Source organism: Palaemon carinicauda, chromosome 18, assembly GCF_036898095.1.
Source record: "Palaemon carinicauda isolate YSFRI2023 chromosome 18, ASM3689809v2, whole genome shotgun sequence".
Lineage (NCBI taxonomy): Eukaryota > Metazoa > Arthropoda > Malacostraca > Decapoda > Palaemonidae > Palaemon > Palaemon carinicauda.
The window spans coordinates 110,330,153-110,395,406 of record NC_090742.1 but is presented as its reverse complement, the minus strand read 5'-3'; the positions used below and the strand labels follow the sequence as shown (position 1 = coordinate 110,395,406).

Here is a 65,254-nt window from a genome sequence, read left to right as displayed (position 1 = left end):
ATAATGGAATAATTGCTTTCCATCGAAATTTTTAAGTACAGGAGCAAAACTATTACTCCTCGATTTGCCCACTGCTTATCTTAAGACTATAAAAGCCTTGCCAATATCAGCAAATGATGACTTCAAAGTTAAATGTTTATTATTATTATTATTATTATTATTATTATTATTATTATTATTATTATTATTATTATTATTATTATTATTATTATTATTACCTGCTAAGGTACAACCATTGTTGAAAAAAGCATGATGCTATAAGACCAGGGGCTCTTGCAGGAAAATATAGCCAAGTGAGGAAAGGAAATAAGGAAATCAATAAACTACATAAATATTTTAAGAACAATAACAACATTAAAATAGATCTTTCATATATAAACTGTATAAAAAAAAAAGAGGAAGAGAAAGTGTGTCCAAGTGTAGACTACTCTCAAGCAAGCGAATTCTACACCAAGATAGTGGAAGACCATGTTAAAAACGGATTTTGAGCGAAGCGAAAAATCTATTTTTGGGTGAGATAGCCATGGCGTCCTGATGGAAGGTTCCTTTTTGGTAGCTTCCTTGGGTATAAGACTACTAAGATATTCCCAGAGAATTTAACCACAGGTTATCACAGAATTCTAACTTCTGGAGCGAGTATCTCAAAGGTTTCCCTTTAAGACATCGTATATCAACAGGGGACGCATGTCTGAACGCGCCACATAGCTATCTTCACCCCGAACAGAGTTAATGCTTCGGTGTGTAAGGGTTGAGAATAGCTGGGAGCCGCTCCACAGCCAATCTCACTCGTGGCTACTACTGATACTCGAGACGTAAACAAACGGGCGCCATTGCTCAAATGACGTCACGCCCGTCTTCATCCTGAAGCCAGTTGCTGCCCATCACCATGATACAGTAGAACAGGGTGGGATCTAAAACTGGACGAAGTAGCAGGGAGGGTCCATCAGGACGCCATGGCTATCTCACCCAAAAATAGATTTTTCGCTTCGCTCAAAATCCGTTTTTTGGGCTCAAGCCATGGCGTCCTGATGGAAGAGTACCAGAGAATCAATGTATCGTGGTAGATTTTCCCCTAATAGTAAGTGCCAAGGCATTGACAAAACAGCATAGTAATCTTTGATAAAGAACCATAGGGAAGAAGCATCCTGCCCCCCTTGGCAGTGAAGTTCCCATGGGCTATGCCGACGTCAAAGTGGTATTGAAGGGCTATTCATCCTGATAGAAGAACTTGAAGAACTTGGAGATGAAGCCGAATGTTTGGTATTTGTATAGGAACATTCTGAAAATTAGACCAGTGGTGGTTGGGCACTGTGTATTGAGAGTGATGGTTCATCTCCCGGGTATCAAAAGTAAGTATTCGTGTTGGAACCTTACATAATCAGAGTGAATATAAATTAAGAGTTAGCATCTTAATTTCTTCATAACCATAAGGAAAAGGGGGGATAATAAAACTATGACAGGCATGTATTTCATAGTAAGTAGGAGCTGATTGAGACGCACAGGTAATAAAATAGAAATTTTATTTCACAAATGCAGAAATTAAATAATTTACAGCAATAAGTAAAGTTCATTTACAGTAATTATAATGTACATAGTAATAAAGACTTGCTCTTGAATCTGAAAAGGAATTTCAAGTTTATTAGTAGGTACTCGTTCTCGAGGAACGCAAGTCTTTGATTAAAAAACACATCATGCTCAGGGCATGCGGCACTTGTGTGACAACTATGACATTTCACCTGGGATAAGAACAGTTATAAAAGCACTAAGTGTTTTTCGACATCACTATGAATCGCTCGAGGGTCAACATAGGCACCCGAAGAGTTAGAGTCCCAAGTAACTCACTGTTCTACGCAGAGTTAGGTGCAGGTTTCATAACACTACCTGCAGCTACCACAAAATGTTTGACTTCGTGCACTTGTTTCGCATAATGTTTAAAGAAAACTCGCGAGGACTTCCAGCCCGTGAAGTTTTTAAGGCTTTCAAAGTCCATGCTCTGAAAGAAATTCAGAGATGATGCCACTTTTCTAGGATCATGACCAGCGGGTGTACTGTTCGGATCCGCTCTGCGAATGAAGTAGGTGATTTTCGCTCTTAATTGTTTCAGTGACAGGTCGCTGCCCGATGTTTCTCCTTTGAAGAGTTGGCCTCCACCAAAGTTTGAAGTTCTGCGAAGATAGACCTTGAGGCTCTCTACTGGACATAGAGAGGCATCCTCCTTCAGGGGGCATATTCTCCAAGGGCCCCATCTTTTGGTGGGTAATTCATTTTTGGCGAGAAACGTCGGATCAGGGGAGAGGGTAACTTCTCCTGTATCGGTAAACAGGATGTGTCCTTCTTCTCTTGATAATGCCACTATTTCGCTGACTCGAGCTCCTGAAGCGAGAGCAAAGAGAAATATAACTTTCTGAGTCAGATCCTTGAGAGGGCATGAATCATTGTCCAAGTTGGAGGCAAAATGGAGTACCTTGTCTAGTGACCAGGAGATCGGTTTCGGTGGGGGTGCTGGGCGTAGGCGAGCACATGCTTTCGGTAGTTTGTTGAAGATGTCGCTGGACAGATCAATTTGGAAAGCATATAGAATTGGTCTAGTCAAGGCCGATTTGCAGGTTGATATCGTATTGGTTGCTAATCCCTGTCCATGAAGGTGAATAAAGAAGGACATGCAGAAATCAATCGTGATTTCTTTAGGATTTTTTGTCTTGACAAAGGAGACCCATTTCCTCCAGGATGATTCATATTGCCGTCTTGTGGATTCGGTCTTGTATTCCTCTAGAAAGTCCAGACTTTTCTTCAAGATCCCAAACCTCTTCTTTGCGGCTAGGGAGAGAAAATCATGAGATGAAGGTCCTTGATTTTCGATGATGAAGCGAAGACAGTCGACTTCTGTACTTGTTGAGAGAGAACTGGGCCCGGGAGAGGGATCAGCTTGGGCTGCAGCTCCAGGACCAGGGGGTACCAGTTGCTCCGAGGCCACTTGGGAGCCACTAGGGCCGCTGTCCCTTTGAAGGTTCTCAGTTTGGAGAGGACTTTCAACAGAAGGTTGGTGGGGGGGAACAGGTAGATCTTGGACCATCTGTTCCAGTCCAGTGACATGGCATCCACTGCTTCTGCTTTGGGGTCCTCGTACGGGGCCACATACCGAGGAAGTTGATTGTTGTCGCTCGTTGCAAAGAGATCTATCTGAAGTTCTGGGACTTGGTGAGAGATGAAGGAGAACGATCTTGCGTCTAGAGACCATTCCGACTCTATCGGGTTTGTCCGAGATAGAGCATCCGCTGTCACGTTGCGGAATCCTTGTAGGTGAACTGCAGACAGGTGCCACTTTTTCTTCTCTGCCAGACGGAAGATTGGGAGAAGCACCTGATTTATCTGGGGCGATCTTGAGCCTTGGCGATTGAGACAACGAACTACCACCGAGTTGTCTAGGGTTAGACGGATGTGGATCGAGGGCGGCGGGGATAACTTCTTCAGGGTTAGAAGGACCGCCATGGCCTCCAAGATGTTTATGTGGAACGTCTTGAACAGGGGAGACCAGGTGCCTTGAGCCTGTTTTTGGTGGGAGTGACCTCCCCAACCCTCCAGCGAAGCATCCGTGTGGATGTTGAGTGATGGAGGAGGGTGTTGGAGAGGAATGGACCTTTTCAGGGCCTTTTCTTCTGACCACGGCTTTAGGAGAAGTCGCAGTCTGTTTGGAAGCCGTCTCTTGAGGTCTCTTCGAGCGATGGATGCCGAACGTCTCCAGACTCCCGCGGCATCCTTTAGCTGTGTGCGAAGCACTGGGTTTGTCACTGAGGCGAACTGTAGAGAGCCTAGAACTCGTTCCTGCTGGTGTCTTGAAATGCGTTTGGATTTCAGCAGTCGCTTGACAGACCCTGCTATTTCCTTCCTTTTCTTCTGGGGGATGGAAAGGCGGTGTGACTGAAGGTTCCAGTGGATTCCCAACCACTGGAACTTCTGAGCTGGAGAGAGGCGAGATTTTTTCTCGTTGATCTTGAATCCCAGGTGTTCTAGGTACTGGGTGACTTCGTTGCAAGATTTTGCACAATCTTCGGGCGATGGAGCCCAGACTAGCCAGTCGTCGAGGTAGGCCATCACCTGGACGTTTCGTAGGCGGAGTTGTTGTACTATGGCATCCGCCAGTTTTGTGAAGATCCGAGGGGCCACGTTGAGGCCGAAGGGCATGGCCCGGAAGGCGTAGCTTTTCCTTTGGAGTCGAAATCCTAGGTAGGAGGAAGCGTGATGGTTCATTGGAACGTGCCAGTAGGCATCCGCCAGGTCTATGGAGACCGTGTAGGAACCTCGAGGCAGAAGGGTCCTTATCTGTTGAAGCGTCAGCATCTTGAACTTGTCGTTCGCTATGAACTTGTTGAGGGGGGGATAAGTCCAGAATGACTCTGAGTTTGTCTGAGTCTTTCTTGGGGACACAAAACAGTCTCCCTTGGAACCTGGTGGACTTTACCTTCCTTATCACCTTCTTGTTCAAGAGATCTAGGACATATTCTTCCAGAAGGGGGGTTGATTGTTGGAAGAATTGCTGGAAGGTTGGGGGTGGTTGAGTCCAACTCCAGCCTAGACCCTTCTTGACGATGCTGTGTGCCCAGGGATCGAAGGTCCAACGATCCTGGAATTGGCGGAGTCTTCCTCCCACCGGAAGGACTTCATTGCTTCTGGTGTCCCGAGGGCTTGCTGCCTCGGCCGCTAGCTCCCTTTCCTCCTCTGCCTCTGGAGGGACGGCGAGAGGCGTCTTTGCTTGCACCTCTGTATGAGCCTCTACCTTTGGCACGAAAGGTAGTTGACTGTTGCTCGAAAGCAGGGGTGAAGACCGGTGACTGTGACAACACCGGTTGGGGGACCAATTGAAAGGTCTGTTGTGGTTGGGCAACCACTTGGGAGGTAGCGGGTCCCGGAAACTGACGTCTTTGTTGACGTTGCTGGGGTTTCTGTTTTTGGGATTTCCTCTTAGGTTGAGGTCCGTCGTCCTGAGAGGGTTTCCTTTTCCTGGACATGCCCCACTTGTGGAGAAGGTTCCTATTCTCCGTGGCGGCTCTGTCAGTGATTTCCTTCACAAGGTCAGAAGGAAAGAGGTGTTTTCCCCAGATGTTGGAGGAAATCAGCCTCCGGGGTTCGTGTTTCACGGTGGCAGCTGCAAACACGAATTCACGACAGGCTCTCCGAGCCTTTATGAAGTGGTACAAGTCCTTCATCACGGTCATCAAGTGGGATTTGGAGAGTACCATGTAGTGGTCTGGTACTCTGGTGTCACAGGCCATAACTTCGAGTTGGACTTGATGAGATAGGGATGCTGCGAGCCTCTCCTTCGTATCTTGTTCCCGACGAAGGAGGTGATCGTTGAGCTTAGGGAGGTCTTCATTAAACTGACGTCCGGCGACGTCAGGATCGAGCCTTCCCAAGACGAAAGTATGCTGGACATCTTTCCAGTGTCGAGCGTCAGGGGGAGTAACTATGGAGAAGGGTCTGCACTCCTCCAATGCAGGGCAGGCTTTCCCTTCATCCGCAGCTTTAAGGCACGCAGCTAAGGCCTTTTCCAAGAATGGAAGAACCGCACTTTCAGGTGCGACATAAGTAGGGTGCTTCTTGCTCAGGGCCGGAAGCTTAGAGTAGGTAAAGCCTCTACTCTTGAATGCGGCGGCTAGCATAGCCTGGGCCTTTGCGAGATCGAACACTATCTCTTCCTTAGGTTCGGTCTCTTCCTTCGAGGCAGGTTCGGAACGAAGACGGACGTAACAGTCCGGGTAGGCCTCAAAGTTTGGGAAGAACTCCACGTCTTCCAAAGGGACCGTGCCGATCTTATCACTGACGAAGATCCTGCCGGTCGCGATAACCATATGCTCAGCATACCTCCACGGGTTGGCATGTGAGCAAGCGGGGAGATCCTTAACCGAAATCCTCTTCGGTTCTCTGGATCCCATCATGGACCTGATGAACTCCTGATTCTCCTTCAACCTGTCGTCCATGACGGCTCTAATCAGTCGGATCATTTCTTGAGTGGAAGAAGAGGGATCCGGGGTCGAGGAGGTAGACGGAATAGACACTTCCGTCGGTGTAGGAGTAGGAGCGGGGATGGAAGGAGGAGCGACCTCTTGCTCCGACTCGGCGTATTCCACCTTGTCTTCGTCATCTTCGGCTCCTTGAGCCATAAGCGTTTTCTCCGTGTCTTCCGAGACATCCGATATCTGTTCGTCATCTTCAGAATCCAAGCGGCACTCGTGCATGGACTGAGCCATGACAACATCAGGTTCCACTGTAATTTGGACAGTGGGGATCACGTCTTTGGGTATCACTGAATCAGGGGAGGCCTTAGGGAACAAAAGTGACCTCAATTCTTCGGTGGCCAGGTAAGGTCCGGTGGCATTTTTCTGGAAGCCACGCACCCACTTGCGTAGCTTTTCACGAGAAATGTCTCTGACCTCCGCTGAGGGAGGGTTATGGAAGGCTTCAACTAGGTGAGCCTTACAGACCGTACAGTTCAGTGGATTCCAAAACTTCAGATCCCCTTTCTTGTCTGCACAAGGGGCGTGAGTCCTGCATGCCGTATGCCCGTAAAACTGCGGGCGTTTCACAGCGCAGAAGGCGAAATCACACTTCATCTGCTCCTCCTGTGGAAGAAAGAGAAAATGAGTATGGGGGAGTCATAAGAATGGCTCTTAAACTAAGTTAATATTAATTATTAATTTTAACTTAATGAAGGGTGTGATGCATAGAGATTGAAATAGTAAAGGAGAACATACTCCATGCATCTCGCCCGGCTGGTTACCGTAAGCTTGATCCTTGGATAATCCGAACGACCGAAGGCACCGGATAGAGTTCCTTAGAGTTCCATAGGGCAATGGAATTCCGTGGAAAAAACCCAAGGGTAAGATTGGGACCGAGATCATTCGGTCCCAAGCTAGGGGCTAGAAGGCCTCCTTTTAAGGTAACTGCTTCCGGCAACCAGCCGTGCTAAGATGCACGCAGCATGCTGGAATTTAGAAGAATGCAAAGAGACAGCATGATCACTAACAGAACAGTACCAAGGTATTGATCTTAATAGTGGAAACAGCCTATCTGTTTGCGGTATAGGGCTATCATTGTCATATGATAGCTAGAAGAAGGGGGTGCAAGTATTCTTGACGCCTCCGGGGGTTTCCGGCAAGCCGCCGGCATGCCGGAGTTCGCTCCAGCAGAGTTTCTGGCATTAGGACAGACAATGTTTAAAGTCAATCATATGCCAGGGTGGCGGCCGCCGGTACAACGGCGGCACGCCGGCAGGGGAGCGACGGCTCCGGCAGTCGGAGGATGCCGGTTTGGTGACTGGGATAAGGATGGTTAAAGCGGAACCGGATTGCCGGCAGTAGATGCCGGCACTCCAGCGGCCGACCGGCGAGCGGACGACAAGCTAGGAGGAAGGAGAGCCACCGGTAGGAGCCGGCGGCAGTCGGCAGTCCCCCGGCACACGGGGGGCTGGCGGCAAGGTTAGGGAGAGTCACCAAGGTAGGAGGCAGGTATTGCCGACAGTAGAGGCGGCAAGAGACCAGCACCCGGATAGTGAGAGAGACAGGGGGGAGGGCAGGAATGCAGGAAGTTCCGTCATGGACTCCGGACATCCCCCCCTTCCCTGAGAGGGTGTACCCATGATAGAGGCAGGCTCTAACATCCAGGAGCAGGGGTCACTGAGGACCGGGAGCCAGGTAGCCCAAGGGAGGGCTAGGGGACACCCAAAAGGGGGGGGGAGACTCCCATATGCAGAACAATTCTAGCAACTAACCCCATAGGACGCTATGAAGGTATATGTACCAGAGCGGACTGCACATGGAAGCTCGGGTAGCCCTACTACTCCACCCTAAGGAGGAGTTGTAGGACAGGGGACAGATGGGTATAGACTAACCTAAGCATAGGCTAGGCTATACAAGAGATAGGTGGGGAAGGGAGAAGAGAGAAGTCTTCCAAGGAGGGGTTTCTGTACCAGAGCGGCCACTAGGGAAAGGGAGGACACTCCCTAACCTAAGATAAGGCAGATCGGCTAAAACGGTGCATGAGTACAGTTTCAGCATGGAACAGAGAAACCTTCCTAACCCAACCTAGAGCAGGGCTAAAAGTCCTGAACTAGGAAAGGAAGAAGACATATCGCTATCGCAGGAAAGTCATAGACAATCCTAGCCATAGAGGTAGGGCTAGCCTAACCTCACTCTAGGACGCAACCCTAAGGGGGGTTCATTCCCTTAGGGGGGACTGAGAGGCGATATATACTCTATTAGACATTTGATCCCTTTACTCAGAAAAGGAATCAAGGCTAATTAGAGGGAATGCCAAGGCAGGGGATGAAGGAAGCATATAGGGGTCCTACAAGTAGGTTAGGTTAGAAAGAGTCACTAACTAACCTATCCCCTATATGGTCCCTGAAGGCGAAAAACATTTGCATCACGGTCAAAAGTATTGTAAAATAATGCCACTATCTTCATAACTTAGCCTAGGATCACTAATAAATCATGCATGAACACTTATATGTAGGCTCTCTGGCCTGGGGGCTATAGTAGCCGACTGGTATGAGGTCAATCGATGACCGATAAAAAGCGTCGAAACACGATATAAAAGTTCCTAGCTATGAAGACTAAATAAACTAATGTATTCGATTAGTAAATAAGGCCGGAAGCGTTGTTGTGGCTAACTAAATAAGGCATGCATAACAACAACGACGCCATAAAATGGCGGGTCCGGTAGAGGCACAGCTCTGCCACAAAACAGCAATTATCTCGGAAAGTAATATTTACTTTACGGTCAGAGCTTAACTAAACAATACTGGAACCTTGTACTCAACTTTCCAGAAGAAGGCGAGGCCGAAGGTAGCGACATAACGTAGATGCAAATCGATAAAGGTAACACAGGGAAAATCCGTCTAAGTAGGGCAGCTACTAAACAAAGGATGGAGACGGGCGTGACGTCATTTGAGCAATGGCGCCCGTTTGTTTACGTCTCGAGTATCAGTAGTAGCCACGAGTGAGATTGGCTGTGGAGCGGCTCCCAGCTATTCTCAACCCTTACACACCGAAGCATTAACTCTGTTCGGGGTGAAGATAGCTATGTGGCGCGTTCAGACATGCGTCCCCTGTTGATATACGATGTCTTAAAGGGAAACCTTTGAGATACTCGCTCCAGAAGTTAGAATTCTGTGATAACCTGTGGTTAAATTCTCTGGGAATATCTTAGTAGTCTTATACCCAAGGAAGCTACCAAAAAGGAACCTTCCATCAGGACGCCATGGCTTGAGCCCAAAAAAGGATATGGCAATAACAGTTTGTCAAAAGTTTCTATCACCATGATTCTATGGCATATCTGATGCTTATGTTTGTTCAATAAAAGCAATATTCAATAAAATTTCTAATAGATGAATTATCTAAAATTAATGGCTAACTTTTTGCATCACAATAATTCAGAAGTTTTGTGCTTTGCTCATGAATAATTAATCTACTCCTTAACATTTGAGCTGGAACCTTTATCCTCAAGAAATTTAATCTTATTTACAAGACACAAAGCTGGATATGTCAGAGATAAGTATGTTGAGATGGGTGTGTGGGGCGACAAGAAGAGATAAGATGCGGAATGAGGTAATTAGGGGTACCACAGAAGTTAGAGAACTATCAGATAAGATCCAAGAAAATAGACTGAGGTCATATGGTCATGTCATGAGAAGAGATGAACAGTATATTAGGAGGAGAGTGATGGAAATGTAGGTAAAGAAAAGGAGAAGGAGAGGGAGACCATGTGGATGGACTGTATTAAAGATGGAGAACGCTGGCCAGAAACATCGACCCCACATAAGTGGGAAAAGATGCAGATAAAGAAGATGAAAGTTACCCAGCAGACAGTCTGATGAAAAAAAATCTTTATTGGATAATGGATTTATTTTATTTTGGGGGATTATTTCAGTAATATACATCTAAAATAAGTAGCTGAATTACGAGGGAGGAGCAGATAGAGAGCATTTGTAATTTCATGATGGGCACCCTGGGTCAGCAATGATTCTTTGTGGAGCTTAAATGGTAGAAATAAGGAAGACAAATTACAAGTGATGAGTAGATAAAATGTTCAGTGAAGAAATAAAGTTTATGAGGTAAAGACAGACACTATAAAGTAAGAATGGCAGGTGCAGATCTACAAGAGAATGGATGCGGTATTCAGAGTTGAGGGGGGGCAAAATGTGAATACAAAATTTAAGGACAATAAAAGTTGTCTTATAGATAATTAAGTGCAGAGAAAATAGTTAATGAGCAAATAGAAGATGAAAGCAGAGAAATGCTGCTGCATATGAATGCAGTCCTTTATCAATGGGCGAATATCTTGAAAGTTTCTTGAATGGAGAAGATAGAAAAGAGAAAGATCCGAATGATACAATACTCAAAGAGGTAAATATAAGGCTAAAAATGTTTGTGGAAGTGATTGTTGATATGAAAAAAAGGTGATCAAGAGGGAGAAGAAAGGGAAGCAAAAGTAATAATAATAATGCAGTTTTACATACAATATGTCTTGGCCTAAGTGCTTATAATTGTTTTATCCAGTTTAAACCTCAACTAGAGATGAACCGAGGCTCTTACCTCATCAGCTCCGCAGTTGACGTTATCGATCTCGTTCTGGTCCAAGTGTCAATGCAGGACTTGAGCTACTTTCGGTTAACCTTAACTCAATACATTCAAGATCCAACTAGTACTCTGGTCCTTCTCCATACACTCCCACCCACTTATATCACTAAATCCTACGAACTTCAATACTTAAACATATTCCTGCATGCCAAAATTTACTTGCTACTATACTCAATTCTCCACACAACCTTCCAGGTCATAGGTCAGGTCAACAAGACCCTAGTTTCCTGTTCCTGTTCCCTTTCCCGTGAATATCCCTTACCTTTATTCACTATTTACACTGGTTCTCCCTTGGATTATACTACAAATTATATATAAAAAACTTTGGCTCCATGGCCAAGTAACAGGGACAGGGAGGCCATTCAGCATGGAGGAACAATTGGGGGGGGACCATGTACATTACTGTAGTTACTGTACATTATGAAATAAAATATTAGTCTGAACACCAAGATATAAGGAAGAGGAAATGAAAGTGAAGACTGAAGTAGATTGCTACATGTGGGTACATTGTAAAGATACAAGGTAATTCTTAAAATGCACCATATAAGGTAACACTAATGCACTAACTTTTAAAGGGAAGTTGACAGGATAACAAGCTACAGTATGGTATGGTAGTGATATTGTAATTTGTTGACATGAGTTTGTCAGGCCTAGTTGGCTAAGGGAAAAGTCACAAAGGATTGAGTGAAAAGAATATTTATTCCGTAGTACAAAGTAAAAGTGATGGTGGCTAAGAATTATAAGAGCATAAAAAGATTGTCAAGATATTTATGTAGTCTGTGGAAACTCCGGTTGGAATGTATGAAGTGATTGCTAAACAAACTATTCTTTATGGGAGGTGAAGTGTGAATGTTGTTAGCCTTCAATACTAAACTGAAATGAGAGCTTACTTTGACTAGTTGTATGACTTTAGCTCTCTTGTTCAGATGAGTACATAATTCTGTAAAAGATAATTGAGAAATACTACAAGTATCTTATTTATCGTATTTTTTCAGACATCAAAATTCTCTAATCGCAGAGAATAATAAGGGATTCAATAGTTAAAAGCTTGTTAGGTTAGATGTTAAGAGGTAGAAGTATCTTTGTACATATCAAAGTGTGTCCAAGAAAATACAGAACTTTTATGTTTTGCCATTTACTCAAACCTAAGATCTTAAAGATGAAAAAAATAAGTTTCTTGGAGATTAGTAGTTAGAATATAATTACAATAATTTTTACAAGAAAAACTTGTTTTGGCAACTTAGCATTTAATAAAACATTTTACAAAGCATAAATCACACAAATTTAGCAGTTGAATTTTTTGGTTTTCACACATGAATTTATAAAGCATTGATTGAAAAATCCTGTTAAAGAACCTTTTCTTTTATCAATGGACCAAAAAGATTCATACAAATTATCCCTACAAGTACTCCAGCCTATCAAGAAACATCTAGTATTCTCAGTTTCAGTAATTTTGTAAAAAGACATTGAATAAAAAACTCATTGAAGCTTTCTAGATTATTTTTTCATTTAATTTTGATGAAAAAGGTATCTTCTTTTTATTTCATTATCACGGTCACATCTCCCTTTCTTTTTATTGTGCATTCTATACGTCAATGTAATTGGTTCATTTGAGAGTTTACACGTATGAAACGAGTGGCAACAAGACTGCTCCTTCATCCTCATAGAACAGCACAAGCTCTGACTCATGCTGAAGCAACCCATCGATTTTCTACAACAATTAAACCATCTAAAAAAAACATGATGTTTGATCAGGAAGACTAGGTTCTGCTCATTAAATACCATAATGGGACCCTCCGATAATCATTCTCATCATCATAAAACGGATTTTGAGCGAAGCGAAAAATCTATTTTTGGGTGAGATAGCCATGGCGTCCTGATGGAAGGTTCCTTTTTGGTAGCTTCCTTGGGTATATAACTACTAAATATTCCCAGAGAATTTAACCACAGGTTATCACAGAATTCTAACTTCTGGAGCGAGTATCCTAAAGGTTTCCCTTTAAGACATCGTATATCAACAGGGGACGCATGTATTAACGCGCCACATAGCTATCTACACCCTACATAGAGTTAACACTTCGAAGTGTAGGGGCGGAGAATAGCTGGGGAGCCGTTCCACAGCTAATCTCGTTCGTGGCTACTTTTGGTACTCGAGACGTAAACAAACGGGCGCCATTGCTAAATGACGTCACGTCCGTCCTCATCCTGAAGCCAGTTGCTTGCCGATCACCATGATACAGCAGAGCAGGGTGGGACCTGAAAAACTGGACGAAGTAGCAGGGAGGGTCCATCAGGACGCCATGGCTATCTCACCCAAAAATAGATTTTTCGCTTCGCTCAAAATCCGTTTTTTGGGCTCAAGCCATGGCGTCCTGATGGAAGAATACCAGAAAATCAATGTATCGTGGTAGATTTTCCCCTTTTTTTTGAGTAAGTGCCGAGGGCTTTGAACAGGTTAGCATAGTAATCTTAATAGAAGAACCGTAGGGAAGAGAACTTCCTGCCCCCCTAGTAGTGAAGTCCCCACGGGCCATGCCGAGATCAAAGTGGTTATCGAAGGGCTACTCACCTTGCTGGGAGAACCTGAAGAACTTGGAGACAAAACTGAATGGTTGGCATTCATATAGGAACATTCTCAAGGGCAGACAAGTGGTGGTTAGGCACTGTATGTTAAAGGAGAATTGTCTGGTCTCTAAGATATGAAGTAAGTAAGTATTCGTGTAGGAATATTACATTGCACAGGTGAGTATATAATAAGGGTTGAAACCTTAGTAATCTTCATCAACCATAAGAGGAAGAGGATAATAAAACTATGACAGATGTGTATTTCATAGTATAAGTAGGAGCGGATTGAGACGCACAAGTAATAAAATAGAAATTTTATTTCACAATTGCAGAGAATATTAATGAAATGCAATAAATATGTAAAAGTAATTTACAACAAATTATAATGTACATAGTAATGAAAGACGTGCTCTTGAATCTGAAAGAGAATTTCAAATTATTAGTAGGCACTCGTTCCAGAGGAACGTTAGTCTTTAAAAGTAAAACACATCATGCTCTAGGCTTGCGGCACTTGTGTGACGACTATGACATTTCACCTGGGATAAGAACAGTATATGAAAACACTAAGTGTTTTTGAAATCACTACGTATCACTCGAGGGTCAACATAGGCACCCGTAGAGTTAGAGTCCCAAGTAACTCACTGTTCTATGCAGAGTTAGGTGCAGGTTTCATAACACTACCTGCGGCTACCACAAAATGTTTGACTTCGTGCACTTGTTTCGCATAATGTTTGAAGAAAACGCGCGAAGATTTCCAGCCTGTGAAACTCTTAAGGCTTTCGAAATCCATACTCTGAAAGAAATTCAGAGACGATGCAACTTTTCTAGGATCATGACCGGCGGGTGTACTGTCAGGATCCGCTCTGCAAATGAAGTAGGTGATTTTCGGTCTTAGTTGTTTCAGTGACAGGTCGCTGCACGATATTTCTCCTTTGAAGAGTTGGCCTCCACCAAAGTCCGAAGTTCTACGAAGATAGACCTTGAGGCTCTCTACTGGACATAGAGAGGCATCTTCTTTCAGGGGGCATATTCTCCAAGGGCCCCATCTCTTGGTGGGTAATTCGTTCTTGGCGAGAAACGTCGGATCCGGGAAGAGGGTAAGGTCTCCTGAGTCAGTAAACAGGATATGACCCTCTTCCCTTGATAATGCCACTATTTCGCTGACTCGGGCTCCTGAGGCAAGAGCAAAAAGAAATATAACTTTTTGATTCAGATCCTTGAGAGGGCATGAATCATTGTCCAAGTTGGAGGCAAAATGGAGCACCTTGTCCAGAGACCAGGAGATCGGTTTTGGTGGAGGTGCTGGGCGTAGACGTAGCGCATGCTTTCGGCAGTTTATTGAAGATGTCGTTGGACAGATCAATCTGGAAGGCATACATCAGTGGTCTAGTCAAGGCCGATTTGCAAGTAGAAATCGTGTTGGCTGCCAAGCCCTGTCCATGAAGGTGAATAAAGAAGGACATGCAAAAATCAATGGTGATTTCCGTAGGATTTTTTGCCTTGACGAATGAGACCCATTTTCTCCAGGATGATTCGTATTGCCATCTTGTGGATTCGGTCTTGTATTCCTCGAGGAAGTCTAGACTTTTCTTCGAGAACCCAAACCTTTTCTTCGCGGCTAGGGAGAGAAAATCATGAGATGAAGGTCCTTGATTTTCGATGATGAAGCGAAGACAGTCAACTTCTGTACTTGCTGGGAGAGAACTGGGCCCGGGAGAGGGATCAGCGAGGGCTGCAGCTCCAGGACCAGGGGGTACCAGTTGCTCCGGGGCCACTTGGGAGCCACTAGGGCCGCTGTCCCTTTGAAGGTTCTCAGCTTGGAGAGGACTTTCAGCAGAAGGTTGGTGGGAGGGAACAGGTAGATCTTGGACCATCTGTTCCAGTCCAGTGACATGGCGTCCACCGCTTCTGCCTTGGGGTCCTCATACGGGGCCACATATCAAGGAAATTGATTGTTGTCGCTCGTTGCAAAGAGATCGATCTGAAGTTCTGGGACTTGGTGAGAGATGAAGGAGAATGATCTTGCGTCTAGAGACCATTCCGACACTATCGGGCTTGTCCGGGATAGAGCGTCCGCCGTCACGTTGCGGAATCCTTGTAGGTGAACTGCAGACAGGGGCCACTTCTTCCTCTCTGCCAGACGGAAGATTGTCAGAAGCACCTGATTTATCTGGGGCGATCTTGAGCCTTGGCGATTGAGACATCGAACTACCACCGAGTTGTCTAGGGTTAGACGAATATGGATCGAGGGAGGCGGGGAGAGTTTCTTCAGTGTTAGAAGGACCGCCATGGCCTCCAAGATGTTGATGTGGAACGTCTTAAATAGGGGAGACCATGTGCCTTGAGCCTGTTTTTGGTGGGAGTGACCTCCCAAACCCTCCAGCGAAGCATCTGTGTGGATGTTGAGTGATGGAGGTGGGTGTTGAAGAGGGATGGACCTTTTCAGGGCCGTTGCTTCCGACCACGGCTTGAGGAGAAGCCGAAGTCTGTTTGGGAGCCGTCTCTTGAGGTCTCTTCGAGCGATGGATGCAGAACGTCTCCAGACTCCCGCGGCATCCTTTAGCTGTGCACGAAGCACTGGGTTTGTCACTGAGGCGAACTGTAGAGAGCCTAGAACTCGTTCCTGCTGACGTCTTGAGATCCGTTTGGATTTCAGCAGTCGCTTGACAGACCCTGCTATTTCCTTCCTTTTCTTCTGGGGAATGGAAAGGCGGTGTGACTGAAGGTTCCACTGGATTCCTAACCATTGGAACTTCTGAGCTGGAGAGACACGAGATTTCTTCGCGTTTATCTTGAATCCCAGGTGTTCTAGGAACTGGGTGACTTTGCTGCAGGATCTTAAACAATCCTCGGGCGATGGAGCCCAGACTAGCCAGTCGTCGAGGTAGGCCATCACCTGGACGTCTTGGAGGCGGAGCTGTTGTACTATGGCGTCCACCAGCTTTGTGAAGATCCGAGGGGCCACGTTGAGGCCGAAGGGCATGGCCCTGAAGGCGTAGCTTTTCCTTTGGAGTCGAAATCCTAGGTAGGAGGAAGCGTGGTGGTTCATTGGAACGTGCCAGTAGGCATCCGCCAGGTCTATGGAGACCGTGTAAGAACCTCGAGGCAGAAGGGTCCTTTTCTGTTGAAGAGTCAGCATCTTGAACTTGTCGTTCGCTATGAACTTGTTGAGGGGGGATAAGTCTAGAATGACTCTGAGCTTGTCGGAGTCCTTCTTGGGGACACAAAACAGTCTCCCTTGGAACCTGGTTGACTTTACCCTCCTTATCACCTTCTTGTTCAAGAGATCTAGGACATATTCTTCCAGAAGGGGGGTTGATTGTTGGAAGAATTGCTGGAAGGTTGGGGGTGGTTGAGTCCAACTCCAGCCTAGACCCTTCTTGACGATGCTGTGTGCCCAGGGATCGAAGGTCCAACGATCCTGGAATTGGCGGAGTCTTCCTCCCACCGGAAGGACTTCATTGCTTCTGGTGTCCCGAGGGCTTACTGCCTCGGCCGCTAGCTCCCCTTCCTCCTCTGCCTCTGGAGGGACGGCGAGATGCGTCTCTGCCTGCACCTCTGCTTGAGCCTCTACCTTTGGGACAAAAGGCAGTCGTCTGTTGCTCAAAGGCAGGGGTGAAAACCGGTGACTGGGACAAGACTGGTTGGGTGACCAGTTGAAAGGTCTGCTGTGGCTGAGCAGCCACTTGGGGAGTAGCGGGTCCCGGAAACTGCCGTCTCTGTTGACGTTGCTGGGGTTTTGGCTTGGAGGATTTCCTCTTATGTTGAGGGCCATCGTCCTGAGAGGATTTCCTCTTAGGTTGAGGGCCATCGTCCTGAGAGGATTTCCTCTTCTTCAACATGCCCCACTTGTGGAGAAGGTTCCTGTTCTCAGTGGCGGCCTTGTCGGTAATCTCTTTCACAAGATCAGAGGGAAAGAGGTGTTTACCCCAGATGTTGGAGGAAATCAGCCTCCGGGGTTCGTGTCTCACTGTGGCACTTCAGAACACGAATTCACGACAGGCTCTCCGAGCCTTCATGAAGCTGTACAGATCCTTAACCAGAGTCGCTATATGCGATTTGGCGAGCACCATGTAGTGGTCGGGGACTCTAGTGTCACCAGCCATGACGTCAAGCTGTACTTGGAGGGACATGGATGCGGCGAGCCTTTCCTTCGTGTCTTGTTTCCGACGAAGGAGATGGTCATTAAGTTTCGGGAGGTCTTCATTAAACTGACGTCCAGCAACGTCAGGATCTAGTTTTCCCACCACGAAGGTATGCTGGATATCCTTCCAGTGTCGAACATCGGGGGGAGTCACCAGGGAGAAGGGTCTGCACTCCTCCAGTGCAGGGCAAGGCTTCCCTTCTTCCACTGCCTTGTGAACCGCAGCGAAGGCCTTTTCCATAAAGGGGAGGATCGCATCATCAGGTGCGACGTAGTTAGGGTGCTTCTTGCTCAGCGCCGGAAGCTTTGAGCAGGTAAAGCCCCTACTTTTAAAAGCGTTGGCCAACATAGCCTGGGCCTTCGGGAGATCGAACACTATCACCTCCTTAGGTTCGGTCTCTTCTTTAGAGGCAGGTTCGGATCGAAGCCGGACGTAACAGTCCGGATAAGCCTCAAAACTCGGGAAGAACTCCACTTCTTCCAGGGCAACCGAGCTGACCTTCTCGCTGATGAAGATCCTGCCCGTTGCGATGGGCATATGCTCGGCATACCTCCAGGGGTTGGCGTGCGAGCATACATGGAGGTCCTTAACCGAAATCCTTTTCGGCTCCTTGGAACTTCCCATGGACCTGATGTACTCGTGTGTCACTTGGAGTTTCTTGTCCATGAGAGCTTCGAGCATTCGGAACATCTCCTGGGCGGTTGGGATGGGATCCGGGGTGGCGGAGGTAGACGGGAGAGATACTTCCGTCGGTGTAGGAGTTGGGGCGGTGGTGGAAGGCGGAGCGACCTCCTGCTCCGACTCGGTGTATTCCACCTGGTCCTCTTCATAGTCCAACCCTTGGGCCATGAGGTTCCTCTCCGTTGTCTCCGAAATCTCCGACATGCGCTCCGCGTTGTCGGTATCCAGGTGACACTCGTGCATGGACTGGGCCATGACAACATCGGGTTCCACCGTGATCTGGACGGTGGGGATCTGATCCTTGGGGACCACAGAGTCTGGGGATGCCTTTGGGAACAGTAAGGCCCTCATGTCTTCAGTGGCAAGGTACGGTCCAGTGGCGTTCTTCTGGAAGCCACGCACCCATTTGCGTAGCTTCTCTCTAGAAGCGTCCCTAACCTCCGCTGAAGGAGGGTTATTGAACGCGTCAACCAGGCGTTCCTGGCAGACCGTACAGTTCTGCGGGTCCCAGAACTTCAGATCTCCTTTCTTGTTGGCACAAGGGGCGTGGGTCCTACACGCCGTGTGCCCATAAAAGTGCGGTCGCTTCACTGCACAGAAGCCGTGGTCGCACTTCAGTTGCTCCTCCTGTAAGAGAAAGAGAACATGAGTATTGGGGACTCATAAGGATGACTTCTATTCTAAAGTTAAATATTAATTGATTAATCTTTAACTTAATATTAATTGTGATGATCAGAGAATGGGCGGAAAAGAAGGAGATAGACACATACTCCGTGTAACCCGCCCGGCTGGTTACCGTGACCTTATCCATAGACAATTTGTTGTGACCGAAGGCACAGGACAGAATTCGACATGAAATGCCCGGAAGGCAGTGGGAATTCTATTGGGAATTGTCAAGGATATAAAACTGGGACTGAGGCCACTCAGACCCTAGAATTGGGAACGTAGAAGATCCCATAGGGTAACGGTTTCCGGCAACCAGCCGTGCTAAGATACACACAGCATGCTGGAAATCTGTGATATGCAAGAAGACAGCATGGTTACTAATAGAACGGTAAGATAATACCTATCTATTTATGTAATCAAACCATCTGGTTGCGATGTAGGGCTATCAACATGAGATGATAGCTAGTAGAAGGGGTGCAAGTCGCCTTGACGCCTCCGGAAGGCTCCGGCAGACCGACGGCACGCCGGAGGCCGCTCCAGAAGAGTTTCTGGCATTAGGGAAGACAAATATAAAAGTCAGGAGTAATACCAGGGTGGCGGCCGCCGGCGGGGAGCGGCGGCTCCGGCAGCCGAAGGTTGCCGGCTTGGTGACAGGAACAAGGATGGTTATAGCAGAACCGGACTGCCGGCATTGGATGCCGGCACTCCAGGGGCCGGGCCGGTGGACGGACGACCGAACCTGAGGTAAGAGGGAAGGCCATCGGCTGGAAGCCGGCGGGAGGCGGCAGTCCCCCGGCACACGGAGGACTGGCGGCCCAGAGGGCAAGGGATAAGTCACCAAGGTAGGAGGTGGGTATCACCGACAGGGGAGGCGGCAAGGGACCGGCACCGGGATAGTGAAAGAGACAGAGGGAGGGATGTAGGGGCACGGCTACGGACCTCAAGACATCCCTCCTGAGTGGGTGTACCCATGATAGAGGCTAGCCCTATCAACCAGAAGCAGGGGTCGCAGTGGACCGGGAGCCAAGGTAGCCCAAGGGAGGGCTAGGGAACACCCAAGAGGGAGGGGGAGAACCCCTGCAGACAGAATGCATCCAGTGGCTAACCCCATAGGACACTATGAAGGGTATATGTACCAGAGCGGACTGCACACAGGAGCTCAAGGTAGCCCTATCACTCCACCCTAAGGAGGAGTTGTAGGACAGGGGACAGATGGGTATAGACTAACCTAAGTATAGGCTAGGCCATACAAGAGATAGGTGGGGAGGGGAGAAGAGAAGGGTCTTCTGTGGAGGAGGCTCTGTACCAAAGCGGCCACCAAGGAAGGGAGGACACTCCTTAGCCTAAGGTAAGGCAGCCTGTCTGAAAACGGTGCATGGGTATCGTTTCAGCAAGGTACAGAGCTAACTCCCCCAAAACCTAACCTAGAGCAGGGATGTTACACCCTGAACTAGGAAGGATGGAAGACGTATCGCTATTGCAGGAAAGGTCGGAGACCTAGCCCCAGCAATAGAGGAAGGACGTGCCGTTCCTCATTCTTGGACGCAACCCTAAGGGGGGATCATTCCCTTAAGGGGGACAGAGAAGCGATATATACTCTGATAAGAGCTTGATCCCCTTAATTGGTAGGGGGAGCAAGGCTACACAGAGGGGATGCCCTAAGGCAGGGGATGAAGGAAGCATATAGGGGTCCTACTTGTAGGTTAGGTTAGAAAGGCACACTATCTAACCTGTCCCCTATATGGTCCCTGAAGGCGAAAACACTTACATCACAGTCAATAGTATTGTAAAATAATGCCACTATCTTCATAATTAAACCTAGGATCACTGAAATATTTCATGCATGAACACTGATGCTAGGCGCTCTGGCCTAGGGGCTAGACTAGCCAACTGGTATGGGGTCAAATGATGATCGATAACAAAGCGTCAAAACACGATATAAAAGTTCCTAGCTATGAAGACTAAATAACTAATAGTATCGATTAGTTAATGAGGCCGGAAAAAACGCTGTTGAGGCTACCTAAATAAGGCATGCAAAACAACAGCGACGCCATAAAATGGCGGGTCCGGTCGAGGCACAGCTCTGCCACAAAACATCAAATATCTCGAAAAGTAAAAGTTACTTTACGGTCAGAGCTTATTTAAACAATACTGGAACCTTGTACTCAACTTTCCAGAAGAAGGCGAGGCCGAGGGTAGAGACATGGCTAAGATGCAAGTCGATAAAGATTGCACAGGGAAAAATCCGACTAGTAAGGCAAGCTACTAAACGAAGGATGGGGACGGATGTGACGTCATTTAGCAATGGCACCCGTTTGTTTACGTCTCGAGTACCAAAAGTAGCCACGAACGAGATTAGCTGTGGAACGGCTCCCCAGCTATTCTCCGCCCCTACACTTCGAAGTGTTAACTCTATGTAGGGTGTAGATAGCTATGTGGCGCGTTAATACATGCGTCCCCTGTTGATATACGATGTCTTAAAGGGAAACCTTTAGGATACTCGCTCCAGAAGTTAGAATTCTGTGATAACCTGTGGTTAAATTCTCTGGGAATATTTAGTAGTTATATACCCAAGGAAGCTACCAAAAAAGGAACCTTCCATCAGGACGCCATGGCTTGAGCCCAAAAACATTAGTACATTACATCTTTCCTTTGAATGATTAGACATGAAATAGATTCTTTCCTTGCTCTTCCATACTGTACTAATTTTCTGAATCCCCATAAGAATTATGCTTTCATCTATCACCATTTTCCCTAATTTCATGGAAAATTCTAGTATCTTCCTCATGCCATTTCCTATCTCACTGGCAATCCTCTTTTGTAATTTGATCTTTGTAAGTTAGGGACGAGAGGTTTGGGGGAGCCTTTAGGTCTACCTGCAGAGTCATTAGCAGGCATTGCTTGGCCCTCCCTGGTCCTAGCTTTATAGAGAGGGGGCTTGGGTGCTGATTAGCTGCATATATGGTCAGTCTCTAGGTCATTGTCCTGTCCCTAGCCTCTACCATTCATGAGTACACTTTAAAACTTGCAATATGAAGTAAAAATTATATGGTCAGCAAGATGAAAGAATAGAATCTGGAAGGGCCTTACTAAGTTGTAAAGTGGGCGAAACTTAGGGTCAAAAGGACACTGAAAAGACAAGTATTGTAATACTTATGATGCACAGAATCAAGTGTACAGACAGCAGTAACACCTCCTGGTGCCTTTGTATTTTCTGTTATCCTTAGTAACCTAATAAAGGATACTCTCCAGGGTGCTAGGCTCTTAAAAGATTTCATTCTTCAATGGATGATTCTATTTTTAGCTAAAAAAATATTGTTCCCGATAGTATAGCAGTAGTAATAAAAGAGCCTTAGACATGAAAGTGCCTTCAAATGATCAGTGCTTAAGAAAACTTTTAATGCCAATATCTTGCATACCATCCAAATATGTTAAAACTACTTAACTGTTTGCCTTTTCATCATGCAACCATGGTTTTAGCTTATATTCACTTTTATTCAAGGTTAGCTTCATACTATTAAAATGCACTTCTTTCACCAATTTAAAACATTAGTCTCAAGATATAATAAATTCCACAATACCACTATTGTTTCTCCAATAAAGTAAGAAAACCATACTTTCAAGGCTTCAGAACTTGTGATGAGATTTAATATCCATGCTTCTAATATAATTAATTCCAATCTTTAATTGCTCACTTTTAAATTCATATCAATTTACAATACCACTGAAATCTTGTTAAAATGTACTTCATGACTACATGCACTACTTAAACTTTTTCTTTTTTACATGGAGTTGCATTTCCGAGTTAAGATTATAACTTTTATCCACTTTGATTAACCCACGAAGAAAATCCTATCCGTCTATGTCCCAATAAGATAAAGAATATAAATTCATAATCAGTTATTCTTTATTACAAACAGTACAAATTCTTTTAAATAAGCTTGCATAAAGACATAGTTGAACCCATATGTAAGGTTTTATAATCTGAGCAGATTCCTTTATTCACCAATGAGACACTACTATTACAGCACAGTATAGAACTGAGGACTGTTAATACTTCACAGTATCACACGAAGACTCTAAAACCTAAGTTCCTAACCTATTAGTAAATATCCTTTATCCTACAATGCTATTTGCTTTCCGAAGTTCCAAAAGACCATTAACAATATCCATAGGAAGATCTCGAACTCTGTAGAATTCTGCTGAATCCGCAAACCTCAACTTTGTAAGTGGATCAGTGTAATTGGCCTGAAAATTAGAAAATGTTACTTTGTAGACACCCAACTGAATGTTTTGAATGTTTTCAAATTTAGAATAACACTATAAATCAATACATAGGATCATTCTAATGGCTGTTATATTACTTTAGTATCTTTGATAAAGATCAGTGTCTAAATACTGTACTACCAAGTTTAAAAACAATCTGTATTTTTAACCCTTTAACCCCCAGGCTATTTGGAAATTTCCAACCCTTAACCCCCAGGGGTTATTTTTTTCCCAGCACATTTTGCAGTATATATTTTTTTAAATTGCTCTAACAGCCTTAATTTTTGTCATAGAGAGGTCAGGTTGGTCTCATTCTCTTGGAAAATGCCTGAATTTTTTCAAAAAATTATCAAAAATATGAAAAAAAAAATTTTATAGCATTTTTCTGCAAGGACGTACTGGTACGTCCATGGGGGTAAAGGGATGGCTCTTGTGAAACGTACCAGTACGTCCTTTGGGGGTAAAAGGGTTAATAGCTATAGGAATCACAGTCATTTAAATGGGTTTATTCTGTTACTGTTTGACTACAATCAGAATTAAGGAAACTGTGGGATTCTGATACAACTGTATGGTTGCCGCCATCTCATCCACGCAGGGTAGGAGCAGCCGATTCAGTGGGATTTGCATCACCTGCTCATGGTCAAGACATGAGAGGTGGATGAGGCAGGCCACATACATTAAATGTCTTTAGGTTTGTATTGCTAGAAAAAATAAAAATTATTTTATAAATTTGTAGTTTGTTCCAACGTGAATACAAACCCTTGTCATTTAAATGGGAGTTTTCCTTAGATGAGAGGAATTCTCAGTGAAAAATATGGTATCTGACTGACCCTTGACCCAAAGGATAAAATAAGACAATCTTAACCGGCTCAAATGAGATGGAAGGTCAAGATGTTGGCCTAATGGACAAAAGGCGAGTGACTGAGTCATAGCCCCCACACGTTTTGTGATACTGTATGAACAAATTTTAAAATAAAGTTCAATATGTTCATAATTGAAAAATAAAGCCACTAAGATATTTTTACCTACATAAGTGGTCTTTTATGTTGATACTGTTCTCACTAGGAAGGAATGTCCAAATTGAAGAAAGAAAAATCCATACACACCTATGCTGAGAATAACTGATGATTTGACAAAGGGTTAATGGTCCTGCAAGGGCATAAATCTCTGAATATTTGCTGAGCAGCTACTACTGAGCCTAAACAGACAAAGTATCCAGTGATCTGGATACCTGTGTGCAGCAAAGGTGGTTTGTCTCTTCCAAACAGCTGCACTAAGAACTTGAGCTACTGAGTGGTTTTTGCAGAACGCTAAGGTTGCGCTAACACCACCTGTATCATGTACTTTGGGGTGGGCCCCTGTCGGCAATTCTCCCAAAGATTTATACACTGTAAGGATGACTTCACGTAACCAGAAAGAAATGGCATTTTTGGTTACTCCCTTCTTATTTCGACTTGTGCTTCCAAACAAGTTAGGGATGGAGGGACAAAAGAGAGCAGTTCTTTTAAGGAACTGATGAACTGACCTCACTGGATAAAGTAACAAACTGTCTGGATCATCAGTTTCCTCCTTGCTCACTGAAATGAAGAAGTCAAATCTATTATCATTAATTGATAGATTTTGGGTCTTGGCAATAAACCCTGATGGGAAAGAGAATGATAGATCTTTCCATTCCCTACAGTGTAAAACAAGATAGGCCATGTAGCTTGCTCACTCTCTTTGAAGAGAATAAAGGTAGAAGAAAGACTGTCTTGAAAGTAAGGTGTCGATCTGAAGCTTTGTGGAGGGGTTCGTAAGGCGCCATCTTTAAGGACCGCAGAACCTTAATCATACTCCAAAGTGGGAGTTTGAGTTCCCATGGTGGGCAAGACTGCAGAAAACTTTTCATCAAAGCTGAGTTGCCATAAGGACAGCTCAATTTCCTTTAGCCTGAAAACCTGGCTTAAGGCTGAGCGATAGACTTTAACCATTGTGACTAAGAGAAGATTCTCCTTCTGAAGGAAAACTAAAAAGTCTGCAATCAGTGTAATAGTGGTCTTGAATGGAGAAGTAGCTCTTCTATAACACTAATTACAGAATGTAACAATTTTGCTTAATAAGCCGCTGCAGAGGACTTACGGAGGTACCCTGAGAATTGCTTCGCAGTCGGTCTCGAAACTTTTTTTTGGAGAAGGTGCTGGATAACCTCCAGCTGCAAAGAGATACACAGCGAGCTGCTTTGTGAAACTTTTTCACATGAGGTTGACGTAGAAAGTTTGACCAATATGGAAGTTCCTTTGGAACTTCTGTGAGAAGATCTAGATACCACTCCATGTGAAGCCACTTCGGCCTTCTTCTTCCGACGACTATTGTATCTTCAACTGAGAGGACAGTCAATCCTTGCAAAAATCACAAGTAGAAGAAAAGGACCATCACTTACCAAGACACGACACCCAAGACACAAAGGCTGGGGTCTACCTCTATTTAGCTCAAGAAAGTTCCACAAGGATTACCTTGAAGACTGGACTAGGTTCTCATATTAACTTTAGATACATTCATTTACAAATGCACTGCAAAAGAAAAAGCACAAAGCACAGCATGGACAGCAGTCAAAGTCAGGTGTCTGACTGGAACAATGACCAGGAGTAATGCGAGTCAAGTTCTGCTGAGTAGGTCTAGCAATCAAACAATGTTACCAGAATCCCACAACTTCCTTAAATCTGGTCATAGTCAAACAGCAACGGAGTATATCCATTTAAACAACGAGGGTTTGTATTTCCCGTAAGAACAAATGGATATGCAGCTCATCAAAGAGGTTCTCTTCAATAAATTATTGTTAAGACTATAAAAAAAAACTCATACTTACTGGAAGACCAGATACATCAGAGTATTTTTTCCCAGGAGTAAAAGCTGGTGGCGCATCAATACTGCTATCTGAAAAGAAACAAATATTGTCGAAATTACACCTTTATCACAAGAAAGGAAAAAAGTTACATCCATCCTTCTTTGAAATAGAAGAGCATACAATATAGCACAAAAAAATTTATGTAATTTCCAGTGTCATAGACCATCTTGGTTTGGGAGGGTTAGATTTATAGACCTCATCTCTGCAAACAACTATATCCTGACTGGACACTTGTAGCCATTCTAATTTTCTATGAACTACTATTATCAACCAAAGATGTTAGAAACATAGAAAAACACAAACACTGTTCATAACCCATTACCCTATAGTAATTTGTTAGCTATTAAACAAATGTCTTTTCAGACAAATATAAATCTATTCGATAGAAAACATTCCAACGGGTGACCAGAAATACAAAGAATCCCAGCTTCAATGACAATCCTAGTTATACCATTACCATTATCACAGCAGCCATTCAGCTTCTTAGATGATTTAGCCTTCAAATAAGTGGCAAAATCACTGACACAACAAAGACCCTCTTGCATAGCCTACACTTGAACATTCAAACTATCCTTTTTTGAAGCCAACAAAGAGCCATCAGTCATCCTGGTCCTAGGGTGATCTGTGCTCTGTTTATCACCTGATAGATCAGGCTAAAAGTGGAGAAACATATAGGATCAGACCGTTCAAAATGCTTAAGTCATTCTCTATTGCTTCCAAAGAAACTGGAAACAGGGAGCTGACCACCAGCTACTTGGCAAACATGTTAACTACCAGTTTTCCCCTCAGGTGAAGACTATTCCCACAAAACTAGATCCATATAACCTGGCTTTAGCATCCAAATTAGTTTGCCATGACATTCCCATTGCAAAAGAAGTACCTTACCAACAGCTATACAGTGGCAATCTGCCCATTAGTGCATACTGTACACCGACAAACTTTGAAGCAGGTAGACACTACCTTCAATGGCAAGTTGATGTAATCCAATATAGTAGTGTTATCACTCAACTCCATCACAGAAATGGGTCTTTATAAAGTTGTAGCTAGAGCACTTTTGAAACATGATTACAGTATATTTTTTAGCTTGAAAATTGTGTAAATCTGCCTGCAGTTTGTATTCAAGGAGTTAGACTGTAGCATTCTAGATTAACTGACTTCTAATGTGAAGGTGTATACTTCAACTCCATTGACGTGCCCTACTTAGATATCTATAATAATGTGTAATTATCTTTAATTTTACAAATATCCCAAAGTGTAATATTTTTGTCTGCATAATTTACTAATACAATAACTTTGTGTTTACCTCGGTAAAAGCTTAACAGGTCTTTCCCGCTTTACTGAAGTCACATCCCTATTACAATCAAAGGTTTGTATTACGTGTAGATACAAATGTATGATATAAAGGAAATTCCACAGCAGAAGCCACAATAGACTATCTAAGAGTAAACAAGAATCCCTTTAATTGATCAAATATCTAAGCATTTAAATAACCAAACCTTCTTAATAAAAGAGGATAGGTAAAGCACAAGGTTTGAGCATTACAAGGATAACTACAGTAAGTACTCTCGCAAAATTTAAATCAATTACTTACAATGAACCGCATCATGAGGCCATGTGTAACCACGTTCCAATGAAATGATTTGTTTCAAATTTCTCCATCCCCTCTTCTTACTACTACGGAATGCAGAATGCTGAAAGAGAAACACAAAGATAATTAACTTCAAGAGAAGTAAGAGTAGATTACAGTACTTTGTTTAAAAAAAAAAAAAAAAAAAAAAAAAAAAAAAAAAAAAAAAAAAAAAAAAAATGTAGAATGCTGAGAGAGAGAAACACGAAGATAATGAACTTCAAGAAGAGTAAGAATAGATTACATTATTTATATATATAAAAAAAAAAAAAAAAAAAAAAAAAAAAAAAAAAAAAAAAAAATGGAACGTAGAATGCTGAAAGAGAAACACGAAGATAATGAACTTCAAGAGTAGTAAGAGTAGATTACATTTTTTAAAAAGAAAAGACCAAGTTATTATGATTAGCAGTACAGTACTGCATAGCACTTATGACTCAATGTTAAGAATTCAGTAGTATTCTATTAACTTTTTTTACCACAATGAATGAGATGCTTTACACCCCCTTGAACAAGTAATATATTCAGTACCTGTATTTCAAATAAACAATGATATTGTAGAGCTCATACGTAATTCATATAATTTCATTTGATTACCCTATGGTACAAACACTTTCCAAAATTACCTGGAACTCGGGATTTTTGAAGACAGGACATTTCTTCTCTTCTTTTTCTTCAATAACTTCTTCTGTTGTTACCATATTTAAGCGTTGTCATCAGAACCTTGAGAAGTAAGTCAAATAAATAAGAATACAAGTAATGCATCGAACAGGATTTTCTTTTTCTTTTTCATCAGATGTTTTATAATTTTGAAGATGCAACAATAAATTGCAAGTGTTCACCCCCAAAATAACACCATAATTAGTAATACTGTCAAAGAATATTGATGTGACTAAATGCAATCATAGTATGATTAAAAAATAACAAGGTTTGGGGGACTCCTGAGAAATCAATTTATAAAATATCTTGGTAAAATAAACGTAAAAAAGACAAATTTGAAGATAAGTTTGTATAGTTAGGAAAATTGTTATTTTGATAATAAAATAAATTTTTGAATATACTTACCCGGTGATTATAATAGCTGCAACTCTGTTGCTCGACAGAAAAACTCTACGGAAAAATTCGCCAGCGATCACTACACAGGTAGGGGGTGTACTCAACAGCGCCATCTGTCGTTCAGATACACAGTACTCATTGTAAACAAAGAACTCAATTTTCTCCTCGGTCCACTGCGTCTCTATTGGGGAGGAAGGGAGGGTCCTTTAATTCATAATCACCGGGTAAGTATATTCAAAAATTTATTTTATTATCAAAATAACATTTTTCAATATTTAACTTAGCCGGTGATTATAATAGCTGATTCACACCCATTGGGGTGGATAGAGACCAGCAAAATATGTTTACATCATATGAGCTAAGAATTTTTATTTCATTTTAGAAGTTATCAAAATAACAAAAACAAAATAAATAGGTACCTGGTAAGGAAGTCGACTTGAACAATTACTCTGCCTTTTTAAGTACGTCTTCCTTACGGAGCCTCGCGATCCTCTTAGGATGCTGAGCGACCCCTAGGATCTGAAGTATCAAGGGTTGCAACCCATACAACAGGACCTCATCAAAACCTCTAATCTAGGCGCTTCTCAAGAAATGACTTTGACCACCCGCCAAATCAACCAGGATGCGAAAGGCTTCTTAGCCTTCCGGACAACCCAAAAAAAACAATAAAAACATTTCAAGAGAAAGATTAAAAAGGTTATGGAATTAGGGAATTGTAGTGGTTGAGCCCTCACCCACTACTGCACTCGCTGCTACGAATGGTCCCAGAGTGTAGCAGTTCTCGTAAAGAGACTGGACATCCTTAAGATAAAAAGACGCGAACACTGACTTGCTTCTCCAATAGGTTGCGTCCATTATACTTCGCAGAGATCTATTTTGTTTAAAGGCCACGGAAGTTGCGACAGCTCTAACTTCGTGAGTCCTTACCTTCAGCAAAGCTTGGTCTTCCTCATTCAGATGGGAATGAGCTTCTCGTATTAACAGTCTGATAAAATAGGATAAAGCATTCTTTGACATAGGCAAAGATGGTTTCTTAACTGAACACCATAAAGCTTCAGACGGGCCTCGTAAAGGTTTAGTTCGTTTTAAATAGAACTTAAGAGCTCTTACAGGGCATAAGACTCTTTCTAGTTCATTTCCAACCATATACGATAAGCTTGGAATATCGAACGATTTTGGCCAAGGTCGAGAAGGCAGCTCGTTTTTGGCTAGAAAACCAAGTTGTAGAGAACATGTAGCCGTTTCAGATGAGAATCCGATGTTCTTGCTGAAGGCATGAATCTCACTGACTCTTTTAGCTGTGGCTAAGCATACCAGGAAAAGAGTCTTTAAGGTGAGATCTTTCAGGGAGGCTGATTGTAGCGGCTCGAACCTGTCTGACATAAGGAATCTTAGTACCACGTCTAAATTCCAACCAGGTGTAACCAAACGACGCTCCTTCGTGGTCTCAAAAGACTTAAGGAGGTCCTGTAGATCTTTATTGTTGGAAAGATCTAAGCCTCTGTGACGGAAGACTGATGCCAACATGCTTCTGTAACCCTTGATAGTGGGAGCTGAAAGAGATCGTTCTTTCCTCAGATATAAGAGGAAGTCAGCTATTTGAGTTACAGAGGTACTGGTCGAGGATACGGATACTGACTTGCACCAGTTTCGGAAGATTTCCCACTTCGATTGGTAGACTCTAAGGGTGGATGTTCTCCTTGCTCTAGCAATCGCTCTGGCTGCCTCCTTCGAAAAGCCTCTAGCTCTCGAGAGTCTTTCGATAGTCTGAAGGCAGTCAGACGAAGAGCGTGGAGGCCTTGGTGTACCTTCTTTACGTGTGGCTGACGTAGAAGGTCCACCCTTAGGGGAAGTGTTCTGGGAACGTCTACTAGCCATCGAAGTACCTCGGTGAACCATTCTCTCGCGGGCCAGAGGGGAGCAACTAGCGTCAACCTTGTCCCTTCGTGAGAGGCGAACTTCTGCAGTACCTTGTTGACAATCTTGAACGGAGGGAATGCATATAGATCTAGATGTGACCAATCTAGGAGAAAGGCATCTATATGAACTGCAGCTGGGTCCGGGATTGGTGAGCAAAATATTGGGAGCCTCTTGGTCATCGAGGTTGCGAAGAGATCTATGGTTGGCTGGCCCCAGGTGGCCCAAAGTCTCTTGCATACATCCTTGTGGAGGGTCCATTCTGTTGGAATTATTTGTCCCTTCCGACTGAGACAACCTGCCATGACATTCAAGTTGCCTTGGATGAACCTCGTTACTAGTGATATGTTTAGACATTTTGACCAGGTGAGGAGGTCCCTTGCGATCTCGTACAACGTCAGAGAGTAGGTCCCTCCTTGCTTGGAGATGTACGCCAAAGCCGTGGTGTTGTCCGAGTTCACCTCCACCACTTTGCCTTGAAGGAGAGACCTGAAGCTTTTCCAGGCCAGATGTACTGCCAGTAGCTCCTTGCAGTTGATATGCATTGTCCTTTGACTCGAGTTCCATATTCCCGAGCATTCCCGACCGTCTAATGTCGCACCCCAGCCTACGTCCGATGCGTCCGAGAAGAGAACGGGGTTGGGAGTCTGAACAGCCAGGGGAAGACCCTCTCTTAGGTTGATATTGTCCTTTCACCAAGTCAGACAAGACTTTATCTTTTCGGAAACCGGGATCGAGACCGCTTCTAGCGTCTTGTCCTTTTTCCAGTGAAAAGCTAGATGGTATTGAAGAGGACGGAGGTGTAGTCTTCCTAGTGACACAAATTGTTCCACGGATGACAGCGTCCCTACCAGACTCATCCACAGCCTGACTGAGCAGCGTTCCTTCTTCAGCATCTTCTGGATGGATAGCAGGGCTTGATCTATTCTGGGGGCTGATCGTCTTGTTGTTCAGCAACGTCCTCATCAGAGGGTTCCTCATCCGAAAACTGATGAGGAAACGGCAACGGAGTGGGCAACGTCTGGCTCGCTGAGTCCGGTCGCACTGGTGGATGCGTGACGGAGCCGGACGCAATATCATGGAACTGCTGCAGAGTCTGTGAACTGTCAACAACCATGGGTGCGCGAGGAAGCACAGCGTCAACCCGAGACTGTCTAGACCGTCTGGGTTGTGCAGTCAACACCCTACCGGGTTGCTGAGGTTGGCGCACTGCGTCAAAACAAGTCACCTCTGCTGGTTGTTGAACGTCCTGAACGTCAACAACCAACTCCGAGCGTCGCTTAATGTCAACGTGCGGCTGGCAACCCACACTGGGTCGCATCGGTGGAGGAACCACCTCAACTGGCAGACGCGAGTAGGTTACCTCAGCGTCAACAGGGCGCACAACCGACCGGTTGGAAGGTTGTTGGCCAGAAAGTTCGGTAGCAACCTTCTCCGCATTAAAGTCCTCTATCAAGGACGCAAGCTTGGACTGCATGTCTTGCAGCAAAGCCCATTTAGGGTCTACGGGAGCAGGTGTGGCAACAGACGGGGTTAGCGACTGAGGCGGAACCGTTTACCATCCCTGAAAGCCTTGTTATGCGTGACATAATTGTACAGCAAAACTTCAAAGGCTCGAAAACAGCTTTGAAGTTGACCTGTAAACAACTTGGAGCGTCTCCTGGCCAGGCGCCAGGGAGAGTCTACGAGAATTGAAAAGTCTATCTGGGCAGAGGCATGAACTCCCAAGCCGAGAACTTCTCTCGTGTCATATCAGACTCTCTCTCTATAAACCAGTTTAAAAGAAGGGAAAGCAAAGGCTGTATCCCCCAAACTCCTCCTGGTGAAAAACCAGTCGCCTAGCCAACGTAAAACTCTCTAGGAGAGCGAGAGAGCACTAGCTTAAAAACAACGGCTTCGAAGTAGCTAGGCCTAGCGTAAGCTCTGACGTTTAGGCGAACGAGGAGCAGCAGTTACAAAAAGATCCGGACAAAGATCCTTAAAAAAATCATCATGATTTAATTAAAGTCCATAGGAGGCTAAGCAGCTTTAGGCTCCTCTCCATCTGACAGAGTCCTCAAGGGAATATCAGTAGGAGGGGGAACAGCAACTTCCTCATCTACAGGAACCTTGTCCGATAAAAGCTGAGTCTCAAGCAAGGGAGAGACCTACCGTGGTGGCAATGCTTTACAAGCAGAGTCCACACTCACTGGTGCATTAGTAGCGGACCAGAACGCAACGTCATGTAACTGCTTGACAGTCTGTGAACTGTCAACAACTGAACTGTCAACCACAACAGGTGCGTGAGGACGCACAGCGTCCACTCGAGACTGCTTTGACTGCCTAGACTGAGCAGTCAAAACAACTCTAGAATGCGGAGGTTGACGCACAGCGTCAAAACAAGTCAACTCCGATTGTTAGTGAATGTCTTGAACGTCAACAGGAGCATCAGCAAGTGGCCTAACGTCCAAATGCGGCTGAAAAACCACACGAGACCGCATCGAGTGTGGTTCTAAACAACCTGACTGACGTGACTAAGCTACGCCAACGTCAACAGAAAGCACAAAGGAACGTTAGGTTGGCTGAAAGCCAGGATATCGATGAGATAAACGGCTAGACTCAACGGACTAATCGGCAGAATAGTCTTCCATAAGGGAGGCAAGCATATACTGCATGTTTTGCCATACAACCCCTTAAGGATCAACGGAAATGGTTGTGGTAATAGACGAGGGTAACGTCTGTGACCGCAACACTTTGCCTACAAAAAAAGACTCTCGGAGTCTGTGTTACGCTTTTGTTAGGCGGCGAGCAGTTATCCGATGACTGCATAGGGTCAGAGCTGTCCTAATGGTTGTAACCAGGACGCTGGACCTGTCCTGAAAGGACTGACTTTCGGTTAAGGGCTTCGAAACCTTGTGACAGGTTTCTTATGCGAAAAGCCTTCGGATGGCGAGGAGAAACAACGTCTCTCTCGTCTTATGGTAGGGGAGATCTTGGTAAGATACACCCGATACCATAGAGGGAAAACGTCTGTTCGTTGGTCAAGGCCTCTCGAACCCATAGATCGTTTGACATTACTTCTCCCCTGGGCTTGGGAGCATGTAAGAGGTCCCGGACTAGGTGAACGACAGGCACGAACAGACGAACCCTCGGACGCAACACTGTAACACTTTGCGCCTCGGACGCAACACTGTAACACTTTGCGCATATCACTTTATCACTTCGATTTTCTGTTTTGCACTTATTTCTACCTGAAACACGCAATTCTACCCTTCATTAAAAGGCAGTAATTGCGAAATCAGTCGTATAATGCAAGCTCATTAATACCAGCAAAAAACAGAAAACATATTTTAAGATAAAAAAATCAGTGGCTGGGAAAGAGACTAAACACTAGTTCATATAACTACGTTTTCAATCTCTCACCGCACATAGCCTGGGGACGAGAATAAAAACCTAAAAACGTTTTATCCTTCCTCCCCGTACAGCGACTAGGGACGCGAGTAACACGAGAACAACGTTACCCGCTTGAACGGAACGTTTTCTCTCCTCTCTCTCCCTCCGTCTCTATCTCTCTCTCTCTTTCTCTTGATTTCGCACCTAAGAGAAGAGCCCAATTATATCTCGTCAAAAAAACATGTTATTTGACTAAAGGAAAAAACTGAAAGGTTTTTCAAATAAGAGTTCCTTTAAATTAGAATTTAAAACATTTAAGCTAAGAAAGAATGAACAAAACGTCAGTATCGATTTACTCTTACTGCAAAGTGAAACCGTGATACACTCTCTCTCTAACGTAACGATAGAGCGCATGTTGAACGTCCTGAACGTCAACAACTGCGTAGCATAAAAAAACTAAACGTTAGTTCATCTTTGAAAACAGTACGAAGACTATCAAAGAAATTCTTTCATAAAATATTACATTTAAAAAGTTTTAAATCCTTAGCTCTTTAAAAGCTAAAGACGATATAAAGGGCTCAACGTTGATTAACTTCGGTTTCCAAGTTAGGACCGCCTACTCTCAGGAAAGGTCTATCTAAACAAAACATTAAAATTTATTTTATATGTTTATAATAAATGGAAAGTTAATCGAAGAGGCCTAATAAAGGCGGAGAGATATAAAATATATAGAGGAAAATCTATAACGTGATAAGATAATTACTAAAAGCCTAAACACACTTCCGTCTAAGGGAAGGGTCGGCCATTTTAAAAGTGAAAGAAAGTCCATACTCTCTTTGTCACCATAATTAAATCTATCCAAAACGAGTTCAAGATTTAAGATGAAGATAAAACACCTGCATAGCGAAAGCTCAAAACTAGAATAAAGTACTTCACCAATTAGTTGTGAAAAAAAACTCCAGTTTAGCAACAGCGAATAAAAGCGTCTTGTCGATAGCTCGACAGAGAGAAAATTGAGTTCTTTGTTTACAATGAGTACTGGGTATCTGAACGACAGATGGCGCTGTTGAGTACACCCTCTACCTGTGTAGCGATCGCTGGCGAATTTTTCCGTAGAGTTTTTCTGTCGAGCAACAGAGTTGCAGCTATTATAATCACCGGCTAAGTTAAATATTGAAAAATAAAAATTTAGTCCTTTACATAGGAGATGACAGCAAAGCTGGAGTACGCAGCAGTTAAAATTTTATAAGGACGTGTAAACTACCGATCGGGAGCGGGGAAGCCCAGCCCCTCTGCTTGCTTTACTGAAGCCCCACTCCTCTGCTTGCTCACTGAGTAGTCACTGTCTGCAGCTGGGATTTTCAAGGGGGTTGGTGATGGCGGAAAAGTATGAGTAGAGGACTTTGGCTTATATAATTTGGGAAAACACGAATTGCTGTACAGTGAACCCTCGTTTATCGCGGTAGATAGGTTCCAAACCCGGCCGCGATAGCTAAAAATCCGCGAAGTAGGGACACCATATTTACGTATTTATTTAACATGTATATTCTGACTTTTAAAACCTTCCCTTTATGTAGTACTGTTAACAAAATACCCTTTAATGTACAGAACACTTAATGCATGTACTACAGTACCCTAAACTAAAACAGGCACAAATATTAAAGGAGATTTTATATCATGCGTTTCCTAAACACACCAAAATGCACGATAAAAAATGACAACCAATGTTTTGTTTACGTTTATCTCTGATCATAATGAAGACACAGACGCATTTACACATCTGTGTATAGGTTAGTTTTTGCATCGACTACAATCTTACCAAGTATTGATTATACTGTATGTTGATTTTGTTATTACCAATGTTTTACTTAATTTTTCTTAGGACTTCCAAATAAATGAAATGAATGCCATTTATATAATGTTTTTCTTTATGACGCCGCCTGAAACGGAATCCTTCCATTCGTTTACTGTACGCTCCATCTTCGATCGTAATAAACAAACGAAGGCATTAAACGCGCATGATGAAAGTGATAAACAATGATATTAAAAGCTTTTAGTAAATATGTTATTACAAATATTATTTACCGTATCTATATAAAATCCTACATACGTAGCAAAGCAGGAAAACAATTTTTTTTCTTATTTTTTTGGCGTTGAATCAACAATAACAAACTGCCGCTAATGACCGAATGATAATTTACGATAATTCTAAACTGTTACTAAGGATGATTCTCCATTCCATATCCAAAATACTTTTCCTACCTTCAGTTATAAGTCAACTTGTACCCCCCTCAATTATGAAACCATCTAAAAAAAAAAAAAAAAAAAAGTAAGAGAAGAAGCAAGTACTAGGCCGATTTTTAAAAGTTGTCAAACCTGTAAGTTTACTTGTGAACGAAGGTTCTGGAGTGGGAGGTGAGACCTTCCGGACTCACCAGTGGTAGCTTATACACCCCCCCCTGGAACCCCCCCAAGCGGCGGCGCGAGCCCTAAACCACGCCCCCTTGGGCGGAGTTACCAGAGACGAGCGGGTTGACTCGGCAATGGAAGTCACATTTTTGAAGTTGTAATAGAACAAAAAATAACACAGAAGTGGTTGAGCTTACCTTGGTAGTGCAAGTTATGAAGGAATTACTGTGAAGGTGCAAATTGTTGGACATAAAGGTCTTTTTACTAGTAAATTCAATCTTCTTGTGCTCTCTTGGTTGATATGAATATTGAAAGATTCCAGTTAGTTTGTTTTCTGTGGAATAATAGTGATTGTATGTGTGTGTTCTTGTATATAGCCTACTCTGTTGAATTATGAAGTTGTTAGAATATTCCCTCCTAAGTACTGTACATGGTCTCCTCGGCTCACGGGGGAAGGGTTGGAGGGTGACCCAGACTTTGAGTCCGGAAGGTCTCACCTCCCACTCCAGAACCTTCGTTCACAAGTAAACTTACAGTTCTGGAGAGGGAGGTCTCAACCTTCCGGACTCACCAGTGGTAGCTAGGCAGATGCTTCAGGGGGCTTGAAGATGAAGTCCAGCGACCACAGCATCGAAAGCTCCCTGTAAGCCGAGGAGAGCATAGTAAGAGCTGAAGACAGAGTCGCTTCTCCAATTCATTCTGGACATGATTTCTTGTATCGATACTCCATTGTATAGCAGTCTTGATGAAGCTTGCCCCCTTATAGAGTGAAAATTCGTTGACTGTTTAGTTGCATTTGGGTCGGCTCTGAAAATGCACTCCCTAAAAAGTTGTCTCATTTTTTGTAGAGACATTATCTTGAAGTGTTCATCTAGCCATATGTGGTCTTTCCTGTCTATGTTTCTTTCCATACAGACTTTGTTGGTGTATTCCAAATAGAAGTTCAATTGTCTGACTGGACATATTTTTGGTCTGTTAGGAAGCTTCCTAAAGCTGATCTCTATTGGCGTGTAGTTGTTCTTTTGGTTTTTGGCCATGAAGGAAGGGTGGTTCCGTAAGACAATGTGTTCTGGGGTGAAGGTGCTCCTGGAAATGCTGAGATTGTTAAATTGATTAGCTCTTAAAGGGCAAGCTAAGGCTACTAGGAACAAGGTTTTCTGTGTCAGTAGTAAGGTAGAGTTATCTTTCGTGGTGTTGAGAAATGAAATTACTTTGTCTAGATCCCAGCCAGGGAACTGGTGAGAATTTCTAGGTTTCCTTCTATTAACTCCCGATATCATTGCTTTGACATATTTGTCCTCTGCAAGACAGTAACCTGGGAAATAGCCTGACAAGATAGGACCTAAAGCTGCTCTGTAGCTTTTCAGGGTGTTGTAAGACAGACCCTTGTCTATAAGGTGATTGAAAAATAAAATAATTGCTAACAGGGGAAATTTGTTGTCTCTTCCATACTCCTTGTGAATGAAACTTTTAAAAATGTTGTATAGGTTTTCATACTTGTGCAAGGAGCTGTCCCTCAAGCTGACAGCAATTTTGGAGCAAACCTCAGGAGGAAAGACGTTAGGGAGCTGATCCTTTAAATTTTGAAGGCGATCAAAGTTGATTGGAGCTTTGCTGAGGGTGAGATACAATCCTTGAGAACTATCTGGTAGTCTTCGATCTTCACAATGTATCGTTTGTGCTGCTTCGCGACTGACTTCACTAGTGGAATCCATGGTTCCGTCCCCTGCGATATGGTGCAGAAAAGCATATTATTATTGCATTCTTTATTGATTTTAAAAGCTACTTTGTGTAGTAAGAATCCTGGTGGAAAGGCATAGAGGGGTGTTGATCCCTTCCAGCTAATCGTAAGTGCATTATTGCTGATGGCTTTTTGATTTGGAAGAGATGAACAGAACTTTTTGCACTTAGTATTGAAACCATTTGAGAACAGATCTATTTCTGGGGTGAAATTGAAGTCAGAGCAGATTAAGGAGAATAGACTGTCACTGAGGGAAGTTTCTGTGTGAATGGAACCCAGGTCCCTGGAAAGTGAGTCTGCGATGGTGTTACTTACTCCCCTGATCCATCTGGAATTTATCTGTATGTTGTGATCCTTCATGGTACTAAGTATTTTCCTGACTAGTTCATGGGCTAACTTGTTTCTGATACTACCCTGTTTCTTTATCCAACAATTAGTAACCTTTGAATCAACATGTATTAAGACTACCTTGTTGTATAACCTTGTGATGAAGTGTTCCAAAGAATAGAAGCAAGCTAATAACTCTCTTACATTGATGTGAAGGGAGGATTCTTCATTTGTCCAAGTTCCATTTATTGAGAGCATATTACCCGCTATTACTAATGCACCTCCCCAACCCTGGTTGGAAGCGTCAGTGAAAAGTTCTGCATCTATCTGTGGTTTTGGAATGTTAATCTCTCTGTACATTTGTCTCTGTTCCCATGGCTTTAGGTATTTTTTGAAGGTGTGGGGAATGATTTTGTACCCTGAATTAAAATAACTGTGGTACCTGTGGAGATATTTAAGATGGAATCTTCCCAAGCTTGTATAGGATGCACTAAAATTTAAAGCTCCGATTAACATTTGATAGGAATGCAGGTCGGATTTAACAGAGTTGGAGAAAGCTTTGGCCAATTCGACACACTTCTCTATGTTTTTCCCACTGGGATTCATAGTTTTCTTAATCATATTGTAATGCACTCCTAAAAATTCGATTCTTTGAGTCGGTTCAATTGTAGATTTTTTAAGTGAGATATTCCATCCTAAGTCTGACAAGATCTTAATGACTAGCTGAATGTGATTTTTACATTTTACATAATCTTTTGCTAATATGAGAATGTCATCAAGATAGTTGAATATTAAGATGTTATATGAGGTTCTAATATACTTGATCACTGTGTACATTATTTTTGAAAAAATATAAGGTGCTGTCTTTAGTCCAAAGGGTATCACAGTCCATTTGAACTTCCTTTTACCTAGTTTGAAGGTTAGAAATTTCTGGCTACTTGCATGTAATGGAATGTGCCAATAAGCATCTTTTAAATCTAGTTTGCAGGCCCAAGAGTTTAGATGTAGATAGGGAAATATAGTATTGGCCTTGAGCATGGTAAAAGAAGGTTTTTTAATCATGGTGTTGAGCACTTTCATGTCAAAGATTAGTCGTACTGTTCCATCTGGTTTGAATTTATAAAATATGTGGTTGGAGTAGTAAAAGGAAGTTCTGGGGATCTGCTCTATGACACCTAGTTTTAGCAGTCTGTCACATTCACTTTCCAATATTTTACGCTTGTTAATTGAATAAAATCTATCTTTACCTGTTCTTTTTAATGACCTCTGGGCTTTAAGTTTATTATTAAATGGAATTCTCACCCCTTCATTGATAATTTTACAAGCAAAAGAGGCATTAGGAAGCTTTCTCCAACTATCAATATTCATCAATAATGACTTACCTATCCTATTCTCTGGGGGGCTCTGGGAGGAGTTATTCATTGGTTTTGAGGCCAAAGGCGAGGTCTCTTTACTTCTATCATGATTTATAGCATTTGGCCCAATGTCATGATGGTCTGGTGCGGAGCAAAGCTCGTTATTATCTGGTGCTGAGCAAAGCTCATTAACCACTGGTGCTGAGCAAAGCTCGTAATTAACTGGTGCTGAGCAAAGCTCATTAACTGGTGCTGAGCAAAGCTCATTATTAACTGGTGCAGTGTAAACATCATTATCAACTGGTGCATAGAATACTGGTGCTGAAAAAATTTCTCTTTGAACTGGTGCGGAGCATGGCTCAATTTCTAGGGTCTTTCTTTTCTCTGGCTCCTGAACTATTAGCTTGTCCATTTTGTGACCTCCCCCCCCTGTACCCACCTCGCCTATTACCTCTTCTAAGTGGCTGAGACTTGAATCTAAAGTTAGGGTTACCTTTGAGGAAACTGAACCTTCTTCCCTGAAATCTGCCCCCGAAGTTGAATTTCCTACCCCTGAAGTTTGCTGCCCCTCCTCTGAGGAGGGGACCTTTGTGAAAGCAGGCAGCAATGGCTGATTTTTGGTCTTCAGTTAAATTCCAAACTTCTTTAATGTCTGCTTTGATTATAAGATCTCTTACTTCTTCCTTGAGGTATCTAGGAAGTGCTCTGCTTCTGAAATTTCTTATCAAATTTTGTATGAGGTCTATGCTCCTCCTTAGGGGACCAATAATAATTTTGGACAAAAAATCAATGTCGTTTACTTTGGAGGGGTATACAATGTGTGCCAGTGCTGCATGCCCTTGAAAGGCAGAAATACTCATTTTAATATTTTCAATGTCATAAAAAAATTTTCTCTTATAACTGTCATCAAATACCTTACCTTCAGGCCAGAAATTCAACTTTGGAGTATTAATTAATTTAAAAAAGTCTGAGAACTCCTTATTTTGACTACTAACAAAGAATTTATCCCGGTTATCACTATGGCCTTCACTGAAAGTTAATGCTACTAGTGAATTATTCAATTGAATTTTCCCTTCTCTATGAAAAGATGGTTCAGCTTTGAAATTGGTGGAAATATATGAAGGAATGGGTTTATTGAATGTAAGAAGGTTGAAATCTTCGTAATCACTTTCGTCTCCATTATTATAAAAGGAAAAGAGGTCTAAATTTGCACTTTCAGGTAATTCAGGTGATCGTCTTGAGCGCTTAGTAGGAGGGGGAGCCTCATTCTTCTTAGCAGGTGAACCACTTCTGCCGAGATGAATGTTTAATATCAGTGATTTATTTACCATAGAATAATTGAAATTTTGTTCAACAGGTATAGTAAATATGGACAGCAGCGGACCTAGAAGGCTGAAGTCAGGCAATGGGGTTCACGACTCAAATAGCCCTCTTAGGTTAATTCAGTGCCATATTTAAGTGAATGATAAGTTTAAATCTGTTATTATTAATAAACTAGACCTGCCTCATATGTAACCCTTATCAGATAGCCCCCCAGGGCCTAGGCTAGTGTCGATAGGTTTAAAGCGAGAAATGTAAGCTCGAACTTACCTGTGGTCTAGCCTACTGCCTATTAAGCGCGTGCTTTTAATGTGTCAGGCAAGCAATTTGTTTTGTGTGCTTAATTATAATTTTGTAATATATAAAAATTGGAGTATTTAGTTTGTTTATACCGATTAATCGTGTAGTAGTCATGCACATGCTTTGCTTAAGCTACTTACGCTATGTTCGGAAGTGCCTGCTCTAAGCATTCAAATCATAACAAGCTTACGTATGGGGGCCGCCATTTGCATTTGTGACGTCATTAGTCTAAATCAGCTGCTTTCCATATGACGTTTTCGTTGTAAACAGAATTTAAAACCTTACCTTTTCTGGATGATTTGCATAAGAGTTTGATTCTGTTGTAGTAACATATTTACGATATCAGAATTAGAAGGCATATCACTATCTGCAGTCGATTGTGTGCGTTTTTCGTTACTGATTACGTTCTCCTCTCCGCTGGAGTCTTCGCTAAGCCGATGCACCTCCGCGGAGGTAAGAATTTGCCTAGACATAATTAAGCCGTGGGCTGAGATATTACTCTGGTTGCTGAGTGCAGGATAATGAAAATCAGCAAATGTTGGGAGCAGCGGGAGGGAAAAAGAGGAGAACGTTCTGTGCCGAAGTCAACTTCAGAAATGTGACTTCCATTGCCGAGTCAACCCGCTCGTCTCTGGTAACTCCGCCCAAGGGGGCGTGGTTTAGGGCTCGCGCCGCCGCTTGGGGGGGTTCCAGGGGGGGGTGTATAAGCTACCACTGGTGAGTCCGGAAGGTTGAGACCTCCCTCTCCAGAAAATTAAGTTACCGCTATAACGTTCGATGTGACAGATGGAGCGAGATTGGAGAAAGTAAGGAAAATTGAATCATGATTGATTTTCAATATAAATGAAACTTTGTGAAGCAACAAAGATTTCATTTGTTAGTGAGATAGAGGTAAGGAATGAGAGGTAGTGAAAACTAGCCCACAAGAGAGAGAGAGAGAGAGAGAGAGAGAGAGAGAGAGAGAGAGAGAGAGAGAGAGAGAGAGAGAGAGAGAGAGATTGTTTTAAATGTAATAAACAAAAAAATATGATAGGTTATAACACATTGGTGCTTATGTAATATCAACTGTATAGATGGTTTGAATAAGTTAAGAAATGGTATAAACAATACTTCGTACGCGCATATTCTTGAGACCGGCAGCTAGACGTCAGCTGATCTGATCACAGCCAAAAGTAAAACAAAAAGAAGTCAACACTACTCGATTTTTAAAACACACCCGAAATTTAAAAACAAAAGTACACGCTTTCTTAATGTGCAATTAACTATTTAAAGAGTAGCAATTTTCTAGAATAAAATTATGTTTCCCCCAAAAATAGTGGTTTGCTGATGAAATCGGATGCCGTATTTAAAGAAAAAAGTCCGCGAAGTCGTGAATCCGCGATGGTCGAACCGCGAAGTAGCGAGGGCTCACTGTATCTCCAATTTTGTCATTTGTTCTGGTACAAATACAACCTTTCATCCTTTAAATAGGAGATTCATCCTTAGGTGCGAGGAAAATCCCTTTGAAATGGCTGTTAGTTTATCCCAGGTTACCAAGAACTCAGACCATCTTAACTGGTACAGAACTATGGTTCCTTTACACCTCGTGCACTGGTGGTTTGACAATACCAGCGGGTCCAAATCTCAGTCATAGTAAGGGATACGTATACCAATGGATTTTCCAGGTTCCACCCATGAGGCATATGTATACAAATGGTTTTGCCAGGTTACAACAGTCCCCTTGTATGGAGTATGTGAAATGATACTTATATACACCGTGTAATAGAAAATGCTACCAGTAAAGTGGGGCTTGCCTACAAAACAATTAATTCCAGCTGACAGGGTTTTCCCCAAAAGAAGGGAAGATGAAAGTGAAAGGAAAATGGCCAGTCAATCTTCACTTTCATCTCATTTTAACATGTAACCTCCTTCCTAAATCCGATACTTAAAAAGTCCTGTGAAAGGAGCTGCGGCAGCTATACACCACCTTGCTGTGTAGCTACAGTACTACAGATCCTAGCAAAAAGTGTGACCTATGCATCTAATCCCACAGAAAATGGGTAGTCTGACACTTCTAAATGCCTGCGCCACAGAGAGATTCTTACGGAATGACAAAGTCATAACTAGTTCCCTGACAACATGAGGTGGCACATGGATATTTAGTTCCCTTCTTCACTCTCTTCGTGTTAAGGAAGAGGAGTTGTTTGTGTACGTTTAAGGTAGTGGTCAAGAGTCCTTACAGAACCCAAAAGTAGGTGATCCAGATCGTCGGTTATAACTCTAAGGCTCGAAAGCCGAGAAAAAGGAATCCTGGCATCAAGAACGATGGATTCTGGGTTACACCAAAAGATTCAGGGCTAAAGGGAGGCGAGATCTGTTCCCAGCATTTGGTATGGGTGACACTAGCCAATAAAGCTCGCTTACTAACTTGTCAAAGGCCAAGGCAAGCACGAAATCTGCTAGAGGGAAGGTTTCTGTGTGAGGTAAGCCCCAACAGTTCAAGGGTGTCCTCTTCTAGACAGCACGAATTTAAAAACTTAAGAGGATGGTGGTCTCACCTCTCTCGGAGAACAGGTCTCTTCAAAACTCGGTATGAATATGGAAAACTCTGCCAAAGCAGCAATATTGCCTTCTTTCACCTGACTTTAAGTCTGAGTAATGGGTTCTCACTGCTGATACAGAGAAGAGCTTTTATCTTCAGAGGTAAAGTAAACATTAGGCTAACCATAGCATAGATATTCCGAGATGAAGAAACCCCCTTTCCCAACCACACAAGATGGTCTACTTGGTTTGGCACAGTGAAATTAACAATTCCTGGAAATATCCTGACATCTCTCATACAACTTCATGTGAAAAATCTGTCTCTGAGTGGAGATACTAGATAACCTCCACTAGTGAATCCAAAGTGATTCCATGGAATTGTGGGATCGCTGGGTGTGTGTTCGGTGAACCTGCAGGACTGAGGATAAGAGAGATTTATTGATTTGGAATTTTCTAGCATAGGACTGAGAAAGTAACTCCCTCAGAGCCTCTGTCAGGAAGGGTAGAAGGTCTGTGTAGCATTCTACCAGGGGCCCTCTCTACACTTAAGTCATAATGAGTTGGGAATGGTCCCGACTTGATTCAAGCCACGCCTTACCAGGCACAGTGGAAAAGACTAGAACTTAATGCCGTCCCAGGGATGCTGGAAGGCATCCTCAAACACTGCTTCCAGGTCTGGCATTAGTGAGCAGAATATCGAGATTCTGATTAGCAAGATTGTGAACAGGTCTACTATCGGAGAACCCCTCAAAGTCAGGGTCTTGCTCACTACCGAAGGATACAAAAACCATTCTAGGCCAATGATCTGCATCCTCCTGTTCAGTTATCCGGGGCCCCTTGTTCTTACGCCTGGAATGAAATGGGCTGTTTAGAAAGACTGGGTCAAGCACTGCCCACTCATGGATTTCTACTGTCAATTGGCAGAGCTGCTGAGAAACAGTACCACCTCCTTTGTTACCTATTTTCTATAGTATTGCTGTCACTTATTCAAACCACTGAGTAACCAGTCAAAAGAAGGCAAAAGTAAAGTAGCGCAAGGAGAGCCCCTCAAACCCCCAACACTTTGAAATAGGATCAACGTACCTGATCGATCCTTTGTACCGACTAAGGGTTATATTGTAGTATAATATGGTGTAGTTAACTACCAGTAAATTACAATGTGTTGGCATGTCAATTAGGTAGGTAACCTTTATTTTTTCTATGCATGATAGGATATTAAGTTTTTCACTTTATTTTTTCTTTTACTTTTAAAATGAATGTTTTCCTTATTTCGAGTTTATTTCTTTACTTCACATAACCTTAACCGATTCAACAACCATACTTTAATAATCAAGTGGTCTGAAGAAACTCTTACCCGAGATTCTAGCTTTACAGTATTTCTACTGAAAGAACCCTGTGAAATGTAGTGTAGCTAGAGTGGGGTAGGCACACTGGACAATAAGTCTAATGCTACACCTGGCTGCAGTCCGGTAAGCACTACAACGTTGACTGGATGTACAGACAACTTGAAAAAAGATACAGGAATTTTCTAGGGCAAGCCAAGCAAATCATTCTTTGGAGAAAAACTATGGTGGGGACTCTTGGTGTACGAGACCAACCGGACTTATTAAGCATATGAGCCATGGGATAATATGCACCTTCCAAGAGGGGAGGCTCTGTACGGGGAGAGAGAACATTGTCACTCACCACATGAGAAGGTGTTCTCAGTTGTGAATGAGGAGATATTTTCAACACTTTGACTTAAGAATCCTCCAAATGAGAGAAATCATCTGGTTTTTAAAAGTATGAAATAAAGGTATGGTATTTGCCACTGCACAGTGAGCACACTCATGGGAGGAGATGGCAATCTGTTAAGATCAATAAATCTGGAACTACAGATACCTGTACAGGCTCATGTTCATGCTCATGTTATACTAGGGTTGAAGCCAAAGGATCAGTATCAGGAATAAATTCATGTTCACTATGCCCAATGGGCGACAAAACATCAAAACGTTTCACTAATCTAAAAATGTTATTATGGCCGTCACCCTGAGTTACCGGAGTTACAGGGAACTCCGATAAAGAAGAACTGGAGTGGGAGGGATCGTGAGTCATATGAAGAGGCTTCTGTTTCTTGCCCTCAAGGGAGGAAGAAGTGGAAAGAGATCTGTCTGTCTTGGCCTGAGAGGGCAGCTATTCCTTACAAAAATCACATGGTGTATCAAAAGAACACCACTTAACACAGTAGTTCGGGCATAATGGTTGCGGATCTACCTCAACCTGCCTCATGAAGATTTAACATCGGTGCCCTTCAAGGGCAGGACAAGTCTGCATACTACCTGGAAAACCACTCATATTCACTATGTACACTGAAAAGGAAAAGGGCACTCTGTAATCCAGAATTGAGTCGTAATCATAGCTTTGGAAAACCATCAGCGATAGTGACCTGAAGGAGAAAGAGAGGATGGACCGTGCTAACACAACGTGGAGATATGACTGGTAACCATGTACGGATACCAGGTAGGCACTTTTTCTGATAAAATTCTGGTAGATCCCCACCTACCTCTTTTGTTGTACTGTAATTTACATTTTTCTCAGGTAAGACATGTGAAAATAGAACACTTCCTCTCAATCATTATCTTTAACAAGAGAAAAAAACAATCAAATTACTGTATGATGGGAATTTTCTAAGTTATTTGATTATTTTCAGTGTCACAAAGGGTAGCTCTCTTATATCCGTATGTTTGTTCCTATCCTACTTAATTCCTCCCAACTGCACTCTGTACCAATTTTTGCCTAAATGCCCAGTAGCTATACCCACTGAGCTCGATGGTTCAATGGAAATGCGGTAACTTCTGTAAGTGCATTACTATTGGCTATTAGATTTTGGCGGGCTCTTTACTTTTTAATTAGTTTGTTAATGACTTGTTTAGTCTGGCACAACATTTCATACTGCTTTTCTCTCCCATTTATATAATTGAGAAGTGTGTTAAAAAAAAAGCCAACTTGAATGAGAACGGTGCTTGAGAAGTTGAAATAACTGAGGCAGTTAAGAATAAAATTCTAACAAAAGATTTTAATGAAAACATTATCAGTTTACTATTTTCATCTTAGCATGCCACAGAAGCATCCTTTTATCTTACAGTTAAATAAAATCCATTAGTGGTGCTTCTGTTGTAAGTTACATGTTCGAACAGAATGTAGGGACCAACGTTTTATATTCTAAGGCCCTATTTGTTTTCAATAATGGAATACACAATATTGAAGGATAAAAGGTGTCTAGTTTCAGATCCAGTATTATCAGAATAGATGTTCACCAGAACATCATCCGGGCAACCCTAACTGTGGTGCCCAACCACCGCAATGACCTCCCAGTAAACAGCTTAAACTCGCGGTCCCGGACGGGGATCGATCAGCTGCCAAGCGAATACTAGGCGAACACATTACCACTGTACTAGCCAGGAGGCTTATTTTATTTATTATGCTAATAATGAAAGGTTAGGATAGAAAAGTGTGTTTGATATATTTAGTCTTATAATGGGAAATGTCAGCCAAGTCCATGTTTGAACAGAGGCTGGAGTGCAAAGCTACAACTCACCCCTTGTGTGTATTTCCCATTGTTAAGTTTATATAATAGAATTATTAGCAAAATTAGATAAATAAAATACTAGCCAAGGGGGCTAACGTACTGTATATAGTGAAACATGTTCCGCTTGCCAGGACATGGGATCAAGGAAATAATGTTTATTTGCAAGCAAAGCAAGCTACGGCAGAACAAACACCAATAAATATGGAGTTTTTATGAGAAAAAGTTTTATGAATACTTACCTGGCAGTTAAATATATACAGTATAGCTGAGTCTCCGACTCCGGCAGAATTTAATCGAAAATCGCGGTAACCGCCTTGTGGTGGTTGTGTGGTTAGATGGTTAACAACCATTACAGGGTGGTACTTGGAATCATTCCCGTTTTCTGTTCCTCAGATTATCTTTGCCCGACCTGTCTCCTGAGGGGAGGTGGGTGGGCTTTAAAATATATATATAACTGCCAGGTAAGTATTCATAAAACTTTGTTTTATCATAAGAATAAAAAATTTTAAGTAATTTTTATTTTTCCTAACATACTTACCGAGAACTACTTTCTATAGGAGTCACTGGTGATCTCCTCTCTATCGACCAGAGTTTTGCGTATGTTACCCCCCACTCCGCTCTCTAAGTAGACCTACCCCCGGCATAAAGGAATGTGCCCCGAGGGTAGGATCAAGGTAGGTCGCTGCTTGGCTGGGTCAGCTTCATCATTAAGTTCTATTGAATTAGCACAATGCTAGCAAGGGAAGAGAGGCACTCGGGGAAGGAAGGGAGGGCCATTACCCGAAAGTAGTTCTCGGTAAGTATGTTAGGAAAAATAAAAATTACTTAAAATTTTTGATTTGTTCCAACACGAATACTTACCTCGAACTACTTTCTATAGGAGACTTACACTTTAGGAGGCGGGAGTGCTATTCTGACCACCTGACCCGGCCGTGGAGGTCAAGAGGCCTATGGATAACGGGACCTACTAGAAAGCGGAAGCGAGGGTAACTACACAAAAATTCACGTTAGTGTCTAAGTACTCACCCTTTGAAAAACTTCTTTTGACATTCCTTCCAGAAGCGTAGTCGTGAAGAATGTGTTATTTTATGGGAACAGTCGGTATTCCCCGAAGAGGCAAGTAAGCAACTGGGTAGGAGGTAGGAAACCGCACTTGTGCCTACCGGTCGCTAGTCTTGAACGTGCCTGGGGTTTTTACCGTTACACCGCTTGGAGGGCGGAGATGACTGTTCCAATGGAGAACCCGTCCAAGGATTTTCTTGAGTAGTCCTTGAGGTAGTGGGCAGTAAAGGTTGACTGGTTCGACCAAGTACCTGCTCGCAGGATCTGCCCCACTGCCATGTTTTTCTCAAAGGCTAATGAGGTGCTCAGGCCCCTGATGTCATGAGGCTGGGGAGTGCCTGGCACTGCCATGCCATCTTCCTTGTAGGTTCTGGCGATAACTTGTCTCAACCAGAAGGAGATGGTGTTTTTGGAAACTTGTTTCTTATTAATACCTGTGGAAACGAAAAGGCTCTTGATGCCTGGTCGGAGATGCGCTGTCCTTTCCAGGTATTTCCTAATTGTTCGCACTGGGCACAATTTCAAGTCTTCTGCATTGCCTGTCTTAGGGATGGCAGGAATTGAGAAACCCTCAAACTTCGGGTCCCAGACTGCTGGGTTCTGAGTCTTGGTCACAAAAGAAGGCACGAACTTGAAGGATACTTCTTTCCACCCCTTTGAATGAGAAACGTCGTATGACAGACCATGGATCTCTCCCACTCTCTTAGCGGACGCCAAGGCCAGCAAGAAGACGGCCTTGAGGGTGAGATCTTTGTCTACGATATCCTTCAAGGGTTCAAAGGGGGGACGACACAGCATCTTCAGGACCTTGGCTAAGTCCCACTGGGGCACCCTACTCGCCTGAGGGGGGCAAGACTGCTCGAAACTCTTGACAAGCATCGCTATGTGTCTCGAGGCCCCCAGGTCGATGCCCTTCAGGAGGAAGACTTGGCCTAAGGCGGCTCGAACTCCTTTTATGGCTGGAATTGACATTCCTACCTTGTCCCTAAGAAACACCAGAAAATCTGCTATGTCTGGGACAGAGGCCTTTAGAGGTCTAATCTGCCTCTCAGAGCACCACTTCGTGAAGGAGGCCCATTTTGCCTGGTATACCGCGGCTGACGACTTTCTCAGGTATAGAGACATTCTCTTAGCCGTGGAGGGAGAATATCCTTCCTTCTTCAGGAGCCGCTCGATAGTCTCCAGGCGTAAAGACGAAGGGAGAGTGGGTTGTCGTGGAGCTTGAGAAAGTGAGGCTGGTGCAGAAGGTCTGATCTGGCGGGTAGAGGCCACGGCGGTTGACTTGCTAGGTCTTTTAGGTCTGCGAACACTCTCTCTCCGGCCACCAGGGCGCTACCAAAGTCATCTTTAGGTTTCGGGCGGTCCTTACTCTGTTGAGCACCTGTCTTATCAACGTGAAAGGAGGAAAAGCGTACACATCCAGATCGTCCCACTTGTGCTGAAAGGCGTCTTCTAAGGCTGCTTTCGGGTCTGGTACAGGGGAGCAATAGACTGGGAGTTGGGTGTTAAGTTTTGTTGCAAAGAGGTCCATCACCGGGGAACCCCAGCGCTGAATGATGAGCCTAGCTACTTCTGGGAGAAGGGACCATTCTGTCCCTACTATCTGGCCCATTCTGCTGAGGCCGTCGGCCAGAACGTTTTTCTTCCCGGGAATGAACCTTGCTAACAACACCACGTGATTTTCTTCTGCCCAATTTAGAATCTCTATGGTGAGATTGCACAATTCTCTCGATTTCAAGCCTCCCTGTTTCTTTATGTATGCTACTACCGTGGCGTTGTCGCACATCAACGCCACGGTGTTTCCCTTTAGCAGACTTGCAAAGTGTAAGCACGCCTTCTGGACTGCTTTCAACTCCAGGATATTGATGTGGAGTTGCTTTTCCCCTTCCAACCAGGTACCTCATGCAGTTTTGTCGAGGAGATGGGCTCCCCATCCTTGGTTGGAGGCGTCTGTGAACAGAAGTAATTCTGGAGGGCCGGTCCCGAAGGGCATCCCCTTGAGGGAGTTCGACTGGCAGTGCCACCATTCCAGGGAGGGTCTCGTATTTGGAAGGACTGGAATTAGCACTTCTTGTGAGTCCGTCTGGCACCAGAGGTTCTTGAGATTCCATTGGATGGATCTGAGCCTTACCCTCCCTTGGGGAACTAGTTTCTCCAATGAGACCAGGTGGCCTATCAGCCTCTGCCAGTCTTTCGCTCTCCTGGGGTGTTCTGACAGGAACGGCTGAATGATGTGCCTGAGGTTCCTTATCCTGTCCTCCGAAGGGAAAACTTTTCCCTGAATGGTGTCCAATGTCATCCCCAAGTAGTTCATTCTGGTGGACAGGGATAGATTTGACTTCTTCGGGTTGATTACAATCCCCAGATCTCTACAAAATTGGAGGAGACTTCTCCCTTGTTCCTCCAAAAGGGCCTTTGAGGCGGAAAGGAGCAACCAGTCGTCCAGGTATCTGATAAGGCGGATGCCTCGTTCGTGAGCACACACTGAGACAGTCGTGAAGACTCTCGTGAACACCTGGGGAGCTGTTGACAGACCGAAGCAAAGAGTCCTGAATTGCAGGATCTGGGAACCCCATTTCACCCGGAGGAAGTTCCGACTCGAGGGGTGGATCGGAATTTGGAAGTATGCATCCTTGAGGTCGACTGTCATCATAAAATCTTTCTCCCTCAAGGACAGCAGGACTGACTTCGGAGTGTCCATCTTGAAGTCCGTCTTCTTGACGAACTTGTTGAGAGCTGACAGATCTATAACCGGTCTCCACCCTCCCGTCGCTTTCTCCACCAGGAACAGGCGACTGTAGAAACCTGGCCCTGGGAGAAGAACTTCTTCCATGGCGCCCTTCTCTAACATGGAGGATACCTCCTCTTGAAGGGCGGTCCTCTTTAACGGGTCCTTGGGAGCTAGCCATTCTGTCCGGTTGGCCGGAATAAGAGGGGGTGTTTCCGTCAGGAACGGAAGTCTGTAGCCCTCCTTTAGAACGGACACTGTCCAAGGCTCTGCCCTTTGAGCCTTCCATGCTTGCCAATGTTGTCTGAGGCATCCCCCAACCCAAGGCTTGGGCGGGGATAGGGGGCCTCCTACTCTATCTTCTTCTAGAGGGGCGGCCTGATCTGCCTCTTCAGAGGCGGAGTAACCCGACCTGAAGGAGCTTGAGGGCGCTGCAGCTCCCCTGCGGGAGGGCTGAGGCATTGTGGACCAGGAGGAAGAGGGGGCCTCTCTCCTCGTAGTGCTGGAAGAGGCTTGGGGCGTCGCGGCGCTATCCGAGACGGACCTCTTGTAGGGGGGTCTCCTAGAAGTCGTCGGACTGGGGACGTTGGCCTCCTTCTTTTTCGAGACCTTTTCCATTATGGCTTCTAGTTCCTTCAGAGGAAACAGAGACTCTCCCCACAAGGGCAGGCTGCAAATGGCTCGCGCCTCCCTGTCTGGTACCTTCCGAGACACCTTCGTTAGCACAGTGTCTCGCTTACGGAGAACCCAGTTGGCTGTTAGGGCGAGAGACTGATAGGTCAGAAACTTGAGGGTTTTACCCCCGGAGGTAATGAGGTCCCTCAGTAGGCCTTGCTGATCAGGGTCCTCGGGGTCGAAGGAGGCTTGAACACCCACCAACGTGGAAGCCCACCAGTCCAGCCAAGAGGAGACATTGACTAAGTCTCGCGACATTTCCTCCATCATGGAGGCCTCTGCTGGCGAGAAACAGACTGGGGCCGAAGAGACTCTATCGTCTGAGACGCCTTGACTCAGGATGTCTACAGCCGACTCCACTTTACAAGGACCTGGGCGACGTATTGCAGGGTTTTGAGGCCCTGGAGCAATTTCGAGGCACTCTGGGTCTTGGGGGCCTCGGCATTGCTGGCCACTACTTTGTCAATGTACTCTTGCCCTAGAACTAGATCTCGGGCTAGAGGGAGTGCTAGGGATGTCTTAGGTTGGAAGGGAGTTTGCATGATCCTCAGCAGGCTTGACCTCCAGGAATCTCCATGTGTAGTCGCAGGTTCTGCTATTCCGTGGTGCCTTCTGATAAAGCTAACCACTCTCCTATAGGCGGAGTCCCCCGTCGGGGAGCCCTCCCCTCCATCAGCCGAGGTCTCGGCCTGGGGCGGGGGAACCGGTTTACCGGGCACGCAGACTGGACGCCTAGCCCTTGGGGCCAGGGGCGCCGTCCTGCCGAGGTACTGGACCTCATCTGCGGGTAAGTCCGCACCAGGGGCTCGGGATAATGCAGGCACCGCTGGTTCAGCGGGGACTCTCGTACGCCCTAAGGCTCTGGGTGCTGAGGACGCGGTTCCCGTGGGCTGATCCGACAGCGGGAACCGTTCCTTCCGACCCGAAGGCCGCACCAGCTGGGCTGGTTCGGCCAGGCTGCCTGACAAGAAGCGCGTTTCCCCCCGTTGGGCGGGGTGAACCGGAGGCCTCGAGGACTTATGCTTTCTCGAGAGGTCTTTCCTGCGAGCCAGGTCGCGAGGGTCAAGGCTGTGCTTGGAGGACGGCAGCCTTGGCGATCGCTCACTGGACCAGCGGTCTGGGGAACAAAGCACCTTCGATTCCCGCGAAGATACGTAGATCCAGGCGCCACCGGGGGATACACTTCTCCTATACATACGGCCCGGGGAGCGGGAGCGCTTTCTGCTATACCGAGAGCGCGACCTCGAACGGGAACGTTTGCTCCTGGACCGCTCCCTCCGACGGCGGTGTTTCACCCTGACCTCTTCCTCTGACGAGGAATAGACGTCCGATGAGCCCGACGACACTGTGTTCACCACGTGTCGGCTGGTAGCGGGGATTGCGGGGGACTTCTTTGGGCGTTGAATGCCAGAGGTCGAGGGCTGGAGGAAGTCATCGGGGACTTCCGTGGGGAGGGTTGGGAACGACTCAAACCGTTCCATGCCCGGGAGCCAGGGATCCAGGGTCACATCCATCCTTAGGGGTGACCTACCCGGCGTCTTCGGGACCCTCCAACCGAAGGCATCGTTACCCGAAGGTCGAACTTTCCTCTGGTTGTCTCCCCCTAACGACGAACCAGAAGCACAGGCCCACGAGGGCGGCGGTGATACCGAAACCGCGTTAATACCCCACAAGGGGTCATCAGAGGAAGCGTGCCCCCCGAGCACAAGGGCCGACTCTCCGGACGCACTACTGGGTCCTTCACTAGCCCTAGAGGGGCCCGCCATTGGCACTGCACTTACACTGGGCTCCTGGGAAAGGACGCCTTGTTCATCCACAACACTAGACTTACCTCGTCCCCTACTCTGTGTAGGGGACGGTGAAACCGAGGCCCCGTCGGACTGCTCACTGGGTGATGGTATCGGCGAGGAAACACTAATTTTCCTTGGGGAACGTTTCGCTGATTTCCTCTTTTTGGTACCGTAGCATACCCATTGTATATCGCTCCAGTCTACACACTCGGGGTACGTATCTGCTGACGAGCAAACCTTTCCCCTACAGGAGGAACAAAGGGAGTGAGGATCCACTTCCGGCTTGGAGAGGAACGCTCCACACGATTTCCCGGCTCTAGGCCCAGGACAACGGCGAATTTGCTCCATAATGCACACAACGCACAACACAAGCACTAAGGGAATCAATGAAAACACTGGGTAAGCACACGGTTGAAAGGTGAATGCACAGGAACACTTGGGAAAAGCACACTGGAAAACGCAAGTTGCCACGCTGAGAACACGTGGGACACTAGAACGCACACAAAGGATCGACAGAGAACGAGAGCGAGGTGTGAACGCCTCGCGACCAGAGAACTTAATAATGAAGCTGACCCAGCCAAGCAGCGACCTACCTTGATCCTACCCTCGGGGCACATTCCTTGATGCCGGGGGTAGGTCTACTTAGAGAGCGGAGTGGTGATCAAGCTCTGACATGGACCACATCACCTTGGCAGAGTTTAAAGCATGCCTTCTTGCCGAGAAGTCACCTTGGGAGGAGGCAGGCACTCCTAACCCCAAAGGTTCCCCTGTCTCATACCACATACCGGCCTTGGAAGCGAGCCGAGATGGTGGAAAAGAAAAGATGGTCTTGACAGCTTATTTCCGTTCCTTCATCCAATCGTCCACCTTAGCGAGAGCTTTCCTGGCCGAAATTGAAAGTTTCATTTTGATGAAGGCCGAAGACTTAGTAGCTTTCTTCCTGGTAAATTGAGACTGAGGAGAACGAGGGGCTGAAGGTTGAAATTCCTCCCCATAAAGTTCCAAAAGAGAGCGAGAAAGAACCTTATAATCACTAGAAGAGTCGGTAGGTTTTCCTTATTCTTCCGAAATATCTTCGAGGTCCTGCTCAAGGATAACATCCTGAAGAGTTGGGCTGCCAGCAGTCTGGCACCGAGAGCTGTTTGCCCCTCCTGGCGCCGAGCGCCGCTAACAACCAGTCGGCGAGAAGCGGTATCGTCACGATGACGAGAAGCGGTATCGTCACGATGACGAGAAGCGGTATCGTCCCGATGACGAGAAGCGGTATCGTCCCGATGACGAGAAGCGGTATCGTCACGATGACGAGAAGCGGTATCGTCACGATGACGAGAAGCGGTATCGTCACGATGACGAGAAACGGAATCGTCCTGAAGATGCAGGCTGCCTTCGCCTTGAAAATGCAGACTGCATTCATCCTGTTTCCTAAGAAACGAGGCGGTAACATCCTGGCATTTCGAATGAGAAACGGAATCGTCACGGCGCCGAGAACAAGAGGCAGTATCGTCCTGGCGCCGAGAGAGGGGGGAAGGAAATTCCTGGCAGCGTGCCGATGAAGAGGGTGTGCGTTGTCGTACGGCCGACGAAGTGCGCAGAGGTTTCTTGGGAGAGATACTAAGTTCTCTCTTAGAAGAAGATCTCTTAACAGGCAAAGAGACGTCCTTACGTCTGACGGAATGGGAAGGGTGGCTGAAAGCTTGAACTAACGATGAAAGTTGTTCCTGCATAACAACCATGAAAGCTTTAGCAACCTCCACTGGCTTTCGCGGTGCCGAAGACGGCAGTTGTCGTACGGCTTGACTGGGAGCGCTGGCAGAAGAAGCAGGGAGTTTAGCAGGATTAACTGGGCTAAGGACTCTTTGTTTCGCCCGCTTAACAGGAACAACATCGAAATCATCTTCCGAAGGATCAGGATCTCGGCTACTCGAACCGGGAGAGGGAGAGCGAGACTGCACATCCCGGTTCTACCCTCTCTTCATTGGTCTTGATTCATAACGCCAATTACATCTGGGAGAACGATCAGGCGAAGACAAACGTATCCGACATGCCTTTTCTACGGCGGTCAAGAGCAGCCTGGGAGATCGCAACAGGACTGTCTGAGGCAACGACTGACCGAGGATAAGCACCTCTCACCCCCTTTCGGCTTTCGACGTACCTTCTCCCTTGGTCCTGGGAGCTTGGTAGAGGTCTAGACCTAGGGGTATGACAGATTCGATCAGTCGCCACCTCCACTGCACTTTCACAAGCACTAATTTCACTTACACCCTTACCTTTAAAGGCCTCCAATTGTGCTTTAATGGCCTCTAATTCAGCAGCTAATTTAGCATACCCAGGGTCATCCGTAGGCACAGATCCTGTAGAAGGGGCAGGAGTTACTTCATTCGGGGAAGGAATAACTTCCAAAGAGGTTACAATTAAAGGGTCAATAGATAAATCTAAGCTAGGCTCACTAGCAGACTTTGACTTTGATTTAGCTCTCCTAACTCTATCAACCTCAAGTTTGCGCACATAGCGCTTCATAGCTAACCAATTACAGTGTCATCATTTAAAACCTCGCATTCCTTGCACCTATTATCTAGAGCACATTCAAACCCCCTGCAACCCATACAGATAGTGTGAGGGTCAACCGACACTTTCGGTAATCTCACCTTGCAAATATCATTCGCACAAATAAGAAAATTAATTTTTTCACTCATGATAAGAAAGGAAAAAAGACAAAAAACAAAAAACAAACACGATTGCCAAATCCCAACACAGTGTACTTCACCAAAAACGAAGTCCAAAAAGGCGATGAAGGGAAAGCGATCCGAAAAACTCTAAATGGCGGACCAACGATGTTGTCGATCCGGCCGGCAGAGATAATCTGAGGAACAGAAAACGGGAATGATTCCAAGTACCCTATGTAAGGGTTGTTAACCATCTAACCACACAACCACCACAAGGCGGTTGCCACGATTTTCGATTAAATTCTTCCGGAGTCGGAGACTCAGCTATATATATATAACTGCCAGGTAAGTACTATTCATAAAAAATTAGTATTAATTTGGCACATCCACATATGCATAAATACGCTCAATTAAGGAGGTATTTGTAGTACAATGAACACTGCTACAAACAACTCCATAGAAAAAGGGATAAAAAAAAAATAAAATATCACACTTTCTACGTGTACCAAGTTCTGGAAAATAAAACATTCAGTGTTTTGATCATGTTTCATTACTACTACTGTACTGGGTTTTGATTATGATAACTGTTCCTTTTTATTACTTTATATGGTTTTTTATGACAATGAATGGCAGAAACAACAGAGTTTAATAAAGTTCCTTTGAATACACAACTAGACAGATTCACAGTACATTTCAAGGTGTTTTGAATGTTATTGACAACGATACCTAGCACAAAGCCATGGCTTTTCAGTTATGGTTGTCGACCCACCATTGCTAAAAAACTATGGATTTCTGTCAGAAATCATTATCAAAAACATTCAAAACACCACAAAATACAATAAGTCTTATTTTCTACCAACCATTTAATGTATCGTTCTATAATTTTACCGCTTAAACATCAAACTAACCTAACCTAGGTCACCAGCTCCAAAAATTGTTTATATTACCTTAACCACTTTATGAACCAGGCTGTAAATGTGCTTCTTTCTCACTCTAGGAAGAACTCTCTGCCTCCTCTTCCCTTTGGGAAGAAATCTTCGCTTTCTCTTCCCTTTGGAAAAAATTCTCCTCGCTTTAGTAAGAAATCTCCGCTTCCTCCTAGCTTTGGTAAAAACTCTCAGTCTCTTCCTCGCTTTGGGAAGAACTCTCCTTAAAAACAGACGGATCGGGCCTTACTCTGGTACCAAGATGGGGATACAATTGGCTTACTAATGAGAGAAACTTGTGTAAACTCGTCCGTGAGTTTTTTCAGACTTGATGAATATGCATCTTGCAAGAAACTGATGCAGATGCCTACCACAGACGTCTCCTCTGCTCCTCCACGTCTTCAAACTACGCCAAAAATTTTCAATATTTTCAGTATGAATAATTTTACTCTTATCATCTACAGATCCCTTCGAACTATCAGTAGAGTAGTGGGTGTAACCAAGGGTTCGCAGGGGTACAGACGCTACCCACGAACCACCATAAATAAAGGACCCAAGGAGAATATGTTTCTGGATTACAGGGAGAAGCCTGTCCTTGTCATTACCTTCCTTAATAGACACCCCAGTTAAAGTAATGACAAAATTGCGTTTGCTCAAACGTTCAGTTCCTCCAATAAGGCAAAGATAGCATAAAATACGACCATCTTTGGATCGCTTCTTGACGGTGGAGGTCTCGTCAAATTCGACTTCAATGTCAGGTCCACCTATAGGGGGTTGGTTAGCAAACCAATGGTCAATGATTTCCGAGCAGAAATAATGCCACTTTTTAGATGTTACAAGGGAAAAATCTAGATTGTAAATGATTGAATCGTGATCCCAATCGGGACTCAGAAAATGATTGAAGACTGACACGACAAATTCACATTGACGAGACTTTTTGGTATCCTTGACAACGCCAGAGGGTTAAATTTTGGTCTTCATTGTCTTCTTCTGGAGTACAGCAATTATTATTCTTGCAATTGTCACACTTCACTGATGACGAATTTAAAACAATTACATGTCACTGTTAACCAAAGACAATACACGAAAGACGGGAAGCTCCAGCCACAGCCACATAGGCCGCATACAAATGATACAATTTAGTACAGTACCTGGTTCCTTATTGCTCACTCCGCAAAATAAGTTTGCGGGTACTCTATCTCTTTATAGATAGGTGCAAAGCTTCTGAGCTTATTCTTATTATTGTTATTAAGTTTATATCATCTGTGCCTTAAATAAATTAATATCATAATGAGGTTCTCAATCTTTACTTTTATTCCCTTCTACCTTGAAATTGGATAGGATAACACCTTGCTATCATCAGTTTTGGCAACCTGTTGTGGTAATCAGTTTGGGCTTCTTAAACTCTTCTTTTATATGCATTGCCCTACCTATAAATGCACCAAGATCCCTGCTAGGATTTTTCAGCCTACCTAAACTTATTTCTACATTCTTTAGCTGTTCTAACTTTGGGCATAAAAATAAATGTTCGGTGGTGTCTTCTTCCTCTTTGCACAAGTCACACAAATTGTCATCATATTTTCCCCTGAAATTTGCTTTTAAGTTGAGCATATTTAATCTTGCTTTCATCACAAGGGATGCCTTATCCAGATACATTTCTCTGATATAAGGCAGAGGGCCATTTCCTTTAATAAATGACAAGATTTTAGTTGCATTACAGATCTGGTATTTCTATCAATGTAATAGCTAAACGCTGATATAAATTAGAATAAAAAAACATCTGCTCACGTTCTAATTTATTCGACTACCTACATATTTACATAAAATCAAATACATTCAATGTTTAAACCCACAGTTTTACAATCAATAGAAATCTTGATACTTAATAACTTGTTACAACTGATACTTCACCCACTTGGTTGTTTTCCTTAGAGTGGAAATATTATGAAAAACTGCAGTCTATAATCTACTTAAATCAACGAAGCTAGTTAAAATATACAATTCTCAATCCAATAAACTTAATATTAAATTTCACATGTTACTACAAACAAACACTGACACCTTACACCAAAACATATGAATATACCTTATATCTTAACACTCCTATACTGTATATCACATAATGAATAAATACTATCATGTATTACACTGGCAAACAGGAGTACTGTTATAAGTATAGCAACTTTATTTAATGAATAAAGAATGACAAGCTTATCAAAATTCCAGCAATATCCAACAATTCGCTTTATTTCCTTTACTATAACTATAGGCATTGGTAAATCTCTAGTGTAGTATTTGAAGCTTTCCAAATACATTCTCAGGGCTACACCATTTGACCCACATAACCAAATTAGCACTGGATTAAAAGAAATGGGGAGGGGGTTGCTACAAAGGCCACCGTCTACATTAAAACAATTCAATCTCCAAAAAGACACAGTTGTTGGAAACAATCAAATTAAAAACAGAACCGTAAAAACTCTTAAGACAATGCAATTAAATTCGCATTTCGGAAGTCAATAAGGCATATAGGATACAGCCATAGACTAATGGGAAAAAAGAATGTACTTTTTTCATTGATTGCTACCTGGTCTACGTATTCAAGATAAAGAGATCGCCCATCTGGAGGAGGTTATTAGCAATTCAGCTAAAAAGGATAGGCTACCCTTAATTTTAAACTGGATTAAAAGAAGATAAAACAACAATTTAGAGCGTAGCATACATTAAAATGCAGAAAAGATAATCATTGGTGAATATTACAAACATTCAAGTAAAATAACTAAATTTAAAAACAATAGTATTCTATATAATGACATTTTTGGGCTCAAGCCATGGCGTCCTGATGGAAGGTTCCTTTTTGGTAGCTTCCTTGGGTAAATAACTACTAGATATTCCCAGAGAATTTAACCACAGGTTATCACAGAATTCTAACTTCTGGAGCAAGTATTCTAAAGGTTTCCCTTTAAGACATCGTATATCAACAGGGGACGCATGTATTTACGCGCCACATAGCTATCTGCACCCCACAGAGTTAACACTTCGATGTGTAGGGGCGGAGAATAGCTGGGGAGCCGTTCCACAGCTAATCTCGTCCGTGGCTACTTTTGGTACTCGAGATGTAAACAAACGGTTGCCATTGCTAAATGACGTCACGTCCGTCCTCATCCTTCGCTTATTAGCTTGCCTTACTAAGACGGATTTTCCCTGTGCTTTTTTTTCATTGACTTGCATATTAGCCATGTCTCTACCCTCGGCCTCGCCTTCTTCTGGAAAGTTGAGTACCAGGTTCCAGGATTGTTTAAATAAGCTCTGACCGTAAAGTAACTTTTACTTTTCGAGATATTTAATGTTTTCTGGCAGAGCTGTGCTGCTACCGGACACGCCATTTTATGGCGTCGCTGTTGTCTTGCATGCATTATTTAGCTAGCCTGAACAGCTTATTCCGGCCTTATTAACTAATCGATACTATTAGTTATTTAGTCTTCATAGCTAGGAACTTCATATATCGTGTTTTGACGCTCTTTTATCAGTCATCGCCTGACCCCACACTAGATCGCTAGCCTAGCCCCTAGGCCAGAGTGTCTATCATCAGTGTTCATGCATGATATATTACAGTGATCCTAGGTTAAGTTATGAAGATAGTGGCATTATTTTATGATACTGTTTACTGTGATGCAAGTGTTTTCGCCTTCAGGGACCATATAGGGGATAGGTTTGATAGTGTGCCTTTCTAACCTAACCTAAATGTAGGACCCCTATATGCTCCCTTCACCCCTTGCCTTAGGGCATTCCCTCTGTGTAGCCTTGCTCCCCCTACCACGTAAGGGGATCAAGCTCATAGCAGAGTACCTATCGCTTCTCTGTCCTCCCTAAGGGAATGATCCCCCCTTAGGGTTGCGTCCGAGAATGAGGAACGGCCTGCTCTTCCTCAATTGCTGAGGCTAGGTTACCTGACCTTCCTTGCAATTGCGATACGTCTTCCAACCTTCCTGGTTCAGGGTGTAACATCCCTGCTCTAGGTTAGGCCTTGGGGGGAGCTAGTTCTGTGCCTTGCTTGAAACTGTACCCATGCACCGTTCTCAGCCAGGCTGCCTACCTTAGGCTAGGGAGCGTCCTCTCTTCCTTGGTGGCCGCTTTGGTACAGAGCCTCCCCTATGGAAGACCCTTCTTCTTCTCCCCTTCCCACCTATCCCTTGTATGGCCTAGCCTATACTTAGGTTAGCCTATACCCACCTGTCCCCTGTCCTACAACTCCTCCTTAGGGTGGAGTGACAGGGCTACCTTGAGTCCCTGTGTGCAGTCCGCTCTGGTACATATACCCTTCATAGTATCCTATGGGGTTAACCACTGGATGCGTTTTGTCTGCAGGGGTTCTCCCCCCCTCTTGGGTGTTCCCTAGCCCTCCCTTGGGCTACTCTGGCTCCCGGCCGCCTGCGGCCCCCTGCCACTGGGTGATAGGACTAGCCCCTATCACGGGTTCACCCATTCAGGTGGGATGCCTTGGGGTTCGAGTCCGTACCCCTACATCCCTCCTCCTGTCTCTTTCACTGTCCTGGTGCCGGTCTCTTGCCGCCTCTACTGTCGGCGATACCGCCCTCCCCCCTTGGTGACACATTCCTTGCCCCCCCTGGCCGACAGCCCTCCGTGTGCCGGAGGGCTGCTGCCTCCCGTCGGCGTACAGCCGATGGCCTACCCTCATACCTCCTAGCTTTGGTCGTCCGTCCATCGGGCCGGCCCCCGGCGTGCCGGCATCCATTTCCGGCGGCCCGGTTCTGCTATAGCCTATCCTTGTCCCTGTCACCAAGCCGGCAACCTTCGGCTGCCGGCGGCCGCCATCCTGGCATTACTCCTGACTCCTCTATATGTCTTCCCTAATGCCAGAAACTCTGCCGGAGCGGCCTCCGGCGTGCCGCCGGCGCCTTCCGGAGGCGCCAAGAGACTTGCACCCCTTCTCCTAGCTATCAACACCATGCTGATAGCCCTACTTTGCAACCAGATGATTTGGTTACATAATTAGATAGGTATTGTCTTACCGTTCTATTAGTAGCCATGCTGTCTTCTTGCATATCACAATCTTCCAGCATGCTGTGTGTATCTTAGCACGGCTGGTTGCCGGAAACCGTTACCCTATGGGGTCTCCTACACCCCCAATTTAATGGTCTGAGTGGTCTCAGTCCCAGATTTATATCTTCGACAATTCCTACTAGAATTCCCTTTGCCTCCCTGGCAATCTATGAAGAATTCTGCCTTGTGTCCTCGGTCACAAACAAATCGCCTATGGATAAGGTTACGGTAACCAGCCGGGCGGGTTACACGAAGTATGTGTCTATCTACTTCATTTCCCGCTCCACTCTCAAACATCACAATGTTTAATATTACTTAAGATTAGGTTAAAAAATAACCTTTTAATATTTAACTTTAGAATATAAGTCATTGGTATGACTTCCCCAAACTCATGTTCTATTTCTCTTACAGGAGGAGTACGTGAAATGCGACCACGACTTCTGTGGAGTGAAGCGCCCGCACTTCTACGGGCACACGGCGTGTAGGACCCACGCCCCTTGCGCCAACAAGAAAGGCGATCTTTAGTTTTGGGACCCGCAGAACTGTACAGTCTGCCAGAACCGCTTGGTCGAGGCGTTCGACAATCCTCCCTCAGCGGAGGTTAGGGACACTTCTCGAGAGAAGCTACGCAAGTGGGTGCGTGGCTTCCAAAAGAACGCCACTGGACCATACCTTGCCACCTTGCTTTTCCCGAAGGCATCCCCAGACTCTGTGGTCCCCAAGGATCAGATCCCCACCATCCAGTTAACGGTGGAACCTGACGTAGTCATGGCTCAGTCCATGCACGAGTGCCGTTTGGATGCCGACAACGCGGAACGTATGTCGGAAGTGTCTGAGAACACGGAAAGGAACCTCATGGGCGAAGAACTGGACTATGAGGAAGACCAAGTAGAATACACTGAGTCGGAGCAGGAGGTCGCTCCACCTTCCAACCCCACACCGATTCCTACACTGACAGAAGTATCACTCCCGTCTACATCCGCTACCCCGGATCCCATCCCATCCAGCGCCCAGGAGATGTTCCGAATGCTCGAAGCTCTCATGGACAAGAAACTCTGTGAGACACACGAATACATCAGGACCATGGGAAGTTCAAAGCAGCCGAAAAGGATTTTGGTTAAGGACCTCCCGGCATGCTCGGACACCAACCCCTGGAGGTATGCCGAGCACATGCCAATTACAACAGGCAGGATCTTCATCAGTGAGAAGATCAGCTCGATTGTCCTGGAAGAAGTGGAATTCTTCCCGAATTTTGAGGCTTACCCGGACTGTTACGTCCGACTTCGATCCGATCCTGCCTCTAAAGAAGAGACCGAACCGAAGGAGGTGATTGTGTTCGATCTCCCGAAGGTCCAGGCTATGCTGGCCAATACAGTAAAAAGTAGGGGTTTTACCTGCTCAAAACTTCCGGCGCTTAGCAAGAAGTACCCTACCTACGTCGCACCAGACGATGCGACCCTCCCCTTCTTGGAAAAGGCCTTCGCTGCGGTACATAAGGCAGTGGAAGAAGGAAAACCTAGCCCTGCACTGGAGGAGTGCAGACCCTTCTCCCTGATTACTCCCCTCGATGTTCGACACTGGAAAGATGTCCAGCATACATTCGTGGTAGGGAAACTAGAACCTGACGTAGCTGGCCGTCAGTTTAACGAAGACCTCCCGAAACTTAATGACCATCTCCTTCGTCGGGAACATGACACGAAGGAAAGGCTCGCCGCATCCATGTCCCTCCAGGTACAGCTCGACGTCATGGCCGGTGACACTAGAGTCCCTGACTACTACATGGTGCTCGCCAAAACTCATTTGGCGACCGTAGTAAAAGACCTGTACAGCTTCACGAAGGCTTGTAGAGCCTGTCGTGAATTCGTGTTCTCCAGTGCCACAGTGAGACACGAACCCCGGAGGCTGATTTCCTCCAACATCTGGGGTAATCACCTCTTTCCCTCCTCCCTTGTGAAAGAGATCACCGACAAGGCCGCCACAGAGAACAGGAACCTTCTCCACAAGTGGGGCATGTCGAAGAAAAGGAAATCCTCTCAGGACGACGGCCCTCAACCTAAGAGGAAATCCTCCAAGCCGAAACCCCAGCAACGTCAACAGAGACGGCAGTTTCCGGGATCCGCTACTCTCCAAGTGGCAGCTCAGCCACAGCAGACCTTTCAGCTGGTCACCCAACTGGTCGTGTCACAGTCGCCGGTTTTCACCCCTGCTTTCGAGCAACAGTCAGCTACCTTTCGTCCCAAAGGTAGAGGCTCAAACAGAGGTGCAGGCAGAGACGCATCTCGCCGTCCCTCCAGAGGCAGAGGAGGAAGGGGAGCTAGCGGCCGAGGCAGTAAACCCTCGGGACACCAGAAGCAATGAAGTGCTTCCGGTGGGAGGAAGACTCCGCCAATTCCAGGATCGTTGGACCTTCGATCCCTGGGCACACAGCATCGTCAAGAAGGGTCTAGGCTGGAGTTGGACTCAACCACCCCCAACCTTCCAGCAATTCTTCCAACAATCGAACCCCCTTCTGGAAGAATATGTCCTAGATCTCGTGAACAAGAAGGTGATAAGGAGGGTAAAGTCAACCAGGTTCCAAGGGAGACTGTTTTGCGTCCCCAAGAAGGACTCCGACAAACTCAGAGTTATTCTAGACTTATCCCCCCTCAACAAGTTCATAGCGAACAACAAGTTCAAGATGCTGACTCTCCAACAGATAAGGACCCTTCTGCCTCAAGGTTCCTACATGGTCTCCATAGACCTGGCGGATGCCTACTGGCACGTTCCAATGAACCACCACGCTTCCTCCTACCTAGGATTTCGACTCCAAAGGAAAAGCTACGCCTTCAGGGCCATGCCCTTCGGCCTTAACGTGGCCCCTCGGATCTTCACAAAGCTGGCAGACGCCATCGTTCAACAGCTTCGCCTCCAAGGCGTCCAGGTGATGGCCTACCTCGATGACTGGCTGGTGTGGGCTCCATCGCCCGAGGATTGTTTAAGATCCTGCAACAAAGTTACCC

At 44.7% G+C, this 65,254-nt stretch overlaps 1 protein-coding gene across 2 annotated transcripts; it reads right to left on the bottom strand.

Moving 5' to 3' along the window:
• Nucleotides 1–22,584: 22,584 nt before the first annotated feature.
• Nucleotides 22,585–58,391, bottom strand: LOC137657953 (INO80 complex subunit C-like). Of its 2 annotated transcripts, none has more exons than XM_068392672.1 (5): nt 58,346–58,391; nt 28,092–28,188; nt 27,433–27,532; nt 25,803–25,870; nt 22,585–22,939 (listed from the first exon to the last, which is right to left on the bottom strand). In XM_068392672.1, exons 2-5 carry the CDS (start codon nt 28,164–28,166, stop codon nt 22,808–22,810), a joined length of 375 nt encoding a protein of 124 aa, XP_068248773.1. In that variant the 5' UTR covers nt 28,167–28,188; nt 58,346–58,391; the 3' UTR covers nt 22,585–22,807. The 2 variants fall into 2 exon arrangements, with proteins under 2 accessions (XP_068248773.1, XP_068248772.1); XM_068392671.1 differs by lacking the exon at nt 58,346–58,391 and adding an exon at nt 57,216–58,339.
• Between the last annotated feature and the right edge of the window lie 6,863 nt (nt 58,392–65,254).

Bases quoted from the DNA above. Each gene is read 5' to 3' on its own strand.
- LOC137657953 (XM_068392672.1), bottom strand. From the start codon at position 28,166: ATGGTAACAACAGAAGAAGTTATTGAAGAAAAAGAAGAGAAGAAATGT. The intron at 27,533-28,091 runs GTAATTTTGGAA...TTTCTCTTTCAG, and splicing joins TCAAAAATCCCGAGTTCCAG to CATTCTGCATTCCGTAGTAG. The intron at 25,871-27,432 runs GTAAGTAATTGA...GTTTCTTTTCAG, and splicing joins GCCTCATGATGCGGTTCATT to ATAGCAGTATTGATGCGCCA.